Source organism: Salmo salar, chromosome 12, assembly GCF_965601325.2.
Source record: "Salmo salar chromosome 12, fSalSal1, whole genome shotgun sequence".
Taxonomy (NCBI): Eukaryota; Metazoa; Chordata; class Actinopteri; order Salmoniformes; family Salmonidae; genus Salmo; species Salmo salar.
The window spans coordinates 43,890,682-43,962,770 of record NC_138302.1 but is presented as its reverse complement, the minus strand read 5'-3'; the positions used below and the strand labels follow the sequence as shown (position 1 = coordinate 43,962,770).

The 72,089-nt window shown below is 42.8% G+C and overlaps 3 protein-coding genes across 5 annotated transcripts; 2 read left to right on the top strand and 1 right to left on the bottom strand.

Moving 5' to 3' along the window:
- The first annotated feature begins 28,438 nt into the window (after nucleotides 1-28,438).
- Nucleotides 28,439-44,636, top strand: cyc1 (cytochrome c-1). Its single transcript, XM_014131675.3, has 7 exons — nucleotides 28,439-28,660; nucleotides 36,405-36,595; nucleotides 36,836-36,962; nucleotides 37,187-37,344; nucleotides 38,412-38,572; nucleotides 43,525-43,625; nucleotides 44,147-44,636. Exons 1-7 carry the CDS (start codon nucleotides 28,580-28,582, stop codon nucleotides 44,249-44,251), a joined length of 924 nt encoding a protein of 307 aa, XP_013987150.1. The 5' UTR covers nucleotides 28,439-28,579; the 3' UTR covers nucleotides 44,252-44,636.
- A 2,581-nt stretch (nucleotides 44,637-47,217) lies between these two features.
- On the top strand, nucleotides 47,218-61,275 carry ergic3 (ERGIC and golgi 3). 3 transcript variants are annotated; one of them, XM_014131672.3, is made up of 14 exons: nucleotides 47,218-47,388; nucleotides 48,698-48,768; nucleotides 50,662-50,749; nucleotides 51,036-51,155; nucleotides 51,321-51,414; nucleotides 51,709-51,874; nucleotides 52,219-52,276; nucleotides 53,745-53,759; nucleotides 54,264-54,295; nucleotides 54,375-54,471; nucleotides 57,808-57,872; nucleotides 58,112-58,248; nucleotides 59,868-59,923; nucleotides 60,272-61,275. In XM_014131672.3, exons 1-14 carry the CDS (start codon nucleotides 47,301-47,303, stop codon nucleotides 60,349-60,351), a joined length of 1,167 nt encoding a protein of 388 aa, XP_013987147.1. In that variant the 5' UTR covers nucleotides 47,218-47,300; the 3' UTR covers nucleotides 60,352-61,275. The 3 variants fall into 3 exon arrangements, with proteins under 3 accessions (XP_013987147.1, XP_013987148.1, XP_013987149.1); XM_014131674.3 differs by lacking the exon at nucleotides 47,218-47,388 and adding an exon at nucleotides 47,414-47,835; XM_014131673.3 differs by lacking the exon at nucleotides 53,745-53,759.
- On the bottom strand, nucleotides 54,079-55,680 carry romo1 (reactive oxygen species modulator 1). The gene is given in 3 exon segments (NM_001141578.1): nucleotides 54,079-54,748; nucleotides 54,968-55,098; nucleotides 55,516-55,680. Coding segments are annotated over 2 exon segments (240 nt in total). The 5' UTR covers nucleotides 55,516-55,680; the 3' UTR covers nucleotides 54,079-54,639.
- Nucleotides 61,276-72,089: the final 10,814 nt, after the last annotated feature.

The following is a 72,089-nucleotide window of genomic DNA, read 5'->3' as shown; positions in this document are numbered from 1 at the left end:
AAGAGGTGTCCCGCGCACGACGGAAGTTTAGGAGCAGCCTTCAGAACGCGCTAACAAGAAGACATAAAGGAGTAATTTTTTCAAACGAAAATACATTTGTTGTGGACCTGGGATTCCTGGAAGTGCTTTCTGATGAAGACAACCAAAGGTAAGGGATTATTGACAATAGTATACAAGACTAGATTTGATATGCGATTGTTCCAAGATGGCGCTGACCTGTATTGCTAGCCTATTTTCTGAGTATCGCATCCCCTTTTAAATCTGGCATTACAGGTGCTTTCAAGAGATATTCATCTATAAATCTTAGAATGACAATATTACATTTAAAAAATGTTTTCGACTAGTAATTTAGTAAATTGTAGCGCTGTTTCACCGGATGCATTTGAGGGAAAATAGTTAGTCAACGTTACGCGCCGATGTAAAATGCTGTTTTTATATATAAATATGAACTTTATCGAACAAAAGAATGCATGTATTGTGTAACATGATGTCCTAGGAGTGTCATCTGATGAAGTTTGTAAAAGGTTAGTGCTGCATTTAGCTGTTTTTTGGTTATTTGTGATGCATGTGGTTGGTCGGAAAATGGCTATGTGGCTACTTTTACGATATACTCCTCTAACATAATCTAATGTTTTGCTTTTGCTGTAAAGCCTTTTTGAAATCGGACAATGTGGTTCGATTCAGGAGAGGTGTATCTCTAAAACGATATAACATAGTCCTATATTTGAAAAGAAATTACAATTAAATTTCGTTATGCTAATAGCGATAGGATTTTTTCGCTGGATGTCCGTCGAGAGGTTGACGGGCTCGCTTGACGAGCCCGTCAAGAGGTTTTAAGATACAACAGTATTCAATACTCAACTGAGCTACGACACCATATTACTGAACACAACATTCGCCCCCCCCCCCCCGACACTCCCCGCTCTAGTTCACATAGTCTTTAATCCACGAGGGAGGAGCTATGACCAGTTAGGGTCTCCCAGTGTTCAGAGGTGTGGCTGGTGCCAGGGGAACTGCAGGCATTTGAGGCCTGACTGGAGCAAGGGCCCTGAACTGAGCCTGGTGTAGGGGTGGAGGTGCGTGAGCCCATGGTGAGTTGTGGACAGACGGGTCAGGAAAGGATTCCCCACAGGCGAATGGACCTTTCTGAGGCTATTTGCAGGCCCTAGCTGTCATTCCACTCTCAGGGGCTTGGACCAAAATGAGGAGAGCTTGTTCCGACGGTTGTCAGTCCTGATTCACAACCCAGTCCTGGGCATTCAGGCTTGGTTGTTTCACTCTGAGACGTGTCATAACTTGCCTTGCTGCAGCAGGCTTGTTCTTTTGTTTGGCAGAGGCAGTCCAAAGGGAGTTTCAGTCCCTGACAATCATCAGGGAGGCAGAAGACACCCCAGTTGTGGAGTGCTTGGTAGCCCTGATGTGGAGCAATGTAAGGCACAGAGCCACATCAAAAGGTCGTCCCTCAGCCAAGTAGGCCCGTATTCCTTCCTTCAGGGTAGTTTTCAAGCATTCCACCCCCGCGTTTGCTTGAGGGTACACAGACAGATCATTCGAGACAAACTGGGGGCCATTGTCTGTCATAATGCTGCTAACAGAACAGCTTATCCAGTGTTTGGATGATCATCTGTGAGGTGATAGAGGACAACGGCACGGCTTTTGCTCATTTCGAATGCAAGTCATGAATGACCAGTAGGTATCTTGCATGTGCAACTCTCCTCAGATATCCAGCTCCAAGTTGTCCTAGGGTAGGTATCTTGCATGTGCAACTCTCCTCAGATATCCAGCTCCAAGTTGTCCTAGGGTAGGTATCTTGCATGTGCAACTCTCCTCAGATATCCAGCTCCAAGTTGTCCTAGGGTGCCTTTGGCCATTCCACTGGTGTCAGGGGTAAAGGAGTGGGTCTGCCCAATTTACGACTCATCAGGCATGTTGTGCTGTCCTTCACAAGGGACTCAATGTCTCTGTCAATATTTTGTCACCAGACCGTGTCCCTGCATCGTTACTTCACCTTAACGATGCCCAGCTGCCCCTCATGTGCCATGCGAAGCACTCACGCTTTCAGGACCTCTGGAATCAGTGTGTGATGTCCTCTGGCGATGCACACTTCCTCCCAGGATGAGAGCTCATCTCTCACCCTGTATAATGGCTGTAGGTCTCCGTCCACCATAGCAGGCCATCCTTCCCTGATGTAGGTGCGATGGTGCCTGTTTGAGTTCATATATTGTGACTGTAGCTTTCAGTGGGCCATGTAGCATGTGGACTCAGTTGTCGTCATCCCCCTCTGTTGCGTCCCCCTCTGTTGCACACCATTGATGCAGGTGAGATCGTCCTGGACAGCAGGTCAGCTACAACGTTGTGGCATCCCGGGTGAACTCAAGATCTAAATTGTACTGTTAAGACGGTCTGCCCATCTGAAAAGCCGTAGAGGCTTGTGTTCGGAGCCCCGGGATGCCACAACGTTGTGGCTGACCTGCTGTCCAGGACGATCTCACCTGCATCAATGGTGTGCATAGCAACAGAGGGGGAGGCAACAGAGGGGATGACGACAACTGGGTCCACATTTGAACATCTTGGCCATGTTCTGTTATAATCTCCACCCGGCACAGCCAGAAGAGGACTGGCCACCCCTCATAGCCTGGTCCCTCTCTAGGTTTCTTCCTAGGTTCTGGCCTTTCTAGGGAGTTTTTCCTAGCCACCGTGCTTCTACACCTGCATTGCTTACTGTTTGGGGTTTTAGGCTGTGTTTCTGTACAGCACTTTGTGACATCAGCTGTTGTAAGAAGGGCTTTATAAATACATTTTATTGATTGATTAAGGGTTGATGGTCTGTGCGGAGATTGAATGTTCTGCCATTCAAGTACAAATGCTAGCGCTCGCACGCTCACATGCAAGCCAGGGCCTCCCACTCTCCCACAGAGTACTTTTGTTCAATCGGAGACAAGGCCCGTGAGGCAAAAGCCACTGGCAGTTCCATGCCTCCGTGCAGTTGAGACAAAACAGCTCCAAGGGCAAGTGTCGAGGCATCACAGGTGACAATAATTTGTGCTGATGTGTCGAAGTGAGCCAGAATTGGGGTCGATGTGAGTTGCACCTTGAGCTCCTGCACAGCATCCCGACAGTCCTGAGTCCATGTCCATGGTGCGTCTTTTTTCAGAAGCCACCGAAGAGGATCGGTGATCTCAGCGTAGTTTGGAAGAAACCTTAAGCAGTATGTTGCCATGCCGAGGAATGACTCCAGCTGTGCTGCACCATCCACATGGGACAGGATGGGGGTGATGCCCTGGCTGGAGAGCCTGTATCCAAGGAACTCAATAACTGACACCGCGAACACACACTTTTCAGTGTTGAGTCTAGCCCCGTTCTCGAAAGCTGACGAAAAACCTGCTGCAAGCAAGAATCATGCTCTGTCTGTGATGCACCGTGCACCACAATGTCATCCAGATAGATTGACACTCCAGGGATGCCTGCCAGGAGAAGAGTCATAATCTTCTGGAAACAGCTGGGTACGGAGCTGAGTTCGAATGGCATGCGTTTGTACCTGAACAGCCCCCTGTGTGTTATGAACGCATGAGATCTTGACTCTCATGTGCCAGGGGAACCTGGAGGTATCCCTGCCTCAGGTCTAGTTTGCAGAATACCGTGGACCCGTAGAAATGGGTTGTGAGCTCCTCAGCGGTTGGTAGCAGGTACTTGACGGAAATATTGCTTTGTTCACGGCCCTGAGGTCCATGCAGATCCGAAGATCGCCATTTTTCTGGGATCCAACGACCAGGTTTGAGACCCATGGCGAGGCATCAATGGGCTCGAAGATGTCATTCTCCAGGAGGTTGTCAAGTCCCTTGTCAATGGGTTCCCGAAGGGTCAGTGAAACCCTCTGCAATAGTTGGATTACTGGCTTGACCTCTTTGTTGACTCTAGGCCAAAACCTCTGAGGTGACCTAGCCCCTCAAACAGTTGTGAGTACTCCATAGGCACTGGTGTAGGCAAGTTTTGCACATGTGCACCAGTTGAATCTGACAGCTTGAACATGAAATAAGGGCATGAAATAAGTCCAGTCCGAGGATATTACGCCATCTGTTGCAACATAGAACTGGGTGGCCTGTGTGGTTTTGTTGTTGTAACAGACTGGCAATGAGACAGTCCCAATGAGCGGTGTGTGGTTGTAGCTGTAGAGGGATACTGCTGGTCTCTGCAGTGGCACATGTGAGAAGGAGTCATTAGTGGCTTTGTTCGAAAGTGACACGTTTGCTCCAGTGTCAATCACCAGTGAGGTTTTAACACCCTCAATGTAGCAGTCACATTGCTTGAACACAACTGAGTCATCATGTACAAAGTTAATGGAGACTGGTTAACTTCGACCTGCATCTTCTCGATGCTGTCCTGCCGCTGCTGAACGACAACTACGGGCAAAATGATTGTATTTGTTGCAGTTCTTGCTGTGTTTCCCCTTTGCTGGACATGTAGATGCTCTTGCAGCATGCCCACTGGACACACAATATGAACAACTTCCTGCACATTTTTCACTGGTGCCTCAGCCAGTGTGTGAAGCCCTGCCATGGAACAGGTGGATCTCTAGGGACCGGGAGAAATGGAGATGGTGGAGGTAAGCTAAACTCGGCCATCCGCACCGCCAAATTTTACAGAGGCTTGTTGTGCAATTAAAATGAATGTCTTTACTTCAGATTCACATTTTAACAACTCGTACAAAACTCACACGTCCAATCCTCACACCTCTGTTCACGCACAATGTGCCAGATACATTATTACTGAACACAACAGTTAGTGCACAGCACATTTCCAGTGTTAAATGAACACTGACACTGTTAAATTTAACACTAGTTCAATGTTTATATGGGTCCACACTTTTCAGTGCTAAATTAACACACTGCTTAGTGTAAAGCCTTATTTGCATATTTCCCAGAGTGCCTTTCCTTTCGAGTGAACTGTTGAGTTACCACCCATGACTGTGTTTGTTAGTGACAGAGACATTTTCAGTCCTGTGGCCTTCATCAAGTGAGATCCTAAGCGAATATGTTATAACTAAAATAAACATCTCTACCAAATATTACCCAAATATCTAGTTTGAAAGGACGTGTTGTGCCCAGTGGGTGGTTATTAACACCAAAACGGGGGTTATTTGACACCCATGAGTGTTAATTTAACACTTACGGAGTTAATGTAACACCTGAATCAACACTAGAAATCTTACACTGAAAAATCAACACTCTTAGAAAAAAGCATTCCAAAAGGGTTCTTTGGTTGTCCCCATAGGACAACCATTTTTGCTTCCAGGCAAAACCCTCTGTAGAAAGGGCTCTACGTGGAACCCAAAAGAGTTCTACCTGGAACCAAAAGGGTTCTACCTGGAAAACAAAAAATGGTTCTCCTATGGGTACAGCCAAAGAACCCTTTTAGGTTCTAAATAGGACCTTTTTTTTAAGAGTGTAACACTGGCCAATTTGCTATGTGAGACAATTAGCACAGTAATTTCAACATTTCTACAAGGATAGTTTTAATGTCAGCTGTCCCCACGGAAAAACATCATAACTTGTCGGTCCCTGACACAAGAGCAGAATCGAACAGAATAAGGCTACGTCATTAACTCAATTTAGAAAAAAATGCAGATTGAACCTTATTGTCCCAAGGTCTCAAATTTGCCACAAAAGTTGACATGGGTTACTATGGCAACTACTACGGTTGTTCATTTTGCCTAACATTGACAAGAATAACAATTATAAAAGTCGGTCCACAATATTGATAACCTCTGCCCAAGATTAGCTCAAGTTTTAAGGTCATGTGCACAAGTACAGTGAAATGCCTTTCTTGCAAGCTCTAATCCCAAAATAAATAAATATATATATATATATATATATATCTGTGTGGGGCGAGTGACTCCGACTTCCCTGTGGCTCAGTTGGTAGAGTATGGTGTTTGCAATGCCAGCATGGTGTGTGCAATGCCAGGGTTGTGGGTTCGATTCCCACGGGGGGCCAGTACAAAAAAATAAATAATGAAATATATGCATTCACTACTGTAAGTCGCTCTGGATAAGAGCGTCTGCTAAATGACTAAATTGTAACTTACAATGGCTATCCCCCAGTCTTTTTCTTGTGCATTTTGCTATTTGCCTCCTGCATGCTTTGTTGACTACGAACTTTCTTTACCCAATCGTGGGACAGACTGTTTGTTCCAACACTCGGGACTCTATTGGTTTCACAGACTTTTGGCCTCCCATCCCATTCTAAACTCTCGCCAGCTTTGTATTCATGTTAACTGATGAAATTGCTGTACAATATGATCTTGTTGCCATCTGATGCACATTCAGATGCCATATATCAGCACTGCAGAGCTCTCCCTGTACTGTGCTGTGCCTTGATTGTATTACTGTTGATGATATCTGGAAATGTGCATGTACACCCTGGCCCATCTACTGTTGCTAGCCCCAATTCTGACTTGTGCTCTGATATCTGCTTCACTGATTTCTGCATGTTAACACTAGAAGCTTATTACCTGAAATGGATCAATTGAAAGTGTGGGTTCAGAGCTCCAATCCAGATGTGTTGGTCATTACTGAGACGTAGTTAAGGAAGAGTGTTTTGAATACTGATGTTAACCTTTCTGGTTACAGATTTTCCAAAGATCACCTTCAGTGCTCAGTTGACTCCACCAAGTCCGTCCCCAAACAATTTGATTTGCTGGTTTTAAGTATAAAACTTTCAAATAGCTCTTTGTTGACTGTTGCTAGGTGCTATCGTCCTCCATCAGCACCAGCCTGTACCCTACATGCCCTAAGCTCTCTCCTGGCCCCTTACACAAAGTCTGAATTTGTCCAACTAGGTGACCTAAACTGGGACAAGTCCTAAAGCAATGGGACTCCCTAAATCTTTCTCAGATTATTACCAATCCCACAAGGTATGAAAAGGCTACTCTTCATGATGTTATCCTCACAAATAATCCTGATAGGTATCAGTCTGGTGTTTTCTGTAATGACCTTAGTGATAACTGTTTTACAGCCTGTGTTCGTAATGGCTGCTCAGTGAAACGACCTGTCCTGATTTGTCATAGACACTTGCTAAAAAACTTGATTTGGCCTCTGTAAAATGGTATAGAGTCAGCTTGATCCCCTCTGTCGAAGACGCTTGGACCTTCTTTTTTTATATTTTCAGTGGTATTGTTAACAAACACACCTCCATAAAGAAAATGAGAATTAAAAACAGGTTCAGCCCCTGGTTCGACCGTGATCTTGCAGAATGAGAAATAAGTGCCCTCAGGCTATCCGGAAGGCCAACGTTAGTTAGTTTAAGTAGAAGTTCTCTCTCTGTGGGTCTAACCCCAAGAAGTTCTGGAAAACGGTTAAAGACCTGGAGAATAAACCCTCCTCCTCACAGCTGCCCATGTCCCTTAAAGTTGATGATGTGGTTGTTACTGACAAGAAGCACATGGCTAAGCTCTTTAATCACCACTTCATTGAGTCAGGATTCCTATTTGACTCAGCCATGCCTCCTTGCCCGTCCAACATTTCCTCATCTCCCACCTCTTCTAATGCGACTATCCCCGATGCTTCTCCCTCTTTTTCCCCTGCCCCGCTACAAAGTTTCTCCCTGCAGGCAGTCACTGAGTCTGAAGTGCTAGAGGAGCTCCTGAAACTTGACCTCAAAAAAACATCTGGGTCAGATGGTTTAGACCCCTTTCTTCTTTAAGGTTGCTGCCCCATATCGCCAAGCCTATCTCCGACCTTTTTAACCTGTCTCTCCATCCTGGGGAGATTTCCATTGCTTGGAAGGCAGCCACGGTTCGTCCTTTATTTAAAGGGGGGGATCAAGCTGATCCTAACTGTTATAGGCCTATTTCTATTTTGCCCTGTTTATCAAAAGTGTGGGAAAAACTTGTTAATAATCAACTGACTGGCTTTCATGATGTCTATAGTATTCTCTCTGGTATGCAATCTGGTTCCCGCTCAGGTTATGGATGTGTCACTGCAATCTTAAAAAGGTCCTCAATGATGTCACCATTGCCCTTGATTCTAAGCAATGTTGTGCTGCTATTTGTATTGACTTGGCCAAAGCTTTTGATACAGTAGACCATTCCATTCTAAGGAATATTGGTGTCTCTGAGGGTTCTTTGGCCTAGTTTGCTAACTACCTCTCTCATAGAGCGCAGAGTATAAAGTCAGAAAATCTGCTGTCTCAGCCACTGCCTGTCACCAAAGGAGTACCCCAAGACTCAATCCTAGGCGCCACACTCTTCTCAATTTACATCAACAACATAGCTCAGGCAGTAGGAAGCTCTCTTATCCATTTATATGCAGATGATATAGTCTTGTACTCAGCTGGCCCCTCCCTGGATGTTATGTTAAATGCTCTACAACAAAGCTTTCTTAGTGTCCAACAAGCTTTCTTGTGTCCAACAAGCTTTCAAGCTTTAGAGCTTGAGGTAGTCACCTCATACAAGTACTTGAGAGTATGGCTAAACAGTACACTGTCCTCTCAGCACATATCAAAGCTGCAGGCTAAAGTTATTTCTAGACTTTGTTTCCTCTATCTTCCCAGCTGCTCCTCTTTCACCCCAGCTGCCAAACTAACCCTGATTCAGATGACCATCCTACCTATGCTAGATTACGAAGACATAATTTATAGATCTGCAGGTAATTGTGCTCTCGAGTGGCTAGATGTTCTTTACCATTCGGCCATCAGATTTGCCACCAATGTTCCTTATAGGACACATCACTGCACTCTATACTCCTCTGTAAAATGGTCATCTCTGTATACCCGTCGAAAGACCCACTGGTTGATGCTCATTTATAAAACCCTCTTAGGCCTCATTCCCCTATCTGAGATATCTACTGCAGCCCTCATCCTCCACATACAACACTGGTACTGCCAGTCACATTCTGATAAAAGGTCCCCACACACTGGGTCGCTCTTCTTTTCAGTTCACTGCAGCTATCGACTGGAACGAGCTGCAAACACTCAAACTGGACAGTTTTATCTCAATCTCTTCATTCAAAGACTCAGTCATAGACACTCTTGACAGTTGTGGCTGCTTTGCGTGATGCATTGTTGTCTCTACCTTCTTACCCTTCGTGCTGTTGTCTGTGCCCAATAATGTTTGTACCATGTTTTGTGCTGCTACCATGTTGTGTTGCTACCATGCTGTGTTGTCATTTGTTGCTGCCTTGCTATGTTGTTGTCTTAGATCCCTCGTTATGTAGTGGTCTCTCTTGTCGTGATGTGTGTTTTGTCCTATATTTATATGTTATTTATTTTTAATTCCTGCCCCCGTTCCTGCAGGAGGTCTTTTGCCTTTTGGTAGGCCGTCATTGTAAATAAGAATTTGTTCTTAACTGACTTGCCTAGTTAAATAAAAGGTTAAATAAAATATCTTATTAACCATTTTATATCTCGAGGTATGGTTGCCCTTTCATTTGTGTCGATCGGCTTATGCTGAGTGCCTTTTGGAGTTCTTCAAGGGCAGTAATCTTAGCAAGACACTGCATAGTACCTAGGTCAACCTGCAGAGACACTCAACTAACAATGTTCCTGCTTCATTGTGACATTCCCTCCATCCCAAATGGCACCCTATTCCCTATAAAGTGCACTACTTTTGACCAGAGCGGGGCACCATTTTGGATGCACTGAGTTCACTTCTGTTCTTTTCCAGGGGAAATAGTTAGAAAAATGAGGTACAAAATGGAAGAGTAAGGCCTATGACCACAAAGTCATGTCTAAGGCAGGTTTTTTTTTCTTACTCTCATGCCGCCCTGGAAATAAAAGGTACACACTGCTATTGTGCAAATGCTTCATACAACTGGCACTAGTATGGTAGCTTGAGAGATTTGAACAGATTAAGGCATCCTCAAATATTATATTCCGGGTAAAGTTTATTTGTATTGATTCAGTCGGTTTCAGTCTGTCCATGGCAATATAAACTCAGCAAAAAAGAAACGTCCCTTTTCAGGATCCTGTCTTTCAAAGATAATTCGTAAACATCCAAATAACTTCACAGATCTTTATTGTAAAGGGTTTAAACACTGTTTCCCATGCTTATTCAATGAACCATAAACAATTAATGAACATGCACCTGTGGAACGGTTGTTAAGACACTAACAGCTTACAGACAGTAGGCAATTCAATTAAGGTCCCAGTTATGAAAACTTATGACACTAAAGAGGCCTTTCTACTGACTCTGAAAAACATCAAAAGAAAGATGCCCAGGGTTCCTACTCATCTGTGTGAACGTGCCTTAGGCATGCTGCAAGGAGGCATGAGGACTGCAGATGTGGCCAGGGCAATAAATTGCAATGTCTGTACTGTGAGATGCCAAAGACAGCGCTACAGGGAGACAGGATTGGCAACTGATCATCCTCGCAGTAGCAGACCACGTGTAACAACACCTGCACAGGATCGGTACATCCGAACATCACACCTGCGGGACGGGTGCAGGATGGCAACAACAACTGCCCGAGTTACACCAGGAACGTACAATCCCTCCATCAGTGCTCAGACTGTCCGCAATAGGCTGAGAGAGGCTGGACTGAGGGCTTGTAGGCCTGTTGTAAGGCAGGTCCTCACCAGACATCACCGGCAAAAATGTCACCTACGGGCACAAACCCACTGTCGCTGGACCAGACAGGACTGGCAAAAAGTGCTCTTCAATGACGAGTCACGGTTTTGTCTCACCAGGGGTGATGGTCGGATTCACGTTTGTTGTAGAAGGAATGAGCGTTACACCGAGGCCAGTACTCTGGAGCGAGATCGATTTGGAGGTGGAGGGTCCGTCATGGTCTGAGCTGGTGTGTTACAGCATCATCGGACTGAGCTTGTTGTCATTTCAGGCAATCTCAACGCTGTGCGTTACAGGGAAGACATCCTTCTCCCTCATGTGGTACCCTTCCTGCAGGTTCATCCTGATGTAACCGATGTGAAATGGCTAGCTAGTTAGCGGGGTGCGCGCTAATAGCATTTCAATCGGTGATGTCACTCGCTCTGAGACCTTGAAGTAGTTGTTCCCCTTGCTCTGTGGCTTTTGTGGAGTGATGGGTAATGATGCTTCGTGGGAGGCAGTTGTTGATGTGTGCAGAGGGTCCCTGGTTCGAGCCCAGATAGGGGTGAGGAGAGGGACGGAAGCTAAACTGTTACACTGACATGACCCTCCAGCATGTCAATGCCACCAGCCATACTGCTCGTTCTGTGTGTGATTTCCTGCAAGACAGGAATGTCAGTGTTCTGCCATGGCCAGCGAAGAGCCCGGATCTCAATCCCATTGAGCACGTCTGGGACCTGTTGGATCGGATGGTGAGGGCTAGGGCCATTCACCCCAGAAATGTCCAGGAACTTGCAGGTGCCTTGGTGGAAGAGTGGGGTAACATCTCACAGCCAGAACTGGCAAATCTGGTGCAGTCCATGAGGAAGAGATGCACTGCAGTACTTAATGCAGCTGGTGGTCACACCAGATACTGACTGTTACTTTTGATTTTGACCCCCCCTTTGTTTAGGGACACATTATTCCATTTCTGTTAGTCACATGTCTGTGGAACATGTTCAGTTTATGTCTCAGTTGTTGAATCTTGTTATGTTCATAGAAATATGTACACATGTTAAGTTTGCTGAAAATAAACACAGTTGACAGTGAGGACGTTTCTTTTTTTGCTAAGTTTATATTCATACAAAACACCTAACTGGGACCTAGTAGCCATATGAAACAATCCCTAATTTGCTAGTGCCAATAAACAAGATCTCATTGTGATTGATCGGATCCCATAGCCTGGTGTTGGTTGTAGTTATCAGGCTGGGATGGGCCCATTCCCATGGGAACACTTTACATTTTCAGTGGGCATGTATGTTGTATGTGTACTGCGTTGCTCAGTTGGCTCAGAGTTTCAGTGGTAGAAGTAGGCACACTTGATGGAGATGTAACAATGTTCATTCCTCCAGCTAATTAGACAGGATTTCTACCTGCATTGAAATTGAACAACCCTTAGATAAACATGTTTAACACGTTCACATAGAAATGTATTGTGCAGAATGTATATGATTACTTCATTAGGATATCTGCTATAATAAAATTGCTAATGTTGTCAGATCTACTGATTACATTTCTATCTGAAACATTATGAACTTTTCACCTCATCGAATAGGCCTACATGGAACTAATGCCGTGGGTGTCCACTAGTGGATTCATTTTCATTAATACAGAATATGAACATTGTAAGAGTTCCATATAACAGAGTTATAAGAGTTCCATATTTCATTACACCCCTCCTTCATATAGTACATGCAGTGACAATCTGCAACTTCTAATACATAGTCATGCACAACATGTTATCTATGAATAGATTTTTTAAGTGAGAGAACAAGTAGCAAAACATTGACCCGAGAATACACAACCAGAGGAAAATGCAATAGGCCTGAAATGTAAGGTGGTATACAAGAAAAATGTATCACCAGCGTTAACTACGGTCAAACACATTTCAATATTCTTTATCAATTTATTTATCAATCACATTTCAACACTTCCCAATGATAATTACACCTCATGGACCTGTCTTGATCCACATCTTTAGGGTTAGCCTGTCATCTACAGGCATAACAGGATGATGTCATTGTGTGCTCTAACAGTTGTAATAGCAAACCTTTTAGCAACTGAATCCAAAGAAGAAAGGAACTGTCTGCTCATATCATTCTGGAGAGCTTTTAGAAAGAAGAATAGGAAACCTGTAAGTAACACTCATAATATCCTACTCTGTTTTGTATTTCTTCTGAATTTATTATATAGAGTAGCTGGAATATCCAGTTTGTATGGATGTTTTCAAAAAAAATTACCTTTCTTGTTTAAAGGCTCGCCAAGTGGTGACCACAAAGAGGATTCCAGCGCATCGAGAGCCTCACCTCATATTTCACAGAGAAGTAGCTCTTGTGAACAGTGGAAGCCTCTTATGGTTGTGCTCTGCTTCCCTTCTCCTTCTCTTGCGTTTCCACCTTCCTCTACACACCATCTGTTAATGCATCATAAAAAAAAAACATGGAACCCAAACAGAAATACAGGGGTTGCGTGTTTTTTTTAGACCGTTCAATGCATTCCTGATATAGGTTTTATTGGAACAAACAAGCATCTGACTGATAAAGCATTCTGTTTGTTCTTTGTGAGCGCTTGTACATATTCACACTATGAAAGAAAATATGTCATAAGTATAGCTTGTATTTGTATTTTCCTCCGATTTATAAGACTACACTATACGGTGCATTCTGAAAGATTTCAGACAGCTTGACTTTTTTCACATTTTGTTACGTTACAGCCTCATTCTAAAATGTTTTTTCCCCCTCATAAAAATCTGAAATACACATTTACATAAGTATTCAGACCCTTACTCAGTACTTTGTTGAAGCACCTTTGGCAGCGATTACAGCCTCAAGTCTTCTTGGGTATGACGCTACAAGCTTGGCACACATGTATTTGGGTAGTTTCTCCCATTCTTCTCTGCAGATCCTCTCAAACTCTTTCAGGTTGGATGGGGAGCGTTGCTAAAACAGCTATTTTCAGCTCTCTCCAGAGATGTTCGATGAGTTCAAGTCCGGGCTCTGGTTGGGCCACTCAAGGACATTCAGAGACTTGTCACTGAACCCGCTCCTGCGTTGTCTTGGCTGTGTGCTTCTGGTCGTTGTGCAGTTGGAAGGTGAACCTTGCCCCAGTCTAAGGTCCTGAGCACGCTGGAATAGGTTTTCATCAAGAATCTCTCTGTACTTTGCTCTGTTCATATTTCCTTCGATCCTGACTAGTCTCCCAGTCCCTGCCGCTGAAAAACATCCCCACGGCATGCCTGCCACCACCATGCTTCACTGTACGGATGGTGCCAGGTTTCCTCCAGACGTAACGCTTGGCATTCATGGCTAAAGAGTTCAATCTTGGTTTCATCTGACCAGAGAATCTTGTTTCTCATGGTCTGAGAGTCCTTTAGGTGCCTTTTGGAAAACTCCAATCGGGCTGTCATGTGCCTTTTACTGAGGAAGGGTTTCCGTCTGACCACTCTAGCATAAAGGCCTGATTGGTGGAGTTCTGCAGAGAGGGTTGTCCTTCTGGAAGTTTCTCCCATCTCCACAGAAAAACTCTGAAGCTCTGTCAGAGTGACTATCGGATTCTTGGTCACCTCCCTGACCAAGGCCCTCCTCCCCCGATTGCTCAGTTTGGCTGGGCGACCAGCTCTAGGAAGAGTCTTGTTGGTTCCAAACTTCTTCCATTTAAGAATGATGGAGGCCACTTTGTTCTTGAGGACCTTCAATACTGCAGAAATGTGTTAGTACCCTTCCCCAGATTTGTTCCTTGACACAATCCTGTCTCATGGCTTGGTTTTTGCCCTGACATGCACTGTCAAATGTGGGACCTTATAGATGTGTGCCTTTCCAAATCGTGTCCAATCAATTGAATTTACCACAGGTGAACTACGATCAAGTTGTAGAAACATCTCAAGGATGATCAATGGAAACAGGATGCACCTGAGCTCAATTTCGAGTCTGATAGCAAAGGGTCTGAATACTTATATTAATAAGGTATTTCTGTTTATTATTTTTAATACATTTGCAAACATTTCTAAAAACCTGTTATCGCTTTGTCATTATGGGGTATTGTGTGTAGATTTTGATGTCTTCACTATTATTCTACAATGTAGAAAATAGTAAAATAAAGAAAAACCATTGAATTAGTAGGTGTGTCCAAACTTTGACTGATACTGTATGTGGACACCCTTTCAAATGAGTGGATTTGGCTATTTCAGCCACACCCGTTGCTGACGGGCAGTGACGACCTGTCATTCAGGGTAGGTGGGGCAGACCCCGACATTGAGCCCCACATTTTTGGGGGTTGCCTGTTTTGCATGTTATTTTGGCATTAATACGTGTCACATATCAGTTTGCAAACAATGTAAAAACATGTTTAAAATCATTGAGTTAATAAAGCTGCATACAAACATGGTCTCTTTTTTGATGTCTTGAGTATGGCAGTGTCGTGTCTTTGGGCACCATTAAACTGAAGACATGTTTATCAATTAACTCCCTGTAATTATTATTACATGATTAAACTGATTAATCGTTTAACTGTAATTAACTAGGAGATCGGGGCACCAAGGAAAATATTCAGATTACAAAGTTATAATTTTCCTAATATAACTTTCCTATATTATTATATTATATTATAGTATAGGCCGATTATCTTCTGGTTTAAATGGTGTATTTTACCTCGTGTCCAGTCTCATTCCAAACGTCGTAAATTGTTGTATCTGCACGAATCCAGCCTTTACTAAAGTCATCCATACATCAATTGTCTTAAAATCATTTATTTACTAAACTAAGTAATTCACAGAAAGCATACAAACAGTAATTATCGTCACAAAGAATTGGTAGAGTAATGTGCCCTAGTGGGCTAAACCGGCATGGCTGGTGTCTTGTTAAACAAAGGGTCAAAAAGGGCAGCTGAGAAGGCACACAGAGTTCATTAATATTAACAATTGATATGCTAATCCTTTGCACATGAACAATTGCAATCAATATATATTTACACTCAGTGTGTGTCGGGATCCTTGTTGGAGAGTTCTGTTCTGTTGGAGAGTTTTGTCTGCGTTCTCTCTCTGTTAGAATGGATCTTTCAAAGCGACATTAATTAATGTCGTTATAGAATGGATGTTTCGTTGGTCTTCGCGTTCGATGATATCGAGTACTTAGCTGCAGACTAATAATTCATATCAAAGACTTGTTCTTATTCTTTAGACTATCGATAGTCTAAAAGTTAACCACGTGGTGTAGTTAACTTTCAGTAGAGGAATTGGATGGTCAAACCTATTGGCCAACTCGTCATGGAGTGGAGGCCTGGTCTGAAGAAAGTAACCCTGGGTGGGGTTTTTATTTGGAATGACAGAAAAAGGCTGTCTCATGACGCCAGGTCTTGTCTGTGTCCCTGGGGGCGTGCCGATGACTGAGTTAAGCTTTGAACAGAAATACAATTCTATCACATTAACATCAGTACATAGCCTCTCTACATATTCCAAATAGCTTTAATCTTATTAAATACATTTTATACAACCATTTAGATGCAAGTCCCATTGCTGAGGCTATTATATAAACAGTATTATGGTAATATGGCTATATTGTCTCTTCTGAGTATCACAAAATTGTACCAAGCGGACCAGTTCGTAGCTGGATTCTTCACCGATCTTTTATACCTTCTCCAGAACATAAATGTCATTCAGTTCCCCAATTCTGTGAGTTGGAAGAATTTCCTGTGTCTCTCTATGAAACCCCTCTGTGTCTCAACTGGGCCAGGCGGCAGGACATTTCCTTTGGAATTTACGACCGTCTTCATCGGGCCTGGGTAGGGAGAGGTAGGTAGGGGGATGGTGCAAGGGGGAGGGCTCCCTGTACTCAAAGAGAGGGCAACGCCATGACAGCAGCTACAAAATGCAGGTGTTTCAGCCTAGCTCGGTGCTTTCTGTGGTGGTGGGAAAATATGGAGAGTAGGGGTTGGTAATGTTCTATTGTTGTGCCATGACTGGGTTATGTTCTCTAGTTGTGCCGTGATTGGCTCAGTGTTCGGTCACTCATGGGGACACTACATCACCACCAAATCTAAGGGTAGAGCCCCAAAATGCAAGCCCCTTGGGTGCTGCCATAGTTACATTAGAAGTGCCCATCCAAAAAGACAACTGGGAACTCTGAACTCTGGAAGTGCCCATCCATGGTCATTGGCCACAGATAAAATGACATCAAATCACGTTATGTCTACAGGAGCTTTGATTGGACTGATCATGTCAACATCATACTTTCAAAATCTTAGCTAGCAAGCTAGCAGTCATCATCATGAATCAAGTCGACAATCTACTGGCAAATACTTTTTAATCCTTGTAATTTGAAGAGAAATAATGAAGAGAAATTACAGATAAAACGTATCGGTGCTCATTGGCCATAAACATTACACAACAAGTTGGAAATCGCAAATTCAACAATGAGTGGTTTGGAATGAATTAGTGGTTAGCTGCAAGCAGTGAAAGCAATCACTAGCCTGTTATTCAGTGGAGTGGCTGTGTGGTCCCAAGTATGATTTCTGCCACGCTCAAAACAACTGTTAACTCGGAACTGGGAAATCTGAATTCGGTGAGTTCAAGACAACTGAGAACTCGGGAAAAACATGCTCCAACTGGGAAAATACGTTTTGAACGGCCTTCCAACTCGGAATTGTAAGTCGGGAACCCGGGCCTCTTTCTAGAGCTACGACCTGAAGATCACTGACGTCATCCTGATTTGACATTGTTTTTTTTTCAGAGTTCCCAGTTGTCTTGAAAACTCCATAAATCCAGAGAATGCCAGACTTTCATGACAAAGTTTGATGACAAAATTTTCCCCACAAAGGACCACCGCACCACCTTCCTGTTCATGTGTGCACAGCACAACAAGGTGAGCCCAAAAATGTATCGTATGCGGCTGCATAAATGATGTAATATCCCAGGGAGGTATGTATACTCTAGCTAAGAAAGCAGTAGTAAGTGTATGTTGTGTAGTAAGCTGTTAGTAGCCTGTATGCCTCACCCTAATAACTTGGTCTATTTTCCCCTCTTAATTTTACCTACTGTTCTGACTTGGTGGGTGCACATGTAGCCTATTCAGTAACCTGATTTAGAGAAATGTAATCATCGAATTTTGTAAGAGCTTTCATTGTCTTTATATATGCCCCCTTTATTTATCCTATGGTTCTAACTTGGTGTACAGGGAGAATGCTGTAAGAATGGCCCATGTTCTGAATTCTGTCGCTGTACATTTCAAAAGTGCTGAACAAATAGTTAGCTCGCTCATTAATTAATCTAAATTACAGATTGCCTCTTATCCGCTTGTCGTCCCCTTATGCCATAGTTTGTACATCTCAATTGTCGGTAGAAACCAAATTTGTTTAAGCAAGTCAGCAATATCAGCTATGCTTTTTTAAAGGCAGAAAATGAGGCTGAATGAACTGTTTCGCTGCCAGACAAGGCTCCGCTGATAGCCAGGTGTAGTAGTGGTAAGGTGTTGGGACTGCTATTGGAACTCTGCTGTTGGGACAGCTTTATGTAGGCCCTAACAGTTTGTAGGCACCGTTTGTCACCGTTATAGTGCAATTAATGCATTGTTTAGTGTTGTGTTGTGTAGTGGCTTTGCTGGCATGCATCCCTCAAGATTTACATGCTAAAATTGCCACTTCTGACAGGTGTATAAAATCGACCACACAGCTATGTGATCCCCATAGACAAACATTGGCAGTAGAATGTCCTTACTGATGTCACGAATCCCACCGAAGGTGGCTCCCCTGCCTGCTCGGGCGGCGCTCGGCGGTCGTCGTCACCGACCTACTAGCCGCCGCTGATCCTTTTTTCCTTTTCGTTTGGTTTGTCTTATTGTTTGCACCTGTTCCTCATTTGTCTTTTGATTTTGGTTATTTAAGCCTGGTTAGCCCGCCCAGTGTTGTGCGGGATTATTTTAGCGTCAGGTTGTGTTTTTTCATTGGATGTGCTGGCGATTTACTACTGTGAGATTGTAGGCTGGCTGTGCACCTGTTTTGGGCACTTGGCATTTTTTCCACGCCGTTTGTGTTGGCGTTGTTCGTGTTGTGTTTTGGATTAAAATAAACACACAGTTCCGTACCTCTGCTCTCTGCGCCTGACTCCTACCACCACTCCTAGCAATCGTCTGACAGAATCCCGCACCAGCTATGGAGTCAGCAGGAGCAGCCTCCCCTCCTCTCCCATCGATGGAGGAACGGGTCCTTCACCATACCACCATCCTCCACCGAATCGGCTCAGTGATGGAGCAGATGATGGAGAGGATGGACCGATGGGAGAGGAATGGCCTCCCTACCGCATCCCCAGCACCAACTCCCCCTCCACCATCTACCCCTCCACCGACGTCCGGACCCGGAGCCCTACGCCTGGCTCTCCCCAGGGAGTACGATGGAGCGGCGGCTGGGTGCCAGGGGTTCCTGCTACAGTTGGATTTGTACCTGGCTACCGTTCATCCAGCTCCCTCCGGAGAGGAGAGCGTAAGCGTCCTCGTCTCCTGCTTAACGGGACGTGCCCTGGAGTGGGCTAACGCAGTGTGGTACGGCCCAGACTCGGCAAGGGATCACTACCCTGAGTTCACCCGCCGGTTCCGGGCCGTGTTCGACCACCCAGCAGAAGGCCGGGCGGCGGGTGAATGGCTGTTCCACCTGCGTCAGGAGACGAGGAGCGCACAGGGCTTTGCTCTGGAGTTCCGGACCTTGGCTGCTGGAGCGGGGTGGAACAACAGGGCCCTGATGGACCACTATCGGTGTAGCCTCCGGGAGGACGTCCGCCGTGAGCTAGCCTGTCGGGACACTACCCTGTCGCTAGACGAACTGAAGGAGCTGTTTACCGTCGCTCCAGTGCTGGCTCATCCGGATCCCTCTTTGGCATTCATAGTGGAGGTGGACGCGTCCGAGACTGGGGTGGGGGCCGTGCTATCACATCGCTCGGGCACGCCACCCAAACTCCGCCCGTGCGCTTTCTTCTCTAGGAAGCTAGGGCCGGCGGAGCAGAACTATGATGTGGGGGACAGGGAGTTGTTAGCTGTGGTCAAGGCTCTGAAGGTGTGGAGACATTGGCTTGAGGGGGCAAAGCACCCTTTCCTCATCTGGACTGACCACCGTAATCTCGAGTACATCCGGGCAGCTAGGAGACTGAATCCGCGTCAGGCCAGGTGGGCCATGTTCTTTACCCGTTTCCGGTTCACCATCTCTTATCGGCCAGGTTCACTGAACACGAAGGCCGACGCACTGTCCCGCCTATATGACACCGAGGAGAGGGCCATTGATCCGGCTCCCATTCTTCCGGCGTCGTGTTTGGTAGCTCCGGTGGTATGGGAGTTGGACGCGGAGATCGAGCGGGCGTTACGGTCGGAACCTGCACCATCGCAGTGTCCGGCAGGTGTTCAGTACGTACCGCTTGGTCTCCGTGATCGATTGATTCGATGGGCCCATAATCTCCCCTCTTCGGGTCACCCTGGGATCGAGAGGACAGTGCGGAACCTGAGGGGGAAGTACTGGTGGCCCACCTTGGGTAAGGACGTGCGGTTTTATGTTTCCTCCTGCTCGGTGTGCGCTCAGAGCAAGGCTCCTCGACACCTGCCTAGAGGGAAATTACACCCCCTTCCCGTTCCACAGCGGCCATGGTCACACTTGTCAGTGGACTTCCTCACTGACCTTCCCGTATCGCAGGGGAACACCACTATCCTGGTCGTTGTGGAACGGTTCTCGAAGTCCTGTCGTCTCATCCCGTTGCCCAGTCTCCCTACGGCTCTGCAGACTGTGGAGGCCCTGTTTACCCATGTCTTCCGGCACTATGGGGTGCCCGAGGACATCGTTTCTGATCGGGGTCCCCAGTTCACGTCCAGAGTTTGGAGGGCGTTCATGACAACGTTTGAGGGTCTCGGTCAGCCTGACCTCGGGTTTCCACCCCGAGAGTAATGGGCAGGTGGAGAGGGTGAACCAAGAGGTGGGTAGGTTTCTAAGGACGTATTGCCAGGACCGGCCCAGAGAATGGGCGAGATACGTGCCATGGGCAGAAATAGCCCAAAATTCTCTACGGCACTCATCAACCAACATGTCACCGTTCCAGTGCGTGTTGGGCTACCAGCCGGTCCTGGCTCCATGGCACCAGAGCCAGACCGAGGCTCCTGCGGTGGAGGATTGGGTGCAGCGCTCGAAGGACACCTGGAGAGCCGTCAAAGACGCACTTACAAAGGCGAGTGGACGGCAGAAGAAGAGCGCTGACCAGCACCGCAGTGAGACCCCTGTGTTTGCACCAGGAGATCGAGTCTGGCTCTCGGCTAGAAACCTGCCCCTCCGCTTGCCCTGCCGGAAGCTGGGCCCGCAGTGTGTAGGGCCGTTTAAAGTCCTGAGGAGGATAAACGAGGTGTGTTACCGGTTACAACTTCCATCTTACTACCGTATTAACCCCTCGTTTCATGTGTCTCTCCTCAGGCCGGTGGTGGCTGGTCCCATGCAGGAAGGTGAGGTGCCGGAGGTTCCTCCCCCCCCGCTGGACATTGGGGGGTCCCCGGCGTATAAAATACGCGCCATTCTGGACTCCAGACTTCGGGGGGGGGGGGGGGGGGGCCTACAGTACCTCGTCGACTGGGAGGGGTACGGCGCGGAGGAGAGGTGCTGGGTACCCAGGAGGGACATTTTGGACCCACCACTACTGAGGGAGTTCCACCGCCTTCATGGGGATCGCCCTGCGCCTCGTCCTCCGGGTCGCCCTCGAGGTCGGTGGCGGCGCGCTGCGGGAGCCGCGCGTCAGGAGGGGGGTACTGTCACGAATCCCACCGAAGGTGGCTCCCCTGCCTGCTCGGGCGGCGCTCGGCGGTCGTCGTCACCGACCTACTAGCCGCCGCTGATCCTTTTTTCCTTTTCGTTTGGTTTGTCTTATTGTTTGCACCTGTTCCTCATTTGTCTTTTGCTTTTGGTTATTTAAGCCTGGTTAGCCCGCCCAGGGTTGTGCGGGATTATTTTAGCGTCAGGTTGTGTTTTTTTATTGGATGTGCTGGCGATTTACTACTGTGAGATTGTAGGCTGGCTGTGCACCTGTTTTGGGCACTTGGCATTTTTTCCACGCCGTTTGTGTTGGCGTTGTTCGTGTTGTGTTTTGGATTAAAATAAACACACAGTTCCGTACCTCTGCTCTCTGCGCCTGACTCCTACCACCACTCCTAGCAATCGTCTGACAACTGAAGAGCTCAAAGACTTTCAATGTGGCACTGTCATAGGATGCCACCTTTCCAGCACGTAAAAATATTCTGTCCTCGGTTGCAATACTCACTACTGAGTTCCAAACTGCCTCTGGAAGCAATGTCAACACAATAACTGTTTGTCGGGAGCTTCATGAAATGTGTTTCCATGGCCGAGCAGCTGCACACAAGCCCAAGATCACCATGTGCAATGCCAAGCGTCGGCTGGAGTGGTGTAAAACTCGCCGCCATTGGACTCTGGAGCAGTGGGAATGCATTCTCTGGAGTGATGAATCACGCTTCATCATCTGGCAGTCCGACGGACGAATCTGGATTTGGCGGATGCCAGAAGAACGCTACCTGCCCGAATTCATAGTGCCAACTGTAAAAGTCTGGTGGAGGAGGAATAATGATCTGGGGTTGTTTTTCATGGTTCGGGCTAGGCCCCTTAGTTCCAGTGCAGTGAAATCGTAACGCTACAGTATACAATGACATTCTAGGCGATTTTGTGCTTTGTGGCAACCGTTTGAGGAAGGCCCTTTCCTGTTTCAGCATGACAATGCAACCATGCACAAAGCAAGGTCCATACAGAAATGGTTTGTCAAGATCGGTGTGGAAGAACTTGACTGGCCTGCACAGAGCCCTGACCTCAACCCCATTGAACATGAATTGAATGAATTGGAACGCCGTCTGCGAGCAAGGCCTAACCGCCCAACACCAGTGCCCGACATCACTAATGTTCTTGTGGCTGAATGGAAGCAAGTCCCCGCTGCAATGTTGAAACATCTAGTGGAAAGCCATCCCAGAAGAGTGGAGGCTGTTATAGCAGCAAAGGGGGGACCAACTCCATATTAATGCCAATGATTTTTGAATGAGATGTTTGAGGTGTCCATTTACTTTTGTAGTGTACCAGGGGACACATAAAAATGCCAAACCTGCTTACTATTCATATTTTTCATTTGGATTCTATTTAAAAAGATAATTGAATGATAATGTCATCAAAAGTAAAACATTGATTTGCAAAGTCTACGACGTTCACGTTGATTCAGAAAGGAGGAAAATGCCCTCACCCTGACTGGAAAATTTTAGCACATTTTGAAAATCACAGTTTTTACTTTTGATGACATCAAGTGAGACCTTTTCTTTTTGACTACAGAATGTACAATTGTGCCATTTTCACATATGTAGAATTATATTACCTATATCATGTTGTGTGTTTGACCCTTCCATACAGATATGGAGAGGCGATGCAGTTTTCAGCAGACAATATGTTGACCCCGACCTGAAAGTGATTAGAGAAAATATATACATTATTGTGGATCAACCTTTCTAGTAGCAGACACTGGATGGGAAGACAGGTGTCTCAATTTCTACCTATAGTTTTCAATTACTTTACTCAGCATGCTCTTCGGGTATTGGTCATTTCACATTCAGAAAAATTGTGATATGTTTTTGTCTCATCTAGCCATCTTAAAATGAATCAAATCAAAGTTTATTGGTCACATATACAGTTTTTCAGATGTTATCGCAGGTACAGCGAAATGCTTATGTTTCTAGATGCAACAATGCAGCAATATCTAGCAATACAATAAAAATGCACACATAATCCCAAAGTAAAACAAATTTAAATACAAGAAATTAATTAAGACATAACTAATTGTACTACTGTAAATTGCTCTGGATAACAGTATCTGCTAGTGCAGGGGCGAAAATCTTATATCAACTTTGGAGGGGACAATTACATTACATTTTCTCAAGAGCAATTCCTGAGGGGGACACCAAAAGTAGTGCTGTAACACATAGCCTACATTGTAATATGGTAAATGTATATTGAGGAACCAAAGAAATAAGGTGTTTGCCGTACTCCTAACTACCGGTACCCAAAACTACACAACTAATCACAACAGCAATACCATTGCCTTTAACAAATCTTAGTTCAGTAACCAGTTTAAGTTGAGAGTGGGGGTATCCATGGCATTTTCCAATTATGTTCCTATTTTACAAGTCAAAAAAATGTAGAACCTTTCATAATGTTGCCAAACAAAGACTCAACAAACTTACCTGAGACTCCCTGTCTCTGCCAGTCTGTCCCTGCATATCTGTCCCCAACTCTGCTGTCTGTGTGCCATCTGTTGCCTGCTCTGCCTAATGACATCATTGTGAAACATTTCCATTAGAATTACATTTCTTTCTTATGAACATTTTATCAACTAGTCTTTGAGATATTAGGCTACTAGGGTTCTTACTTTGCGTTTTGGTGTACTGAAAAATACTCTGATGTCCGTCTTTTTTCTGCCATTTTTCTGCCATTTTTCTACCTGGTTGGCTACACACACACAGTATGTAGGTTATTTACAGTAGGAGATGGGCTTCTATCATCTTATCTTCTATCATTCTATATGGGCTTCGATCTAAAAGGTAGCTAGCAAATGTGAAACAGATTGCAGTGACAAGAGTTGACAGCTGTATGAGTTCACCATTTACACAACATATGCTGTTTCATATTGGCTGGCTTCTAACAATAGCTGAATTTGCAAAGCTAGCGAGCACCAATTCAGTGGCGAGCACCAATTCAGTGGTGTTTGCTATAATCTTTGCTACCTGGGTTAAATAAAGATGAAATAAAATATATAAATAAAAGTTCCCTTGCGACAATTTAGCTTTTGCAACGAGACCATTAAATATATTTAAAACAATGGTAGAAGAGAGTGTAGTTCTGTTCAGTTTATCGCTAACCTTATCACAGGGACTTTGAAGCACTAACTTACATGCCTGCTGATCTTGGAATAAATTGACGATAGCAAAGATTCCATCTTTGACGACGCCACATAAATGGAATAGGTACTAGCTAGCTTAATAGTTAATATTTGCGCGCTAGCTCTGCATATTCAGCTAGTGTGTGTGCGCGATTGACTGGATTAACCTCACGTCAGTTACGTGCATTGAGTGCCTTTCAGACAGTAGATACGACCTCTACGTTACCTCGTAAGCTAAGGAACTGTCAGTGGATCAAACCATTGTGAGGCAAAGGCTGGGGGGGTCGCAATCTTTTGAAACTTAAAAACGAGCTATTAAGTGTCTATAATCAGCACAATTGCTTTCATTGCGTATTATTAATATTATTTAAATTACATAGTTATGTTTCAGTGATATATTGGGGGGGGACAGATCATATTTTTCCCAGGATGGGGGGGTCGTGTCCCCCCCGTCATTTCCGCCCCTGTGCTAGTGCTGAGAAATTAGTTATTTTCTGGGTCGGTTTGGTTTTGGTTCGATTATGGAAGAAATTGTCAAGGTTTTGGAAAAAAAAAAAAAATCATTAAATGCATTATGAAATAACAGGTAGCCTAGTGGTTAGAGCGTTGGATTAGTAACCGAAAGGTTGCAAGATCGAATCCCCGAGCTGACAAGGTAAAAAATCTGGTGTTCTGCCCCTGAACAAGGCAGTTAACCCACTGTTCATAGGCTGTCATTGAAAATAAGAATTTGTTCTTAACTGACTTGCCTAGTTAAATAAAGGTAAAAATTAAAATAATTGTTTTGCTTTTTAATGGAAATTCCAAAGCCAAAAATAGTGAACATTAAAATATTCCATTGTCTCTGTCGGGTCCACATTGGGTAGACATCAATAGAAAAATAGGAAATGACTATCAAATAATACAATATTTCAGTTGTGTATATTACTTAGTTTTTATTTGATGGCTTTACTTTTTATTTAATTCCTTAAAGTCCTCATCTCTGCTCAGACAATAGCAGCCAAACAACGTTATCGCTGTACTCCCTATACTGTTCTGTCTTTTGTCATCCTATTTAGCTAGGCTAGCTGCAGAGCTGTCTGACAAAATGATTGTACTAGTTCTTCAAAGACGACAAGGCATACTTTCATGAACGGTCCCTCTCTCTCGTCGTTGTGTTGTGTACATTCCTCTCTGTGTATCTAACCTAGCATAACACGAGCAAATGTGTATCCACCTGCCTGAACATAAAAAACTGAATTGAATGTAAAATAAATATGTTTATTAAAATATCATGGTGCCCCAAAAATAAATCAGTGCATAAATGAAAGGTGAAAAAGAACCACAAATGTTTCGGCCTCAGGCCATCATCAGTGTGAATCGTTGGCACACACACCTGGCTTCTATTTGTAGGATAATTGCATATATCACATGATCAAACAAGAACACACATAAAACAAAAATCTATGAATCAGTACCTAGTACAATAGAATAGTAGGGTCCTTGTCCACTACCTTGTATACAATGCCTACAGACAAGAACAGTATACTACAGTGAGGGGGGAAAGTATTTGATCCCCTGCTGATTTTCTATGTTTTCCCACTGACAAAGAAATGATCAGTCTATAATTTTAATGGTAGGTTTATTTGAACAGTGAGACACAGAATAACAACAAAAAAAATCCAGAAAAACGCATGTCAAAAATGTTATAAATTGATTTGCATTTTAATGAGGGAAATAAGTATTTGAGCCCCTCTCAATCAGAAAGATTTCTGACTCCCAGGTGTCTTTTATACAGGTAACGAGCTGAGATTAGGAGCACACTCAGGGACTGCTCCTAATCTCAGTTTGTTACCTGTATAAAAAGGCACCTGTCCACAGAAGCAATCAATCAATCAGATTCCAAACTCTCCACCATGGCCAAGACCAAAGAGCTCTCCAAGGATGTCAGGGACAAGATTGTAGACCTACGCAAGGCTGGAATGGGCTACAAGACCATCGCCAAGCAGCTTGGTGAGAAGGTGACAACAGTTGGTGCTATTATTCGCAAATGGAAGAAACACAAAAGAACTGTCAATCTCCCTCGGCCTGGGGCTCCATGCAAGATCTCACCTCGTGGAGTTGTAATGATCCAAAGAACGGTGAGGAATCAGCCCAGAACTACACGGGAGGATCTTGTCAATGATCTCAAGGCAGCTGGGACCATAGTCACCAAGAAAACAATTGGTAACACACTACGCCGTGAAGGACTGAAATCCTGCAGCGCCCACAAGGTCCCCCTGCACAAGAAAGCACATATACATGCCCGTCTGAAGTTTGCCAATTAACATTTGAATGATTCAGAGGACAACTGGGTGAAAGTGTTGTGGTCAGATGAGACCTAAATGGAGCTCTTTGGCATGAACTCAACTCGCCGTGTCTGGAGGAGGAGGAATGCGGCCTATGACCCCAAGAACACCATCCCCACCGTCAAACATGGAGGTGGAAACATTATGCTTTGGGGGTGTTGTTCTGCTAAGGGGACAGGACAACTTCACCACATCAAAGGGATGATGGACGAGGCCATGTACCGTCAAATCTTGGGTGAGAACCTCCTTCCATCAGCCAGGGCATTGAAAATGGGTCGTGGATGGGTATTCCAGCATGACAATGACCCAAAACACACGGCCAAGGCAACAAAGGAGTGGCTCAAGAAGAACCACCTTAAGGTCCTGGAGTGGCCTAGCCAGTCTCCAGACCTTAATCCCATAGAAAATCTGTGGAGGGAGCTGAAGGTTCGAGTTGCCAAATGTCAGCCTCGAAACCTTAATGACTTGGAGAAGATCTGAAAAGAGGAGTGGGACAAAATCCCTCCTGACATGTGTGCAAACCCGGTGGCCAACTACAAGAAACGTCTGACCTCTGTGATTGCCAACAAGGTTTATGCCACCAAGTACTAAGTCATGTTTTGCAGAGGGGTCAAATACTTATTTCCCTCATTAAATTGCAAATCATTTTATAACATTTTTGACATGTGTTTTTCTGGATTTTTTTGTTGTTATTCTGTCTCTCACTGTTGAAATAAACCTACCATTAAAATTATAGACTGATCATTTCTTTGTCAGTGGGCAAACGTACAAAATCAGCAGGGGATCAAATACTTTAAGGACATCACTGGACAGAGGTTGCTATCTAGTTTTGTGATAAAACAAAGGTGTGGTTGAATTTATTCTGCCACGGTCTTCTTATTGTCTCGGCCTTTAGATCATATGAATTAACAGCAAACAACGCAATTATGACAACACACACAGTGTAGGTTGTAATATGGGGGGGGGGGGGCTTGGTTTCCCCAGTGTTTTTACCCACACACCGATACTGCTGGAAGGACATTACAGCTCTTGTAAAGCAGAATGACAAATCATTCCTCTTTTGCACACTGTTGACAACATTTTACCAGACAGATTGTTTTATGGGGCTTTGACTCCATCTACTGGTCTATCTCACCATTCAGGTCTAACCAATATGTCACCTAAAGCACGCTTGAAACATGCCCAAAAATGTTTTTCATATGATTATACCAGTATACCTTTTATTTACAAATATGACAGTCATGGGCTGCATGTTAGATTTTTTTTGGAGGGGAAAGTAGGCCCTGCACTCTCCAGGAAAGAGGGTTATTGGAGGACAGCTGCTGCACGAACACACTACACTGCTATCTACAAGCTTACAAACCAATGCTGCCATCTCTTGCAACTTCTGGCTGTATGACCAAATAAGACTTTCAATCATTTCAAAAAGAATTAAACCGTTAAACATAGTTTTGTCATCTTAAAGTCCCCCGACCAATAGGTGTCGCCGTTTTTATTATGGCCTTCCCAACTTTTTATGAATAAACTCCAAATAACGTCTGATATTCGCTATATTTCATTCGTTCGAACAATAAAACATCATTATGTAGACATAGTCGGTACATATGACACAAAATCGGCTGTCAAACACTTAAAGCAAGGCAATGTTGTATAAACACGTCTTGTGTAATTTTCTGTAGGGAAGGGGAGGGGCAGTGGATCCAGCCGCGTTCCGCTGTCTTTGGAGGCATCAGAAGACAAGAAGATGGCGGCACTACGAGTGGTCGTGCTATCGGGGACTGGACGAGCCTTACTATGCACGCCAAAAATGATCAAGGCTCCTCGGGTATGATGACATGTTTATGCTGTTTTGGAGTTTGTTCGTTTCTAAAAAATACTTTCAAAGCCACCCTGACAGCTAGCCGGGCAGCTAGCTAACACAGACAAGGTCACTCGAGCAATGATTACGTTACCCAGTGTGAGGTAGATAGCTACATGTTAAAGTGCAACTCAATGTGCGAACGAACGTTGCTATATTTGACGTGATGGATGGTTGATAATAGTGATGTTACGTTTGATACCGGAGCATGCGTTGAAATCGAAAAGCAGTTTACTTTAAAATCAAAGCAGTGTGCCGATGCCGGTATCACCAACCTGATCTCAGAATTTCGTATTACTCTGTTCATAAATCCGAGACATCCATTTAGTATGGTGTGTATCAGTACTTGACTTGGACGGGAGCTCACCTGAGCTGAGTAACGTAAACTAACTCACTCTTGTATATCGCCTTGGTCTGTACAATTGACCTTATTTTAGCGCCCAAAAACGTAATACTACCGGATCAATTGTAATGTCAATACCATTGTAAAGCACAATTTCTCCCCTTTCTAACAAAATCAATGACGAGACCTCCACGCTGCCCGTTTCTGCATGATTCAAGAAGGCAATGAGCTACGTCACTAATGCGTGATAGTGAGGAGAGATGTCGTGTGTGGAAACTGCTTTTTTTTTCACTCGATCTGTCCAACTTATCACCTTATCACCTCTAAAATGTAAATAAAACACTATAAAGGAGTTTATATAATGTGTCATTACATACCTATTTGAAGGTTTGTGTCGAATTTGAATCGGGTTTTTAGGGCGGTGCTAAAGTGATCTTCAGAAGTAAACAGTGGCTTTTGAGAGTCATGATCGCTTGCAGTGATGACAAAAAAATGACTATGTATCCCCCTTACCCAGTCACTGTCCATTTCTTGTTTTTTTAAATGATGAGAGAAGTGCTACACCTGGTGGAGAGAGATTGTAAGACAAATGGTTGCTTTATGCGTGCTGTATGTTATGGCATGACACATCACGATGTAACGGAGGGTCATTTAAAAACATTTTTTTTTACTTTTCTCCAATACTATAGTGCCATTACCATGTCGATCAACGCTTGAATAGAAACGTAGTTCACACCCCAGATTTTTAAGTCAACACAGTCGCTACAGTCCCATTAGTTTTCTTTGCAGCCTCGTTTGAATGTCGCGGTTGCGCACAGTTGTACGTAATGGGGTGAGTTTACGTTACCGGTGTTGTGCCGAAAAGCTCCCCCCCTGCCAGAACCCCCCACTCTTCGCGTGAACGCGCACACACTCAATTCTTCATTGCTGCGACTTGCTTGCTAGTTGAGATTTCTGATCACGTTAGGCTGCGTTTCATTTAATTTTTTTTAGGGGGGATTTATTTATGGACTAATACACTTGAACAAATAGCCAAACTGAAAACTGCAGACATTACTAGTGCCTCCCCTGCGATCAAACTGACATATAAAATGAAACGCAGCCTAACGTGATCAGAAATCTGAACTAGCAAGCAAGTCGCAGCAACGAAGAATTGAGTGCGTGCGCGTTCACGTGAGGGGGGGGTCGGCACAACACCGGCACCACACGTTCTACTGCTTGATCTCCTGTTCCTCTTATTGAATATTAGCTCAAAAGCATTGTGGAAGTCCTGCACCTAAATATAAACAGTACTATTTCAGTCCAGGTCAAGCACGGGTATGAATTAATTTGTGAATGTCCATCACTCATTTTGTATGATATGTTACAAATTACAATTACTATGAATTCTAGCTAGGTGGCTAACGTTAGCTGGGCTAGGGGTTAAGTTTAGGAGTTAGGTTAAGGATTAACTTGAAGGTTTAGCTAACAAGCTAAGTAGTTTAAAAATTGCTAAAATGCTAAAGTTGTTGATTATGAAATACACTGATTGTTTAAAGCAAAACTACCAAAACTATTACTGATGGTGAAACTGAACAATTAAAATAAAAATCTTATTGTATGCTCCGTGCAGCATGCATAGCCAGATTTGTCTCCGGTAGCACTAGCTTACTTTCATTCTGGTAAAACACAATTTAACAGGGCATAGATGAAAATAACATAGCAAATTATAGTTACCGTAAATTCCGGACTATAAGCCGCAACTTTTTTCCCACGCTTTGAACTTCGCGGCTTAAACAATGACGCGGCTAATATATAGATTTTTCCCGCTTTCAAATTTGTGGGTCCTGACAGCGTGGAGCATTGTCAAAAAATCCACTATCATCAACGGGTTTCGAAAGGGCTCAGTTGAAGAGGGCTCAGCGGGGGATTTACATTTACATTACATTTAAGTCATTTAGCAGACGCTCTTATCCAGAGCGACTTACAAAATGGTGCATTCACCTTATGATATCCAGTGGAACAACCACTTTACAATAGTGCATCTAAATCTTTTAAGGGGGGGGGGGGTTAGAAGGATTACTTTATCCTATCCTAGGTATTCCTTAAAGAGGTGGGTTTTCAGGTGTCTCCGGAAGGTGGTGATTGACTCCGCTGTCCTGGCGTCGTGAGGGAGCTTGTTCCACCATTGGGGTGCCAGAGCAGCGAACAGTTTTGACTGGGCTGAGCGGGAACTGTGCTTCCTCAGAGGTAGGGGGGCCAGCAGGCCAGTGGTGGATGAACGCAGTGCCCTTGTTTGGGTGTAGGGCCTGATCAGAGCCTGAAGGTATGGAGGTGCCGTTCCCTTCACAGCTCCGTAGGCAATCACCATGGTCTTGTAGCGGATGCGAGCTTCAACTGGAAGCCAGTGGAGAGAGCGGAGGAGCGGGGTGACGTGAGAGAACTTGGGAAGGTTGAACACCAGACGGGCTGCGGCGTTCTGGATGAGTTGTAGGGGTTTAATGGCACAGGCAGGGAGCCCAGCCAACAGCGAGTTGCAGTAATCCAGACGGGAGATGACAAGTGCCTGGATTAGGACCTGCGCCGCTTCCTGTGTGAGGCAGGGTCGTACTCTGCGAATGTTGTAGAGCATGAACCTACAGGATCGGGTCACCGCCTTGATGTTAGTGGAGAACGATAGGGTGTTGTCCAGGATCACGCCAAGGTTCTTAGCACTCTGGGAGGAGGACACAAGGGTTTGCCTCCGTATGAAAGTGACGAGAGCGACAATGAAAACGATCCAATATCGGATGAAGCAATTCTGAGGCTATTCAACTCTGACACAGAAGGAGATGACTTCAGTGGTTTCAGTGCACAGGAGGAGGAAGATGGTGACCAATGACTTCCTTGGTAGGCTACTGTTTACTGCAAATTTTTTATTTTTTGTTACAAGCCGTGTTTCGTTAAAGCCTATTTATTTTTGTTACAAGTCGTGTTTCGTTAAAGCCTGTGTAAAGTTCATTTGTTTCAATGTACCGGTAGGCACCTGCGGCTTATAGACATGTGCGGCTTATTTATGTTCAAAAAAAAATAAAAAATTAAATTCAGTGGGTGCGGTTTATATTCAGGTGCGCTTAATAGTCCGGAAATTACGGTAGCTAACGCTCTTTTGTACATTGCGCTACAATTTACCTTATTTTAGCACCCAAAAAACAATACTTTTAGGTTAACTAATATGAATACCATTGTAAAGCTGAATTTCTTCCCTTTCCAGCAAAATCAATGACGAGACCTTCACGTTGCCGTCTGCATGATTGAAGAAGGCAATGAGCTCTGTCGGGTCTTTTTAAAAATGGCAGGTGGGGAAGCGACACCTACTGCGTGATAGGGAAAGGGGGAGATAAGCTTTGTGTGCAAACTGCTTTTTTCACCTGATCTGTCTAACTTATCACCACTAAAATGTAAATAAAACACTATAAAGAGTTTATATAATGTGTCATTACATACCTATTTGAAGGTTTGTGTTGAATTTGAATCTGGTTTTTAGGGCGGGGCTAACGTTATCTCCGGTCTTCTGGTCAGACTTCGGAGGTGCGCACACCACCCACCGCTTCCAAGTATATTACTCCCTAATGTCCAGACTAGATAACAAGGTAGACGAAATTAGGGCAAGGGTTGCTTTCCAGAGAGACATCAGGGATTGTAACAATCTTTTTCATGGAAACATGTTTCTCTCGGGATATGCTGTCAGTCGATACAGCCACCTGGATTCTTTGTACGTCGCGCCGAAAGGAATAAACATCTCTCTGGGAAGAAGGGCGGGGTTGTATGTTTCATGATTAATGATTTATGGTGTAATTGTAACAACATACAGGAACTCAAGTCCTTTTGTTCACTTGACCTAGAATTCACAATCAAATGCCGACCGTATTATCTCCCAAGGGAATTCTCCTCGGTTATTGTCACAGCCGTGTATATCCCCCTCAAGCCTATACCACGATGGCCCTCAAGGAACTTCACTGGATTTTATGAAAACTGGAAACCATATATCCTGAGGCTGCATTTATTGTAGCTGGGGATTTTAACAAAGCAAATTTGAGAACAAGGCTACTTAAATTCTATCAGCATATTGACTGTAGTACTCGTGGTGGCAAAACTCTGGATCACTGCTACTTTAACGTCTGCAATGCTTACAAGGCCCGCCCTCCTTTTGGTAAAACTGACAACGACAACATTTTGCACCTCCCTTCCTATAGTCAGAAACTCAAACAGGATGTACCCATGTTAAGAACTATTCAATGCTGGTCTGACCAATCGGAATCCACGCTTCAAGATTGTTTTGATCACGCGGACTGGAACATGTTCCGGGTAGCCTCAGAGAATAATATCGACGTATACGCTGATTCAGTAAGTGAGTGTATAAGGAAGTGCATGGGAGATGTTGTACCCACTGTGACTATTAAAACCTACCCTAACCAGAAACCATGGATAGATGGCGGCATTCGCGCAAAACTGAAAGTGTGAACCACCGTATTTAACCATGACATGGTGACTGGAATTATGGCCAAATACAAACAGTGTAGCTATTCCCTCTGCAAGGCAAACAAGAGAAATGTCAGTACAGAGACAGTGGAGTCACAATTCAACGGCTCCGACACGAGACATGTTGCAGGGTCTACAGACAATCAGACTACAAAAAGAAAACCAGCCACGTCACGGACACCGTCTTGCTACCAGACAAACTAAACACCTTCTTTGCCCGCTTTGAGGATAGTGCCACCGACGCGGCCCGCTACCAAGGACTGTGGGCTCTCCTGCACTGTAGCCGACGTAAGACATTTAAACATGTTAACCCTTGCAAGGCTGCTGGCCCAGACAGCATCCCTAGCCGCGTTCTCAGAGCATGCGCAGACCAGCTAGCTGGTGTGTTTACGGACATATTCAATTTCTCCCTATCCCAGTCTGCTGTCCCCACATGCTTCAAGATGGCCACCATTGTTCCTGTACCCAAGGAGGCAAAGGCGACTATCGCCCCGTAGTGCTCACTTCTGTCATCATGAAGTGCTTTGAGAGGCTAGTCAAGGATCATATTACCTCCACCGTACATGTCAGCCTAGACCCACTAAAACCCTCAAACTTTTGCAGATGCACAATTGAGAGCACCCTGTCGGGCTGTATCACCGCCTGGTATGGCAACTGTACTGCGCACAACCGCAAGGCTCTCCAGAGGGTGGTGTGGTCTGCACAACGTATCACCGAGGGCAAACTACCTGCCCTCCAGGACACCTACAGCACCCGATGTCACAGGAAGGCCAAAAAGATCATAAAGGACAACAACCACCCAAGCCACTGCCTGTTCACCCCGCTACCATCCAGAAGGCGAGGTCAGTACAGGTGCATCAAAGCTGGAACCGAGACACAGAAGCTGTTTTTCAATCTCAAGACCATCGGACTGTTAAACGGCGATCACTAACACAGAGTGGCTGCTGCCTACATACAGACTTGAAATCATTGGCCACTTTAATAAATGGATCACTAGTCACTTTAATGTTTACATGTCTTTCATTACTCATCTCATATGTATATATTGTATTTTATACCATCTATTGCATCTTGCCTATGCCGCTCTGCCACTGCTCATCCATATATTTATGTATACATTCTTATTCCATTCCTTTACTTAGGTGTGTGTATTAGGTAATTGTGGAATTGTTAGATTACATGTTAGATATTGCTGCACTGTCGGAACTAGAAGCACAAGCATTTCACTACACTGGCAATAACATCTGCTAACCACGTATGTGACCAATAAAATTAGGTTTGATTTTGAGAAGTAAACGGCGGCTTTTGAGTCATGATGGCTTGCAGTGATGACGCAAAAAAATGAATGCATTCAGTACAATTTACTAGTGCTGCGTTTCAAACTCAAGACACCCTCGTCCACTTACCCTCGCCTTATGCCCTTGGGGGAATCCCGTCACCATCTTGGACGTCGGTCCAAACGAGAAGTTCGCAATGTAAGCCCCTCAGCCCTCGTTTTTGATCAAGTTTGCGAGTGTACAATTATGCTCACTTTGGAGCTTGAAACGCCCCATAATTCAATTCGCAATGATTGTACATCCGCTAAGAAAAGTCTGCCAAAGGGTCTGTTTTTTTCAACTTTTCTCCAATATTATCGGGCCATTACCATGTCAATCAACACTTGAATATAAACGTAGTTCACGCTGCAGATTTTGATGCTAACACAGTCTCTACAGTCCCATTCGTTTTTATTGCAGCCTCGTTTTGAATGCAGGGGTTGCGCAAATTTGTACGAAATGGGATTAGTACATGGGTTGTCAATCAACTAAAGCTTAATATCACACAAGCCTTTTTAGGGTTTGAATGCTGAAGGTGCCACGTAGATGTACAAAATCAGGAACAGGCCGTCTACCTCGCGTTGGTCAGTGCGCCGTTTGACCAGGCTACTGATGTTGCCTGTGGTTGATCGGCATCCAAAATGACTTTTAGATCAATGACTCAACACAGTTACATGCAGTTCGACACTGAAGGAGAGAAAGCATCAGTTGTCACAAAATATTAGGTATTTTCGTGAGGTAGAAATATTATAATATGAGCAAAGTTTTTTGGGGTGAACTGGCGATTTGTAACGTTTGAATTGATTTTTCTGACCAATGCATGCTACGTTTGGATCGGTTTGGGGTCTGCTGACTGATGCACTTGTATCTATTACATTTGAATCAGGGACCGATGTGAATCGTTACATCCCTACACTATAGTATTAGTTACCTAGCAAGCTTGCTAGAAAGGAAGACCCAGGTAGCCAGCATTGAGATGGTAACCGAGCCAGAGCAGAGGTAGTTTGAATTATACATAGCTAATGTTGTTCAGTAGCTAGATAGCCAGTTTGAAAAAAATTGATTCGAGACTTGCTAACGTTAGTCGGTATGTTATGAGGCTGCTAACTGGGAAACGTCCTCATAACTACGTGAGCTTGTTTCTCGGTGTTTCGTGTGTGGTTATCCTTATCCTTGTGAAAGGTATTTGTTGCCAGCCAGAATAGCAAATTGATATCATACCGACTTCATGCAACTTCATTAATCACTAGCTATGCTATCCATGTTGCTGTTTGCCTACCCCAGTCCTCTTGTGATGCTAGAAGGCTGACTCCTTTGGTATCTGTTGTGAAACCCAGGATAGAAGGGCAGTTTCATAAGTGCTTAGTTGTATGCCTTTGCCTTGCCATGGGACACATTCAGTGATCTCATGAACCAACAAAGATTGACCACAATATTACGGTTATTTTGGCTACGGCAAAAATTATGGCGACGAATACCTCAAATGAGCAAATGGATGACAAATGTCAGTAGCTAGCTACATTCATTCTATGTCAACTCTCTTCCTCAACAGGCCAACATGTCGTTTGCCAGTCTACCCAGGTCAAAGAAGGTGGCCCTGACAACATTGGGTGTGTTGACAACTGGAGGGGCCGGACTGGCTCTGATGCTGCAGCAGTCGGTTAAGGCTTCAGACCTGGAGCTTCATCCCCCCAACTACCCCTGGACCCACAGCGGCATGCTGTCAGCCCTCGACCACGCCAGGTACTAGCTAACTCCTAACCATGAAGGCCATACAATTACTTTAACATATCTTGTGTAATTGCATGTTACATCATATGTTATCGCCAAGGCTTTTTCCAGTACTAGCAATAGGAAATTTGATTTGAGACATTTAGAATTTTAAGGAAATATAATTTTTCTCAAGGAATCTTATTACATGCTAGATCATATTTACCTGAAAAGGAGGACTGGATGTAATGTCTGTTTTTCTTTATATTGCAGCATTCGCCGTGGATATCAGGTGTACAAGCAAGTGTGTTCAGCGTGTCACAGCATGGAGTACCTGGCCTTCCGTAACTTGGTGGGAGTGTCGCACACAGAGGCCGAAGTGAAGGTTTTGGCTGAGGAGGTAAGGGTTTGTCCTTAGCCATTAGATTAAACAAGGTCATGGCCTTATAGATAGATGACTGTCAGTCACTGACTAGAACGTGTCCTTGGGCACAGTTCTAGGTTCAGCTTTTCCAAATCCTAACTTTAACCATTATGAGTGAAAAATGAAACGCTGACCTATCAGTTTCTAGGGACATCTTGGTCCTTTTCCATGTCACTGACCACTGTCTGTTCTCTGCTCAGATTGAGGTGGTGGATGGCCCTGACGAGTCAGGAGAGATGTTCACCCGTCCAGGAAAGCTCTCAGACTACTTCCCCAAGCCATACCCAAACCCAGAAGCTGCCCGTGTGGCAAACGGGGGAGCCTTGCCCCCAGATCTCAGCTACATTGTCAATGCCAGGTACTGTGTTGCTCACTCCAGAGCAATGTTCTCCAACCTTTTCTAGCAGGAGAGCAACAAAAAAGAATTAACCTGTCATGAGCTACACATTTTTTTTTTGTAGCTTTCTAATAGGCACGTTCTTCTCTCCTTCCCTGGGTCCTTAGTGCACTACTTTCTCTTTGACACTTTTCTGTCAATATACCTGGTAAAATAATAATAATACTAATAAAATCACTCAACAATACAATTGTTCATAGAGAAACAATATTGGATGTTCTGAGTACATGTCAATGCTTAAATGACATCAGAATACTTGTTTTCTTCCAGACCTTAAAAAAAATAAAGATTTTGATTTGACTGTAATTCCCCTTAAATTGCACATCTAGCGCGTGAGGAATGTGCCGGTCTAGTGATGGTTCCGTACTGCTGCTGCTCATTTCATGGCAAAGTTTAGAAATAACAAATAGATACAAATTATATACTTACTAATGATATACTTCTGCCTGGTAAGCCTACGTTGCAGTTAACATTTGAATTGATAAGGTTTTTGGGAAAGTATCTGTCAACCTACAAGATGTTTATCACATCAACTGGCTACACACGGAGTGATAGACAAATGTACTTGCCACACAGGCGGGCAATATTGCTGGAAATTAATTGGCAGATAGTGTTAGGTTTGGCTTTTCAAGCCAATAGTGGCTAACCAGAGTTGGGATAATGTCAATGGTACGTGGATTAGATGGGAGCTTGCGGTGTCTGATACTTGTACCATTTGTTTATGACAGTTTGCGGTGGAACATGTGGAAAATGTATGTATTTTCAGAATTGTTTGGCTTACGATTGACCTGTTGGAGACCCGTGCTCCAGAGTATCTGGTGATTTGGGAATATCAACAGTAAACGAAACGTTAGATTCAAGGTAGAATATATTGTAACCTTTTCTTCACCAAAAATGTTTAAGTGTCTATAAAGCAGGATAATACTTTTGTAAATCCACAACAAGACACTCCACTGCTATTACCATGATATTTTACCTTAGCTTGCAAGTGCTATGTCCTAAGTTGTTTTTTTTCTCCATTGTTCCAGACATGGAGGTGAAGACTATGTGTTCTCCCTGCTGACAGGCTACTGTGAGCCCCCTGCTGGAGTGGAGGTGAGAGAGGGCCTCTACTACAACCCCTACTTCCCTGGCCAGGCCATCGGCATGGCTCCCCCCATCTACAATGAGGTCCTGGAGTTTGAGGACGGTCAGTAGGATTCCCTCTGCTAGGGATCACTAACTTGAAATAATATAATGAATAATATAAATCAATTCAGAAAGTGCTTTTTTTTTTTTTTAAATGTATTTATTATTTTATTTTTGCATTGCTCGCAAGACTCCATTTTGACCCTTGACATGACAGACTGAATGTCTAGGTTCTGGTGTCTATAGATTAATAGACTAAGGACTCCAGAGTGGCGCAGCGGTCTAAGGCACTGGTTCGATTCCAGGCTGTATCACAAACGACCGTGATTGGGAATCCTATAGGGCAGCGCACAATTGGCCCAGTGTCATCCAGGTTAGGCCGGGGTAGGCCGCCATTGTAAATAAGAATTTGTTCTGAACTTACTTACCTGGTTAAATAAAATTATTCGATATTGGATATATACTGAACAAAAATAAATGCAATTCAAAGATTTTACTGATTTACACTTCATATAAGGAAATCAGTACATTTTATTAAATTCATTAGGCCCTAATCTATGGATTTGAAATGACTGGAAATACAGATATCCATCTATTGGTAAAAGATGGCTTTTTTTTTTTTTTAAGTAGGGGCATGGTTCAGTATCTGGGTTGTCCACCATTTGCCTCATGCAGCGCGACATCTTATTCGCATAGAGTTTATCAGGCTGTTGATTGTGGAATGTTGTCACACTCTTCAATGGCTGTGCGAAGTTTCTGGATATTGGTGGGAACTGGAACACGCTGTCGTACACACTGATCCAGAGCATCCGAAACTGGGTCAATGGGTGACATGCCTGGTGAGTATGCAGGCCATTGAAGCACTGGGACATTTTAGCTTCCAGGAATTGTGTACAGGTTCCTTGCGACATGGGGCCGTGCGTTATCATGCTGAAAAATTAGGTGATTGCGGTGGATGAATGGCACAACAATGGGCCTCAGGGTCTTGTCACGATATCTCTGTGCATTCAAATTGCCTTCAATAAAATGCGATTGTGTTCATTGTCCGTAGCTTATGCCTGCCGCTACTATAACCCCACCGCCATGGGCCACTCTGTTCACAACTTTGACATCAGCAAACCACTCGCCCACACAACGCCATACATGTGGTCTGCGGTTGTGAAGCCAGTTGGACGTACTACCAAATTCTCTAAAACGACATTGGAGGCAGCATATGGTAGAGAAATTAACATTACATTCTCTGGCAACAGCTCTGGTGGACATTCCATCAGTCAGCATGCCAATTGTACACTCCCTCAACTTGAGACAACTGGCATTGTGTTGTGACAAACCTGCACATTTTTAGTGGCCTTTTATTATCCCCAGCACAAGGTGCAATGATCATGCCGTTTGATCAGCTTCATAATATGCCACATCTGTCAGGTGGATGGATTGGCAAAGGAGAAATGCTCACTAACTGGGATGTAAACAAATTTGTGCGCAGAATTTGATGTTTTTTTTGTGCGTATTCGAGGTCAACCGATTATGATTTTTCAACGCCAATACCGATTATTGGAGGACCCACAAAAAAAAGCTGATACCGATTCATCGGGACGATTATTAGATATATTTGTAATAATGACAATTACAACAATACTGAACAATGAACACTTATTTTAACTTAATATAATACATCAATAAAATACATTTAGTCTCAAATAAATAATGAAACATTCAATTTGGCTTAAATAATGCAAAAACAAAGTGTTGGAGAAGAAAGTAAAAGTGCAATATGTGCCATGTAAAAAAGCTAACGTTTAAGTTCCTTGTTCAGAACATGAGAACATATGAAAGCTGGTGGTTCCTTTTAACATGAGTCTTCAATATTCCCAGGTAAGAAGTTTTAGGTTGTAGTTATTATAGGACTATTTCTCTACCATTTGTATTTCATTTCCTTTAACTATTGGATGTTCTAATGGGTACTTCAGTATTGCCAGCCTAATCTCGGGAGTTGATAGGCTTGAAGTCATAAACAGCGCAATGCTTGAAGCATTGTGAAGAGCTGCTGGCAAATGCAGGAAAGTGCTGTTTGAATGCTTACGAGCCTGTTGCTCCCTACCACCGCTCAGTCAGACTGCTCTATCAAATCATAGACTTAATTATAATATACTGCTCAAAAGAATAAAGGGAACACTTAAACAACACATCCTAGATCTGAATGAATGAAATAATCTTATTAAATACTTTTTTCTTTACATAGTTCAATGTGCTGACAACAGAATCACACAAAAATAATCAATGGAAATCCAATTTATCAACCCATGGAGGTCTGGAATTGGAGTCACACTCAAAATTAAAGTGGAAAACCACACTACAGGCTGATCCAACTTTGATGTAATGTCCTTTAAAACAAGTCAAAATGAGGCTCAGTAGTGTGTGTGTGGCCTCCACGTGCCTGTATGACCTCCCTACAATGCCTGGGCATGCTCCTGTTGAGGTGGAGGATGGTCTCCTGAGGGATCTCCTCCTAGACCTGGACTAAAGCATCTGCCAACTCCTGGACAGTCTGTGGTGCAATGTGGCGTTGGATGGAGCGAGACATGATGTCCCAGATGTGCTCAATTGGATTCAGGTCTGGGGAACGGGCGGGCCAGTCCATAGCATCAATGCTTTCCTCTTGCAGGAACTGCTGACACACTCCAGCCACATGAGGTCTAGCATTGTCTTGCATTAGGAGGAACCCAGGGCCAACCGCACCAGCATATGGTCTCACAAGGGGTCTGAGGATCTCATCTCGGTACCTAATGGCAGTCAGGCTACCTCTGGCGAGCACATGGAGGGCTGTGCGGCCCCCCAAAGAAATGCCACCCCACACCATGACTGACCCACCGCCAAACCGGTCATGCTGGAGGATGTTGCAGGCAGTAGAACGTTCTCCACGGCGTCTCCAGACTCTGTCACGTGCTCAGTGTGAACCTGCTTTCATCTGTGAAGAGCACAGGGCGCCAGTGGCGAATTTGCCAATCTTGGTGTTCTCTGGCAAATGCCAAACGTCCTGCACGGTGTTGGGCTGTAAGCACAACCCCCACCTGTGGACGTCGGGCCCTCATACCACCCTCATGGAGTCTGTTTCTGACCATTTGAGCAGACACATGCACATTTGTGGCCTGCTGGAGGTCATTTTGCAGGGCTCTGGCAGTGCTCCTCCTGCTCCTCCTTGCACAAAGGCGGAGGTAGCGGTCCTGCTGCTGGGTTGTTGCCCTCCTACGGCCTCCTCCACGTCTCCTGATGTACTGGCCTGTCTCCTGGTAGCGCCTCCATGCTCTGGACACTACGCTGACAGACACAGCAAACCTTCTTGCCACAGCTCGCATTGATGTGCCATCCTGGATGAGCTGCACTACCTGAGCCACTTGTGTGGGTTGTAGACTCCGTCTCATGCTACCACTAGAGTGAAAGCACCGCCAGCATTCAAAAGTGACCAAAACATCAGCCAGGAAGCATAGGAACTGAGAAGTGGTCTGTGGTCCCCACCTGCAGAACCAGTCCTTTATTGGGGGTGTCTTGCTAATTGCCTATAATTTCCACCTGTTGTCTATTCCATTTGCATAACAGCATGTGAAATTTATTGTCAATCAGTGTTGCTTCCTAAGTGGACAGTTTGATTTTACAGAAGTGTGATTGACTTGGAGTTACATTGTGTTGTTTAAGTGTTCCCTTTATTTTTTTGAGCAGTGTATAATAACACACAGAAATACAAGCCTTAGTTCATTTTACCATATTAATGACCTATCATTTCGAAGAAAAAAAAACGTTTATTCTTTCAGTGTAATACGGAACCGTTCCGTATTTTATCTAACGGGTGGCATCCATAAGTCTAAATATTGCTGTTACATTGCACAACCTTCGATGTTATGTCATAATTATGTAAAATTCTGGCAAATTAGTTCGCAACGAGCCCCACTGTTGCATATACCCTGACTGCGTGCAATGAACGCAAGAGAAGTGACACAATTTCCCTAGTTAATATTGCCTACTAACATGAATTTCATTTAACTAAATATGCAGGTTTAAAAAAATATATACTTCTGTGTATTGATTTTAAGAAAGGCATTGATGTTTATGGTTAGGTACATTCGTGCAACGATTGTGCTTTTTCGCAAATGCACTTTTGTTAAATCATCCCCCATTTGGCGAAGTCGGCTGTCTTTGTTAGGAAGAAATAGTCTTCAGACAGTTCGCAACGAGCCAGGCGGCCCAAACTGCTGCATATACCCTGACTCTGTTGCACAGAACACAAGAGAAGTGACACAATTTCCCTAGTTAAAAGAAATTAATGTTAGCAGGCAATATTAACTAAATATGCAGGTTTAAAAATATATACTTGTGTATGGATTTTAAGAAAGACATTGATGTTTATGGTTAGGTACACATTGGTGCAACGACAGTGCTTTTTTCGCGATTGCGCTTGTTAAATCACCTATTTGGCAATGTAGGCTGTGATTCAATGATAAATTAACAGGCACCGCATCGATTATATGCAACGCAGGACAAGCTAGATAACTACACATGGTTGATATTACTAGTTTAGTGATTATGTTAAGATAGTTTTTTTATAAGATAAGTTTAATGCTAGCTAGCACCTTATCTTGGCTCCTTGCTGCACTCGCATAACAAGTAGTCAGCCTGCCACACAGTCTCCTCATGGAGTGCAATGTAATCAGCCATAATCGGTGTCCAAAAATGACGATTACCGATTGTTATGAAAACTTGAAATCGGCCCTAATTAATCGGCCATTCCGATTAGTCGGTCGACCTCTAGTGCGTATGGAACAATTCTAGGATCTTTTATTTTGGCTCATGAAACATATGTTGCATTTATATTTTTGTTCAGTGTAGTCTACATCTTGCATTTTTGTCATTAAGCAGACGCTCTTATCCAGAGCAACTTAGTCAGTGCGTTCAACTAAAGTAGAGAAGACGATCACATGTCAGTCATTGCAAGTAAAACCTTCCATTTTCATGTGTTGACAGGAACCCCAGCCACCATGAGCCAGGTGGCCAAGGACGTGTGCACCTTCCTCCGGTGGGCGGCCGAGCCTGAGCACGACCAGCGCAAACGCATGGGCCTGAAGGTAAGCTGGCAGGGAGGCGCTAGCACTGCCGTAATAGAAATAGTTGTAATCCGAAATGTATTTGCAACATAGGGTGTATTCAATAGTGCAAACTGTTTTTCAATAGAAAGTGTTTAACAATGAAAAACATTCTTTTTTGGGGGGGGGTACAAATGCAGGTAGTCCCTCTATTTTGGATTTTCTTTGGTTGGTTTCTAGTGAATACATCCCTGATTTAGGACATTCCTTTCCATTGTTTGACACTACCTTTGTAGTCTAAAAAATTGGTAGGTCTATGTGGGGGCATTGCTTGGATCCCTCAAGTCTTTTAAAATGATATTCATTACATTCAATTTCATATGTATGGCACCACTACTTGTCATGTTTTAAAACATAAAATAAGATGTTTGAAAGGAGTCACTAAGTCATCCCCTGTTTTGGATTTGTCTTTTTGGCCCTTGCTTCCAAATTGCTCCCTTTCTACATTACTCTCATCACAGTTAACATTGACCCCATCTCACTCAAACAATTTCTTCCCCCAGCTGCTCATGGGCTCTGCCATCTTGATCCCCCTAGTCTATTACATGAAGAGGCACAGGTGGTCGGTGCTGAAGAGCAGGAAGATCGCTTACAGACCCCCAAAGTAAAGACCTAGATAGCTGCATTCTGACTGCCCATGTTGCTTCTCGGCTCAAATTCTGACCCCTCTGATTTGCGATTGTCCTTTTTAGAAAAACACATGCATTTATGATATGGTTTCCCTAATTCACTTTCTGGGTGTCCTCTCAATGAGTTATTTTCTGCCAACGGGAAAGGATGTAAACACAACCTCTATACTGTTTAACTGTACAAAATAAATTATCGAAAGAAACGTGTCCAGGTTGTTGTCTAATGGTTAACCTGTTCTTTGAGGGGACTCAAGTCCTGCAACCTTGTGCTGTTGTGAATCTGTTACATCATGGGTTCTCTACACTTTGTTGTGTAAATATTGAATAAACACTGGTGTACCGAATAAACCATGTTATAACTCGATGCTACCTGTGACCATGTTCTGCAATGCACCTACGTCACAAATGTCTCGTCTTGATGTGGTTCATACACTTCCTACACACTTAATTTATAGGGATTCTTGAAAGTCTGGATAATACTTGTCCAGCAAGGAAACTTTTATTTTTATAGTTGAAAAATGTTGCATTATTTGAGCTTAATTTTTAGATTAAGGTGAATTTTATAAGGGGAAAGTTTTGCTTTTGGAATTGTTTAAATATTCATTTACAATTGCCCTTGTCCAGAGCAAAAGATCCTCATTTCAAACTCTTAAATTCTAAAAACTGGCAATTAATATTAACTGCAAAAAATGATCTAATGTCGTTTCTTGCAATAGCCCTGACTTTTGTCTAAAATCCTAAATTAATCATGAATGAGCATGGCTTATTTTGAAATCACCATGATCACAACCATATACTGTCAACTCCAGCTGCCTGAGATAGGATATGCATTTTGGTTCAAATGTTTATTTTAATAAGGTTTTTAGAGTTGAAGCAATTTAGGAAAAGCTAAATTGCTACTTTGTGTACTCCTTGAATGGATAAAAATGTAATTTGTCAACTCAGTAAAACATCTACTCTGTCAGATTGTATTCTAAACGTCAGCTCGCTGAAAGATCAGAATTGTTATTGCAAGCATTTTCCCTCTAAATGACACAAACTATTTCTCTGTCACACTCAGTCACAACACACATGCCTGGCTGCAAAAGTGCATTGTGAGTGACTTCAGCAGCAGGCGCTTAGCTCGTGCACAGGCCAGCAGCAATTTCAACCAATTGCAAATCATTGTTGGTTGATGCAGCAGCAGTAGTACGGGTTCAACGAGCCAAACCCAATGAATGTAGTTGGTCACGAATGCCTTGAACAGAACTTACATCAATCAACATGTGTCGATCTAAATTGTACAGCCAGAAGTACAGAAAAGAGTGGGAGTCTGTACCTGAACAAATGTCAAATCATATTTTTCGCAGAGCTGGCCAGTCAATTTGAGTAACGTGATTGTGTATTATACGTAATGACGCAGTTTTACGCTATCGCGCAATGACATCACAGCGTTATTTAGCAACTTTTAGCAACAAATCAACCTGCCGCTAACATCTTACCCTGAAAATTAGTTGGCAACACTGTGCCAGCCTGCTCATTATTAGGCGGCAGATTGATGAGGGCAGCCTTTTCTGAGCTAAATTGACCAAGACGCACCACCACCACATAAAACCTCACATAATTCTGCCCAAAAACTATTTCTCTCAACCAGTAGCATATGTACTTTTTAGGTAAGCGCTGCCCACTTTTGTCAAAGGCACAAAATATTTTGCTTGTCCATTCCCAGCGCTCCACCAACGTTCTGTCCCCCCAAAAAACGAACATAAATCATGTATCAGACATAGTATATGGTAGAAATAGTATGTGGATTTTTCTGTAGCCTACAGGCTGGACATAAAATGTATGACAACGTAATGAGGACCTACACTTTTTACATCATGCAGGTTTCTCCGATCAAATAGCCTAACCTAATTGGCGCTCAAATAAACAATGCGCTGACATGTTAACAAACAACAAATCCTAAAAACTGGACAGGTCAAAGTAAAATGGACAGTATGGAATTGACAATCACAAATGATGTCCAGGAGTTTCACCCTATTGACATGATCAGTGGTTTCAAGTTTGTATCTGTACATTTTTGACAAGCTGATCATAGCAAAAAATAAAATACTTCTGCATTTTCCGCTGTGTAAACACATTGCAAATAGGCTCGCGATAACTCTTGATAAAGTTGGGTAGCTGATATTCAGAGTTTAAATAGTCACAGGAATCAGGATTAATAAAGCCAATGCAATGGCCTGTTTTACAAACGGTGGGCCTAAAACATGGACGGTTCAAATTTGGTGCAGCCCAGACAGGCCTTGATTTCAACGTCCAATGACAGATTTTTGGTACGGTCCGCACCAAATCTGAACCAATCATAGACGTTTATGTATGGTTCAGACGTTGTCCGGTCTGGACCAGACTTGATTTGGCCCAAACATAAACGTCTATAAATTACTTATTTTCAACTTTAATTCAGAACTGAAAATGAACCTGATTTCAACATCAGGAAAATACATATTTTTCAACGTCGGAAAATATGTATTTTCAACGTCCTGGAAAATAAACATTTTAAACATAAGGAAAAAAACTTTTCCCCTTTCATTCAGAACCTACATCGAACCTAACTTCAAAGTCTGGAGAATTCGTATTTTAGACGTCTTTTCAACATCATTTTGTTTCCTGGAACTATTCTAGTTTTGCAGGGTGTCATTTTTTGGTCTCGCCAATGGCGGTAGAACGGCAAGGACCGGCCCTGTGTATAAACACTAACTCACTTCCTAGACAACTTCCTTCACAACAGCTCTGCAAAGAGCAAGAAGTATGAATGCCCTGCCTTCTGCTGTAAATACTGCATGGCCAATGTAGACATCAGGTTGACCATATAGTGCCTTTAATTCTGCTAGTTTATACAAAACTCTCAAATTGTATCAAGTAAATTCATATACTGACCGTTATGCGGTCAACGCTGATTGGTTCCTTACGCATGAACGCCTTGTGTACCGGAAGTGAATGTCGACGACTGATGTGTCAGGAATTCTTTCAGCCGATGGTATGAAAGAAGATGGACACACTAAATAAACTGAAACAATTTGATGCATATCCGAAAACTCTTGAGGATTTCCGAATTAAAACATGCGGTGGAGCTACGGGTGAGTGTTTTCGTGAAGAGTTGTAGTTACAAGCATAACACATACTATCCCCAATTGCTAGCAGTAGCATAACCCATTCATAGACGCTAACTACCATGAGCGCCTATATTGAAGATATCTTCTGGTCGGCGAACTTTTGTTAAGAGCCCCGACTCTCGTTCTGAACGTTAAAACGCATCGCTTGCGTTACGGTTTTTGTAAACAAAAGTAACGTACCTTTTCATATCACCGATAAATAATCTTAAATTACTACACCTTTTATAGAGTTAGGGTTCCCACACAGCCATATGTCCATGTTAGAGCGCTTGTTTACGGAAAACAGACGGAAGACAGGCGTACTAATTAGCTAGCTAAGTCTCCGAAGACCTGTGTGTAAACGGAAGAAGACGCCACAAACGTGTTGTCACTGAACAATACTGTCAGCTGCAACTGTTAAAACAGCGTACAGTAAGTGTATATTTAGCATTTGTGAAATTATTTTGATGTGTGAGGTTTATAGATTTCTAGAACCGCACCGTAATTGAGAATCGATTCATGTCTGTATGGTAGTATTGGCTGTTTTGTCTGCCAGAGCCAATTCGCCTCTAAACAGAACATGTAAGGTCCTTGGACTATAGAGTACCACAGTATGAGTGTAATACCCATAAAACCTAGCGGTCAAACAGGGAAATGGTTACAATCGTTTTTCCACCATTAATTTTTACCAATGGGGATTCTAGAACCATTTAATAAGGTCTGTGTTTCGTGTAGGTTTATCCTTGCGTGACATTTTGATAACGTGTAACTCTCTCAGACAAGGTAACTTATCAATTTATTTGCCTGTATTTACCCCCAACAAATGAAACACAAATTAGCTGGTAATGTGGCTTTCATAAAGAACTACAAATGACATGATGATCTGGAGGAGACTGCCGAATTGAGACAACAGTTAATCCAGAGATTTTTACCATCTAATGTTAGCTAAATGTAGTAATTAATACATTGGCTACATTTCTTTATATTTACCTCTTAGCAAAGGTGCAAGCTAATGATGATGTGCAGGAGCTTGCAGGGATTTGTTTTGATACTAATTAGCATTTTCCAATCTGAGAGAAAATAGAGCCGAATATCTTGATAAAAGTCACCTTGTCGGAGAGAGATTTACATGGTTATCAAAACGTCACGCCAGGGTAAACCTACACGAAACATAGACCTTATTTTAAGTGTTTCTACATCTGGGGGGAACGGATGACTAGCTACAATAGTTTGCTAAAAGTCAATGGGATTTGGTGATATTCTGACATGCATTTTCGTCTTTCCCCTTTTACAGTCACCATCATAAGTGGTCTCATCATGTTGATCCTGTTCTTCTCAGAGTTGCAGTATTATCTCACTAAGGAGGTGGGTTCATGTGATCTTTTTTCTGAAAATAGTCAGGTACGCTAGTGTAGGTATGCCAGCTAGGTATGTGGTTAAGAAGCTAGCTCTGGGGCCTCCCGAGTGGCGCAGTGGTCTAAGGCACTGCATCGCAGTGCTAGCTGTGCCACTAGAGAACCTGGTTCGAGTTCAGGCTCTGTCACAGCCGGACCACGACCAGGAGAACCATGGGGCGGCGCACAGCGTCATCCGGGTTAGCGGAGGGTTTGGCCAGCAGGGATGTTCCTGTCCCATTGCGCACTAGCGACTCCTGTGGCGGGCCGGGTGCAATGCACACTGACACGGTCGCCAGTTGTACGGCGCTTCCTCCGACACATTGGTGCGGCTGGCTTCCGGGTTAAGCTGGCATTGTGTCAAGAAACAGTGCGGCTTGGTTGGGTTGTTTCGGAGGACGCACGTCTCTCGAACTTCGCCTCTCCCGAGTCTCTACAGGAGTTGCAGTGGTGGGGCAGGACTGTAAACTACCAATTGGATACCATGAAATTTGGGAGATAAAAGGGGGTAAAATAATAATTCAAAAAAGAGGCTAGTTCTGTGTGGACCACACTGAACGATTCTCTACTGGAGAACAGGCAACTAGGAGAACAATGGAGTTGAGCGGCGACTTGTGAGAGCGGGCTGGAGTTCCGACATCGCATAAAATAACGTTTTTATCAAAAGCATTATATTTCAGCACACTAAGAATAGCCTGCATTTACACTAGTCGCCGCTCTACTCCATTGTAAATCGTTGAGTTTAGTCGGCTAGGAGAACAGGGAACTAAACATCTAGCTAGCTACTGTTTAGGTTCAAGCTTTGCACTTATTCTAGTTTGTAAACTCTTAAGACAGACAGTGGTATTCAAACTTTTTCAGCCAAGCCCTTTGCAATTTCAAAAACTGTGTAATTAAATGTAAAGTGTAATTCTAGTCTGATTAATCAGGCTGTAATGCACAATTAATTGGTATATACAGCCTGAAACATTGGAGTGCAAAATCGTTTAAATGTTCCATACAAGCCAAAATGTTGAATAAAATTACATTTGAACTTTACCGGTTGTCTGTGAGTAAGGAAAGTATTGCTTTTCCAGTTAGTATTAGATTAAAGTGAGAGAGGGGGAAGATGGGAGGTATAGCAGAGGGATAGATTGAGGGTAAAAGAGAGGGATAGAGAGTATGTGAGAGGGTCGCACTGAAATTCTCTAGTTTATAATTTTAAAAAGGAATACTTTTACCGGTAGAGTAAGGAAAGTATTGCTTACCCAACTTTTTAAAGAGCTGGTAGGTTTGCCACTGCCGGCTGAATGTGAGGGAACGTAATTCGGTAGTGTTTGCATCGGTTGTGTCAGTAGATTGAAAATACACACCGGAAATACAAGCCTACAGAACCATATACCTACCAGCTCTCTAAAAAGTAGTGTAAACAATACTTTCATGTGGATATGTTGTAAAAAATGTAGGGCGGCTGCAGGACAAGCCGCACAGACAACCATCAGAGTACATAAAAATATATATATATATATTCAACATTCTGGATTGTAAGGAACATTTACATGATTTTGCACTTCAATGTTTCAGGCTGTATATAACAATTAATTGTGTATTATAGACCGATTAATCAGACAAAGTTAATTTCCACTCCATTGCCACCTGGGCAACTGGGAATAATAAACATTTCAATGGTGGGTATAGTGCTAAAATACAATGACTGGCCTATTTGAGGATGATTACAATATCACAAATGTTATGTTTTTCTTATTAAGCCATCTGACATAACTTTTACCCACAATTCTTTGAAACTCCAGCTATGGGGCCCGGTCCACACTTTAAGTACACTGCTTTATGACTTGCAAAAATTCATATCGTTCTGCCAACCCAGGTCCATCCTGAATTGTTTGTGGACACATCACGAGGAGACAAACTGAAAATCAACATTGATGTGATATTTCCTAACATGCCATGTGCCTGTAAGTAACTTTAGAAAAATACTTGTGTTCAGACCTAGCATGCATCATCACATTAACTTACATGTGCACAATTAACCCCTATATATGCTTGTTTATGTGATATTATAAACCGTTCAACAAAATGTCACATGAACAAGGAACAAAATATGACATTTTAACTGAATGTGTAAGGTTAGGCCTACTTCAACTTAAAATCTTCTGTAATCTCTTTAGGAATGTACATGAAGCTATAGGGTAATTGCACAGTTGAAGAGTATGACATTTGTAACACCATCTTGTCCTTCAGATCTAAGCATTGATGCCATGGACGTTGCTGGAGAACAGCAGTTGGATGTGGAACACAACCTGTTCAAGCAAAGGCTCGACAAGGACAGCAATCCTGTCACTACAGAGGCAGAGAAGCACGGTAACCATTTTGTTAATTAGCTTGTTTGCAATGTCATTATATTTCTTGAAGAGCATTCTACACCATGGAGAGCAGTGCGGTTTTCCCTCATGGGAAAATATAAGCTGTATTAAATAGTTCATGTTTTTCACTGGGTCATGGAATTTGTTTTGTCATCTCATTTAGATTTGGGACAAGAGGAAGGTGACATTTTTGACCCCAGTAAGCTAGATCCTGAGCGCTGTGAAAGCTGCTACGGAGCAGAGATGGAAGATTTGAAGTGAGTTTCCAAGACTGGAATGCCTTCCAAGGCATTACAGAACATACAGTGCATCTACTACACCATCTTCCCATGACGGAAAAGGGGGTTTCTCTGTCAATTTCATAACTAAAATCCATTGACTGTGAAATTGGACTTGCTACAATGTATTTGAGGTTTCGTTTGAAAATATGACTGCCCACCACCTTTTTAAGACCTTAGATATTTTTCAGACCATAGGCCATGAATGAATGAGCTTATCTATTGTCCAGAATTTGAGTGTGACATTTACATATTTACGGTGCTTTTCTGTAGGTGCTGTAACACCTGTGATGATGTACGAGAAGCCTATCGCAGGCGGGGTTGGGCCTTCAAGAACCCCGACACCATCGAGCAGTGCAAGAGGGAGGGCTTCAGCCAGAAGATGCAGGAGCAGAAAAACGAGGGCTGCCAGATCTACGGCTTTCTGGAGGTCAACAAGGTAACTAGTCTTAAACGGATGATTTGGCTAAGTTCATAATCAAAAGAATAGTCAGTACTCGCACTCTGATTTACACTCCAAAAAGGGATGTTTCATTTAATGGTTGACAATGTTTAAACCATTGCCTGGTCTTCAAATGGTCAGGTTGGAAACAACATATGATTTGAAATGAATCATCACTTTTTGGGAGCATAATTCTGTGTGTTTTTTTTAAAAGAAATCGGGACTGGGGGTTATATTTTGTGAGGTGCTTTAATGCATTTATATACATTTTCAATCTGCAAATATTACATTCATTGTCTGACTTTCTTTTAAACTCTTTACTTTGTCTGTTTTTTTGTTAGGTGGCAGGAAATTTCCACTTTGCCCCTGGAAAGAGTTTCCAGCAGTCCCATGTTCATGGTAAGACCTGCATTTTACTGTCCTAAGTGTGGACAACCCAAATCTGATTTTCTTTCTATATCTAATATTTTTTTCTGACAGTCCACAAATTTTACATGTGCCCCATATCAGATTTGTGCATTCACACTGATCTGAATTGGGCTGCCTATGTAAACGTAACCCTGGTCGAAATGGGTTGGTCCCCTGGTCTGATATCAATTATCCAAGGAAAATAAGAATTCTGTTTTCCATCAATACCCATGGCAGAAAGTCAATCCTCTGAATTGCATAAAGACAGACAGGTAGCAGACTGATTTGGGTTGGAAATCGAAAATTGCTTACTTGCTACCAGAAACACCTTGTGATTTATTAAAACAGTCTGTCTCAGACCAAGTACAGACCCTTTTGTAGTGTAGTTTGCCCCTAGCACATTCTCGGAGGATAGCAAGGAAAGACCCATGTTAACCGGTAAGTTCACTTGCAAGTCACTATGCCAGTAAAGGCATTTCTAGTGCATCCATAACTATTCTTTCCAGTTAAACACTCGTAAATCCTTTTGTAAATGGTGCATGTTTTTCTTTTTCATCGTTCCTTTCGTTGTCTTATGCTAGACTTCTTCCCTTCTTTCCTAATAGGATCCGTTGCAATCTAAGTAAATCATTGTTTTATCTCATGAAAACATCTGATCTTTATGGCAGTGGTGAAAATGTGTCAAACTAAGTAGCTCTTTTTTTCTACATATAAACGTACCTTTTTGACTGTAAATGGATAATTGACTCACTTGCTTTATCATTGTTGCCTACTAATAACCCTAACATAGTAATCAAGTTATTTGGCATTGACACTTACACTCTGGATAAATATGAATGTGAAATGTATTAATTTGTTTGGCAAACTGATTGCAAAACATTTATTGCAATGGATTTTACAAATTAAATAATGTTACTCGGCTTGACAGAAGTCTGAATTGCACTCCAACTGTGGAAGCGGGCATAAGAACAGAAGTCGTTACTATAAAAATTCACTGATGTAACCTTTAACTGTGTGACAATACAGACACATTTCTCATTGAGGCACTGTTGTAATTTCATTTACCCTAATAACTATTTTCTCAATAATTGCTGATAGAGTAGCATGGTACATAACCAGATGAAGTTGTAGGCCCAAAGGACTATACTCTCAACTTGCTTGGAGGCATTGAACGGTGTCTTTTGTCATCAACACCATGTACAGAAAGCATAGAGCAGACGGATTCACCAGCTCAATGCTGATTTTATTTGCTAGACTAGTACTACTGTCCATGTCTGCTTAAAGGCAGAAATAAGAGACAAGAATCCCTTTTTGATAAGAATTTGGCCATATATGAAATACCAGATGTGATGAACCCCCTTCAGAGGTGTAATGCCTTTGGCCAGCCTCTTAGGACTGTGGCTTTTTCTATGTAGCCCAACATGCGTCATATAGTGACTCTTCTCTCTTCTTTCTGCAGTGCATGCTGTGGAAAGTAAGTCCATCTTTTTGTAGCTTTTATTTTTGTAGTAAACATCCCCCCCCCTACCCTGGTCCCAGATCTGTTTGTGCTCTTGGCTACTCCCTTGCTGTCCTTGTCATGACAATGAGCTGGCATAAGAGCACAAACAGACTGGCACTCAGGCCACATCCCTCCTTTCTAAATTGTCCAGTCAAATATCAAACTTTGTTTATGAAGAGGTTGTCAGTCAGACTTGACCCTGTTATTTAATTAAAGCCTAGCGAAGACAACCAAAGCTGCTTCTAACTTGTGGTTTAAAACAGTCCTTTTGAATAACCAGCGTGTGATTGTTGGTTTGATCTTTATTTGAGGTGGTACAAGCAGTAATCTAGATCACATTTCTGAGGGCTCAACAATTATAAATTGTAATGGGAGAGTCGTAGATTGAGCAGTAAGCCCTCATACTCTAAACAGAACATAACTGATGATGCTATCAGATCACAGCATTACTAACATCTTGTCTCAATTTATTTTCAGTTCATGATCTGCAGAGTTTTGGACTAGACAACGTAAGTACATTTGACAAATCTTGTCTTGCCCAGGCAATGTTCTCCATACACGTCAGCACTTATTTGTGTTGTCCTACAGATCAACATGACTCACTTTATCAAGCATCTATCCTTCGGGAGAGACTACCCTGGTATCGTCAATCCTTTGGATGGCACCGATGTTGCAGCACCACAAGGTTAGTCATCCCATTTATCAAAAGCCCCACACCAAACATTTGGCCTACTACCAGCAATTGAAATCACAGCATTTATTGAAATTTCTCCATAGTTCTGGGACAAAGTGTGACATGGGAATGAGTTATGACAAAAGTCCCACTATGTAATTGTAAGTATGGTAGGTGGTCTCAGCAGCGGATGCCCATCCCAATGGACATAAATGTACCAAATGTGCCTCCACTCTGCATCATCGTCTTCCCAACTCCTCCCATCAGCTCTCTGCCTCTCATGCCAACCCTGAGGGAAGAAAAAATACAGCATTTGAACAAAATGAAAAAACAATCGAGTTCTATTGAACAAACCACAATATGCAGCGTGGATGGCTGCAACAGAAACATGTAAAGAAATCTGTGATGCCCAAGCACAGACTATGGCATTCTTACAAAGTGTATTGCATTTCAGTGTAGGCTTACTTGTAATAGGTAAATAGTTAGACGTTGGGTTAACTTAACTAACCTTAGACAGGAAAAGGTTCCAAACATAGCACCAGCTGCCATCCCAACAGCGAAGCCCATCATGAATCCCATTTTAATTCTGTCAACGCAGGCTGGCTGTTGCTGGCCATACGGTCCTACTGCAACTGGCATCTGTATTGAAAGAGAGCACAACCATCAAAATACATGGCAGGTTCATGAATCAGTTGCGCTAGCTAGGCGTTTGTAGCTAGCTTGCTACGTCATAACACTACACCAGTGGCTAAGCTTAAACGGCAAGTTAAGCTAGCGGAGTTAGCAGCTAGCTAAACTATCAACGTTATTTGCACAAGACAGACATTTGCCACCGAAAACAGATTGATATGTAGCTAACGTTAGCTAATGTCACGAACGTTGTCCACCCTTTATCTCGTGCTTCTGTTTACCCAGCTTCTAGCTAGCTGCGTTTTGGCTGGCTAACTGGTTTGCATGTCACCTAGGTCAGGCCTTGAAGACATTTGAAAAGATGGTTAACGCCCGACTATATATATTTTTTTATCATCACTATTATTCGCTCTAAGCAACACTTACCTTGGTTGATTGCGTAATGTGAGTTATCGGTCACTAGAGAAGACAACCCTTGTCGATAAGACTAGGTAGCTTGAAATGCTGTACTAACAGGCGGCCATTACTTGAGAGGATTGCGAAACCAACGCAGTAGAGACAAAGATCAGTTCGTGAACGATTCATTTTTCTGAGTGAGTCGTTCGTTTTAGTCGTTCCTTTGACCTGCTAGCTGCAATGAATTCTACAGCAGGATTAAAACGCGTTCCGACCAACAACTCTGTCATATGTGCGCAGGCAAAATAGATAATGCTGCAGGCAGCATAGAGAACAGATGTTTGTTTTTATTTATTTCACCTATATTTAACCAGGTAGGCTAGTTGAGAACAAGTTCTCATTTACAACTGCAACCTGGAATAGATAGTTGATAGCATGGTGCAAAAATGAATGCAATTAATTGACTATTGAATGTTATGATGGACACAGCTTTGAAGAACCATAACATACACAGACTCTGCTCAACAAACTCGAGAACGAATCGTTTGTGTTGCTGCATTTCGCGAATGAATTGTGCGTATCACACTCACGGCAGTCAAGCAATGCATTCCGCCAAGAGTCGTTCACGATCTAGTCCTTTTGCGGCCAAACTAGATCACCGTTTCAAATGTACCAATAAATAGTCGTATTTGTAAGCTTAGCATTCAACAAATGTACATTTGTTTAAAGCACGCTTCTACAAGTGTCACAAATGACAGCTCCAATAAACCCCTTATGATGAACGAGAGGCTTGTAGAATCATTACTATTTCGGGGGGATGTGTTCGACGGTAGGGGTCCACGGTGCTCTGGGCATTGCTGACTCAAATGAACGAAATTAGTCAAAAGATTCGTTCTCCTGACTGGACGAGTTGAAAAGATCCGAGTCAGTAAAAATCAGAACTTCCCGTCACTTGATGTGTTGACCGGTCCTTTTGAAATTATCCTTTTTGTGAACGTCGGGAACCGAATCGCGTCTGTGAAAGGATATACTGCAAATTTGAGCCCCAGACATCGATTATCTGTAGATAAGTTATACTAACGTTCTCTGAAGATGGTAATTCTTGACTCATTTTTTTGTAATGTGTGTTTTATTATTTTTGTTGTAAATCAAAATGAATTTGTCACATGCGCTGAATACAACAGTAGACCTTACCGTGAAATGCTTACTTACAAGCCCTTAACCAACAATGCAGTTTTCAGAAAATATTTACTAAATAAACTAAAGTTGAAAAAAAGTAACTCAATAACAATAACGAGGCAATATACAGGGGGTCCCAGTACCGAGTCAATGTGTGTGGGTACAGGTTAGTCAAGGTAATTTGTACATGTAGGTAGGGGCAAAGTGACTGCATAGCTAAAACAGCGAGCAGCAGCAGTGTAAAAACAAAGGGGGTCAATGCAAATAGTCCGGGTGGCCATTTGATTAATTGTTCAGCAGTCTTATTGTCCTACAGATCAACATGATCTGTTAATGAGCCTTTTGGACCTAGACTTGGTGCTCCAGTACCGCTTGCTGTGCGGTAGCAGAGAGAACAGTCACCAGCAGAGAGAACAGTCTATGACTTGAGTTACTGGAGTCTTTGACCATTTTTGGGGCCTTCCTCTGACACTTCCTAGTATAGAGGTCCTGGATGGCAGGAAGCTTGGCCCCAGTGATGTACTGGGGCGTACACACTACCCTCTGTAGCAGCCTTGCGGTCGTATGCCGAGCAGTTGCCATACCAGCCGGTGATGCAACCGGTCAGGATGCTCTCGATGGTGCAGCTGTAGAAATTGTTGAGCATCTGGTCTCCTGAGGGGTGAAAGGCATTGTCGTGCCCTCTTCATGACTGTCTTGGTGTATTTGGAGCATGGTAGTTTGGTGGTGATGTGGACACCAAGGAACTTGAAGTTCTCGACTCGCTCCACTACAGCCCCGTTGATGTGAATGTAATTTCGTCATGTAAAACATTTATTTGAACTCGCATTTCACGATCTGAGATAATGGTAGGCAACGTTTTAGGCTTAACATTAGAAATATGCTATTTTTCTTTTCATAAATGTTTAAGTACTGAATGAAGAGTTGTTTGTGAGCCAAGTGAATGGCTCTTTTAGGTGAACAGAGCTAAAAGATCCTGCTCACCAAAAAGACTCAGAATGCCCATCAGTGTGTAGCCTGCTAATTATGTGATGTCAATCTATAGCGCCACCCTGCGTTCATGCTGAGTGAAATGTTGCATTTCTGCAGACTACATGGGCTCTGCCGCTACACATTACAAAACAATCAATTGTTTTATTCCAGCATCCATGATGTATCAGTACTTTGTGAAGATTGTCCCAACCATCTACGTGAAATGGGATGGAGAGGTGAGTAAACATTAGACATGACAGCTGTGAAATGAACTCGGGTGGGTAGTTATTGACCGTACCTACAAATTGTAGCTATTTGATGGAGTTAATTTATTTTATAGCTATATCACATTTAAATGAAGTGAATTCATTATTGTTGTATATTTCCCTGTGCATGACTGTTTATGCATGCTAAGAAAGGTACTTAGGCATCATGGACAAACAGGGACGTCTTTTGTATTGCTTGTGTCTTACAGGTGGTTAAAACAAACCAATTCTCTGTGACCCGACATGAGAAAGTAGCCAATGGGCTGATCGGAGACCAGGGCTTACCTGGGGTGTTTGTATTATATGAACTCTCCCCTATGATGGTGAAATTCACAGAGAAACAGCGGTAGGTAGCTTCAAACAAAATTGAAAATCCATATACAGTTGAAGTCGGAAGTTTACATACACCTTAGCCAAATACATTTAAACTCAGTTTTTCACAATTCCTGACATTTAATCCTCGTAAAAAAATCCCTGTCTTAGGTCAGTTAGGATCACCACTTTATTTTAAGAATGTGAAATGTCAGAATAATAGTAGAGAGAATTATTTATTTGAGCTTTTATTTTTCTATTTCTTTCATCACATTCCCAGTGGGTCATAAGTTTACATGGACTCAATTAGTATTTGGTAGCATTGCCTTTAAACTGTTTAACTTGGGTCAAACAAGCTTCCCACAATAAGTTGGGTGAATTTTGGCCCATTCCTCCTGACAAAGCTGGTGTAACTGAATCAGGTTTCTAGGCCTCCTTGCTCGCACACGCTTTTCCAGTTCTGCCCACACATTTTCTATAGGATTGAAGTCAGGGCTTTGTGATGGCCACTCCAATACCTTGACTTTGTTATACTTAAGGCATTTTGCCACAACTTTGGAAGTATGCTTGGGGTCATTGTCCATTTGGAAGACCCATTTGCGACCAAGGTTTAACTTCCTGACTGATGTTGCTTCAATATATCCACATCATTTTCCTCCTCATGATGCCATCTGTTTTGTGAAGTGCACCAGGCCCTCCTGCAGCAAAGCACCCCCACAACATGATGCTGCCACCCCTGTGCTTCACGGTTGGGATGGTGTTCTTCGGCTTGCAAGCATCCCCCTTTCTCCTCCAAACATAACAATGGTCATTATGGCCAAACAGTTCTATTTTTGTTTCATCAGACCAGAGGACATTTCTCCAAAAAGTAAGATCTTTGTCCCCATGTGCAGTTGCAAACCGTAGTCTGGCTTTTTTATGGCGGTTTTGGAGCAGTGGCTTCTTCCTTGCTGAGCGGCCTTTCAAGTTATGTCGATATAGGACTCATTTTACTGTGGATATAGATTCTTTTGCACCTGTTTCCTCCAGCATCTTCACAAGGTCCTTTGCTGTTGTTCTGGGATTGATTTGCACTTTTCGCACCAAAGTACATTGAAATCTAGGAGACAGAACGTGTCTCCTTTCCTGAGCGGTATGACGGCTGCGTTGTCCCATGGTGTTTATACTTACAAACTATTGTTTGTACAGATGAATGTGGTACCTTCAGGTGTTTGGAAATTGCTCCCAAGGATGAACCAGACATGTGGAGGTCTACAATTTGATGTCAAATGATGTCTATTAGCCTATCAGAAGCTTCTAAAGCCATGACGTCATTTTCTGGAATTTTCCAAGCTGTTTAAAGGCACAGTCAACTTAGTGTATGTAAACTTCTGACCCACTGGAATTGTGATACAGTGAATGATAAGTGAAATAATCTGTCTGTAAACAATTGTTGGTAAAATTACTTGTGTTGTTCACAAAGTAGATGTCCTAACCGACTTGCCAAAACTATAGTTTAATAACAAGAAATTGGTGGAGTGGTTGAAAAATGAGTTTTAATGACTCCAGCATAAGTGTATGTAAACTTCCAACTTCAACTGTAGCATTGTCATTGTGTAGTCTATATAAATAGTAAGATGTGTGTTGCATCTAACATGTTTTCTCTTTTTTCAGATCATTCACTCATTTTCTCACAGGAGTGTGTGCCATCATAGGGGGTGTATTTACAGGTGGGCACCTCTGCATTCTGACAAACAAAAGGGTGTAATAGGTTTGCTAAAGATGTTGCTAAAGATGTTGCTTAAAGCTTATTTCATTTTTCAATGTTTTTTATTATTTTCACATGTTTTGACTTTCCCATTTTACAAATGCAGTACACATAGCAAACACATTTTTCACTCACTACATCTTCAATATAATTTAATCTTGTTTATAATTAGTGATGGCTTTCTCAGTTTGGAGGTACCATGCAGTATTAGAGGTAGATGTTATTCATTTGTTGGAATGAACTAAATGGACTGGTTCTATTGTATGTGTGTCAGAGATATGTCATTTTATATACTGTATCTTTTTCCCAGTTGCTGGACTCATTGATTCATTGATATACCACTCTGCAAAAGCCATCCAGAAGAAGATTGAACTGGGCAAAGCATCTTAGTGGAGTGTTTGACACGAGCAAACCAGCCTGTTCATCAGTCTCCGGAGGGGCCGATCTGGAAAGGGGAAGTGACTACAAACTGACTCATGCTTCCTAACATGGAAAAAAAACACTAAGAATCTGAAAAATTTCCCTCAATATGGAAAGGAACTTTGACTGCTGTGTCTCCCATGTTGTTTGTTTTACATCCCCATCCATACAAAGAATGAAAGACAGAATCACTGACCAGAAGAGAGACCTAACCGATTTTTTTTAACTCATTTGATTCATCCCCAGTCCTAACAAACTGTACGTCTATCAATTGGTTCCCTGATATTTTATTTTGCCATTCTCAGCTACCCTAAACATACTTTGGTGGCCAGTGGACATATTTATCCTTAAGTTTATCCCAAGCCTTAATTTCTAAACATGTACCATTCTTTTACATGTGTATTGCTTCCCCATCACAAATTAAGTATTTGATATGATATGTGACCCGGGCAGGGTGAATGTGTTTTTTAATGTGTGTTCAGGGGTGTATTCATTAGTGCAAACTGAAGCAAAAAGTTTGGCAATGGAAACGAGAATCTCTTATTGGACAAGTTCAGGTAGGTCCCTCCCCGTTTTGGCCTGTTTGCTTCCAGTTGGTTCTTAGTGAATACCCCAGATTGATGGAAGCTCTGCCTGTCGTTGAGAGGACTACTTGAGGAGACTGGATTATGCAGTTTAATAATGTTTTTGTTCATTTGTTGTGATTGCACATTTTGAGATCCTATTCAGGGGCCTGGGTTGAGTGAAGGAGTGTGTGTGCAAGAGTGCACGCGTGTGTGAGTGCATGTGGTGTCTGGTGCTGTGCACAGCCTATTTTGTGTGTGGGAGAGATGTATTTATATTTTGATTGTCCTCAACTGTTTTTAAAATGACAAATAAATGTTGAATACACCAGCCTGTAATGTAATGATTTGTCTGACATTTTGTGTACACAATATGTCCTCTGTCCAATTCCTGTCCCAGGAACAACCACAAGTGTGGAAATGGAATGGAATTTCTTTTAACTCACATGCTTATGGCTTGCTTTAGCTCTTTGCCCTTCATACAATTATATACAGCTGAAGGGGACCATTTATTTGTGTTAAGGGTTTCTTATGGAACACACTTAAATAGAATTGTAAACTGTCTGGTTTGAGCCCTGAATGCTGATTGGTTGACTGCTGTGGTATACCACAGGTAAGACAAAACATTTATTTTAACTGTTCTAATTACTTTGGTAACCAGTTTGTCACATATGACCACTACACCACGGCTAAGGGCTGTGTCCAGGCACTGCGTTTCGTCGCGCTTAAGAACAGCCCTGAGCCTGGTATATTGGCCATATACCACAACCCCTCGGGCCTTATTGCTTATGTATTGTACGTGACTTTATTTTCATCCCTCTTCTGGGCCTTGACTAATTTACTTCTTCTTTAGTGTGAAGTACTTAGTCATCATTACAATAAAAAGATAAGGGTCCTGCTATACAAGTTAGAGACCTTACTGTCTACTCTGTTGCGAAAGGACTACTGATATCTGTGGAATGTCAGTGATAATGTCACTTCCTCTCCAAGCTCATGTGCAATAGCTTAAGGGCGAAGAGGTTACCAAGCAAATGATCACTGTAGCTGTATGAGCCTATAGCGGTCTCTTTTCAGTGATATCTTTGTTGAAGTAGGCTACTGTTCAATATCCTTTCCAAATGAGCTGAGGTTTCATGTTTCAGCCACAAGGTGGAGCACCGGTTCTTTTAATATACCCAGCTAAGTACGCTAATAATTGTGGCAATAAAAAAAATGAGTGAATTACCATCCTAGACAGCTGAATAACATTATTGTGAGTAACTTCCTGTATATGTGTCACAGCCACGTATCTATGAGCCATCTTGCTCTTGAATGGCTTATTTTTAAATGGGGGCCCAATGTTGACCCACAATATGCCTGTACAAATGCATTATTCCGTAGTTACACTCATACAATGCTAATTCCCTTGGGAGTCTACAGCTGCAATTGCTTTTCCATTGCATGTATTCACTGGAAGCTCGGCCTCTAACTCCCACATCCTGCTGTTTGGATTGTGATGCAATCATCCACACAAGAGCATGAGGGGCGCTAAGCAAACGGCTTTGAAAAGTTGCGGATGTTTTTTTGAGCTTAGCTGGGAGCTGTATGAGTCTGGTGAAAGGAAAGGCAATGTCAGTGAATCTGGCTCATGCCCATCACGGCCGGCGTATTCGGAGTGTGAGAGAGGATAGGATTGTCTATGACACGATTCAATGACCACTATATCAAATTGATACTCAAAAGGAAGTGATTCACAACCTCTTTTAGTTAATGAACCCCCAATCACAATTTGTTCTACCCAAAGTGCAACTGGTCATTCGGCCTATGTTCTTCTGAGTCTTGCCAAGTACCCCCTGTGGATAGGCCAGGTACCCCCTGGGGTACTAGTACTAGTACCCCAGGTTGAGAACTACTGCTCTAAGGCATAAGTATAGGGGGTGGAGAAATAAAGGGAAAGTATAGGCCTATAGTGTAGGGTTTAGCTGACTTGAAAAAAGGTACTGTTACAACTTTGACTTCAATCACTTTCCTGTGACAGACACAAAACATAATTTTCACAGCTATCTTACTCTTCAATGTCACACAGAGCAACTGAACACACAGAGAGAAAAATATGACCATTTCATTGAACAGGTAGGCGACGAGTGGCCTACATTTCACATTACATTAACACCAGGCTAAATGGAGCCTTTTGAATGAATTAAGCTGTTATGTGCCTCTCCAGTTAGTTAGTCATATACTTTTGATTTCATTTTGGAAATGTAGAAGAGTGAGACACAAAGAAAACCTATGCGGTCTGTATGTTTCCTAAGCCAGAAAATCAGCATCTAACTCCAGTGTTACAATTAAATAAATCAAGCATGTCATCCATATGTAATATGTTTTGTACTACCAAGTGCACATAGTGGACAAATGCGCACTTGGTAGTCCAAAGATTCTTTACTGTGCAGTAGTAGTGCAAACGCTACACTGGCCAGTCATTTTATAGTGGAGGTGATTGTCGCGTTTAGACCAACAACAACAAAAGTTCTGCCTGGACGAGTGCTGCATATCAAGCGCTTACATCATTGGAAATCTATGACAAGGATTTGGATCCATGACAAGCATCGCTATGACAATAGATTTTCCAGGATAATCAAATTGCATTTAAAGTGCTATTTGACTTGGACATCCTTGTAATCTATGAGGCTAATCTTGAATGAATCACTAGATGGGGGACTACATAAAGTGACCAGACCACAGATTATTCAGACATCACCCCCTCTTCTAAGCAGAGGGCAGAGGGTTTGGAGAGACAGAGAAAAGACAGAGGTAGTGGGGGGGTGAACATTTAAAAACAGCTTACTTACCCTTAATTCTCAATGCATTCCTCATTGATTGCTGTGTTGGCTTGGGGGTCTTTCAGGGATGCAAGAGGGCATTCAGGCCAGCAATTGAACGGTGGATAAGACTAAAGCTGTATTGATTGGCAAATGGTCTTGGGTATGCGCATGAGTGGGGGAGAGATGGGTAGCACCCAGGTGTGATGGGGGCAGGGGTCCTCTGCTGCAGCATTGAGTGTCATAAGATAATTGTAGGGGATGGTGGTTGCTGTGAACTACTTTTGACCAGAGCTCTAAGGGCACTCGACAAAAGTAGTGCTCTATATTGGGACTAGAGTGTGCAAAAGTAGGAGAGTTTATGTTCTTAGAGAGCTTATGTAACAGAGATAAGAACGTGCTATAAGCTCACTTCACAGCTAGCTTGAAATGTTGCCAATATAGCTATTGAATTGAATTATTTTCAATAGCTCAAGGGATTGGTACATTGTCAAGTAGGATGGTCACGTTTGTTTGCGATCACAAGACCACTAGTTCGAGTCCGGTATGGGGACAGGGAAAGTCGAGGAAGCTATAGTGTTAGCCAGAGGTGTGGACTCAAGTCACATGACTTGGACTTGAGTCAGACCTGAGTCACAAATATGATGACTTGCAACTCGACTTTGACTTTAACACCAATGACTCGTGACATGACTTGGACTTGAGCCTTATGACTCGACCTGACTTAATACCCTCCCCAAGCCCAAATATTTAAAATGATGCTATCAAAATGATGCGCATCAACTCTTCATTTAACGGATTACAGTTTGAATCGGACAGCAGCCAATCAAATTGTGCCAGCTGAGAAAAAGTTGTGCGTGGCAGTGGAGAGGAACGTCGGCGGGTGAATTCAGATGGAGCCCTTGGAAAGATGATACCCAGAATTATTATTTTCGGATATAAAGACGATGCTGTATCAACAAAAACGGATTGCAACTTGTAAAACTTGCGTGAAGAAAATTACAGACAGAGGCGCAACAATTTCCAACTTTGTTCGACATTTGAAGCTGCACAAAGAACGGTAAGTCGTAGCTAATATAGCTGACAGCTATATATTTTATTACTTTACTAGTGTATCATGTAGGCTAATGTAACGTTAAATCAATGAGCCTCCACACAGTCAGTCAGTGCGGAAACGTGATCATTGCACCCAAGATTGAGCTGGGTAGCCTAAATCCTGTTGGTAGCCTAAATCCAGTTGGTAGCCTAAATCCTGCCTGTTGTCACTGCTGTTCCTAAAACCATTGACATAAGTTAGCCTACTGTAACCACACAGAGTGTGTGTGTGTGTGTGTGTGTGTGTGTGTGTGTGTGTGTGTGTGTGTGTGTTAAGGTTGGGCGATTGTGTACAAGCCTACATCGCCCGATTGCCCCCCCATAGCGATCCTCGATAGTCGATCACTATTGTGGGGGGGTGGGGTCTTTCTCATGGCTACCCATGTATTTCCATGGAAATATAACATTTATTTGGAAAGTAATAAATATATATATATTTTTAAAAGCATTCATGATTTGCGTAAATGTAATATACTAACTATTACTCTTGTTAAAAATATGAAATGGTATTACATTTGGTGAAGAGCACATTATGACTTGTTTAGGACTCGAAACTCAAAGTTTAGGACTTGAGACTTGACTTGATACTTTGCAGTCTTGACTTGAGACTTGACTCGGACTTGCCTGTCTTGACTTGGGACTTGACTTGGGACTTGAGTGCTAAGACTTGAGACTTACTTGTGACTTGTAAAACAATGACTTGGTCTCACCTCTGGTGTTAGCAGCAGACTGACATCGGTTTCACTTACAGCTTTTCATTTCCCCCCCATTCTTCATATAGATTTATTTAACACAACTAACTCGGCTTGATATAGGCAGATAAGGGACACCGTTGTTCCATTTTCACATATATTTTTTCCACTTGTATATTACTTCATTTCAGAATAACTTTTACATGGATTCAGTTTTTACATGAGCTTGAGGACATTTGTCAGCAGCCTATGCTTCTTATAGGAGCCAAGGGTTTAAGTAATGTAAGCCAAGTCAAGTTTTTATGTTACATAAAGAGTAAGCTCAAATGCCAATTACCTAATTGGCATTTGAGCTTACTCCTCATTTGCAACATAGAAATTGTATCCATGTAGAAGAAGTTATTGTAGTAATAAACAAATGGAAAGCTATGGCGAAATGCTAAAGAGCATAATTTTTTTTCATCATTTGGAACCACATTGCAAGGCTAGAGTGTCCAGCAGTGCTAGGCTTAGGAGTATCTGGTGGACTCCTCTTCACTCTTAGTGTGAAACAGGCTGTGACATGCTAGGAGTTCAGTGGGTCATGAGAATATTGGCTCCCTGACCCTCCCATTCTTGAAAGAACTCAGGTGAACTTTCAACAACAAAACATCTTACTCTCAGAATAATTTGTTAAATGGAATTCCATACAGCTTTATTTGCATTTTATTGATATTGGACACATTTTATACATATTCATATGAATGATTGATATCCAATAAATTTCTGTCATCATATGCAGTGCTATCCATCATTTCAGTTTTCACCGCTGCCAATATTTCCTTTTTCTTGATTGTCCATAATTGAGTTTCATAATGAATAGAGGCTCATAATAAATTGAATCGGCAAAGCCCCTATGTGCATAGTTCCATTGGCAAGCCATATTTCATCGGGCCCATATAGCAGCACACACGCTGTTAAATTTCATGACACTCGCGGCAGCTGGAGTTTGCCATATAAGACTGGCCCCAGTGTTTCTCAGAACTTCACCCCATGAATGACTGGGGTTGTGAATGTCGCTGGCTCGCATGGTGTCAGGTTTTGGGTCAAGTGCGGGCACCAACTGACTAGTGCTTTGCCCTATATGGCGAGGACTCTCATAGCGCTAGGCAGCAATGTGCCACGCTGAACATACAGTCATAAGACTCCTCTGGCATCTGGAACAGCTCTCCGTTCCCTCTCTTTTTCCCTCCCTCCCCCTTTCTTTTCCCTCGTTCTTTCTCTCTGTCTCTATCTATGTCAGAGCAGTCCTAAAAATAAATACTATGGTATTGCTCCAGACTCTGAGTTCTTCCACCACTAGTAACCTCTCTCTTTCTGTCTCTCTTTCTCTTTGCTCCCACCACCCACACTCTATCTCTCTCTCTGTTCCCTCCTCTCTTTGCTCAGCCCTTTTTCTCACCACAGTTGCAGAGTTCCCAGTAATATTTCCCTTAGGATTCACAGAAGAGCCCTTTTACTTCCCAAAACTCCTGCAGCCCTTTTTTTCACTTTCACCCACATCATCACACATGTGTAATCCATGTGACCTCCCCTGCAGCCCTGTCTGTCTGTCTTCCTCTTCTTTCCTTCATCTCTCCAGTCAGGAGCACTGTTTCTCTCTTTCTCTGTGTGTATTTGTGTGTGTACTGGGCGCAGTTTGGGAACAGTGCCCTCACCCTGAATGTTCTACATAATAACTCAATAAGGGAATCTACCTCCATCAATGTACCTGCCAACTAACGAATTAATGAATTAGTTGATTCATCAATATGTCTTCTTTGGATAAATAACTGTTTTTGTTGGGAGTATATACTGTGAAATACATACGATACTATGATATTGTCAATGATATATTTCAATGAGTGGGTATATTTAGATGACCACCTATGTTCCATGTGCTACAATTATGTGATTTCTTTGGACCCAACCTACAAACTGTAATGACAGCTTGTAACTTGAGTCCCATGTAGTCCAAAGGCTCCTCTATCAACTCCCAACTCTGAGAAACAGGGAAGTCTTATAGTGAGAGACACAGTAAGTGAGGGGGGAACTCCATGTGCACAGAAACAGATGTTAAGCTCAGCAACTGGGGGCCCTGTGTGTGTGTGTGTGTGTGTGTGTGTGTGTGTGTGTGTGTGTGTGTGTGTGTGTGTGTGTGTGTGTGTGTGTGTGTGTGTGTGTGTGTGTGTGTGTGTGTGTGTGTGTGTGTGTGTGTGTGTGTGTGTGTGTGTGTGTGTGTGTGTGTGTGTGTGTGTGTGTGGACTGCGCTGCAGGGGCCGGCTGATTGCGAATAAGTCAGGGGTCTGTTTCTCATTCCAACACAGTGCCCCTCTGTTCCTCTTGTGGTGTCTCTCCATGGTAGAAGGGAGTAGGGGTGGTCACTAAAACGTCCTGAAAACTTGGTGTACTCACTGACCTTTAATACTAATGTCCCATCTCCTCCTTTGTCTCAACTGCTTACAAATGTTCATAGTAATTACTTTTGAGCTAAAGCTGCGATTTTACTACGGATGAAAAAAAATATTTTTTAATAAACTTAAATCAAGATGCCGCATACAAAAGAGTAACATTTAAATGAACCCTTTACAAACTATAGATAGTACCGTACATATTGAGTCTTTTGAAAAGGTCCTGTTCTTTTAAGATTGAGCCAATGTTAAGAAAACGAGGAAGCGAAAATGTCAATGTAGCCTTCAGTTGTAACAGTTTAGATGCTTCCTTCCTCTTAATTTCTCTTACCTTGTCATTATTCTTTTTTTTCCTGTCCTGTGCACTTCCCATATCTTAGTAACATGACCACCATAGACATGAAGTTGAACAAGAGAGTTTATTTTGGGCCAGAATCTTACACACTCTTTCAGCCAACACAAGAATTGTCCAAGCTCGTATTGACGTTAAAGGCCCACTCCTTAATGAAAAATAAATAAATAAACAGCAGCCACTTGGTTTGCTACAAAGCTATGGGCTGCAGCTGGAGAAATGCACACTCAAATTCATAGATGGCACAATGGAGGAACTCACAGTCCATGGGGTCACAATGACAATTTTCATAAGTGGAATCAATTGATATATCTCATTCATTTAAAAAAAATCTAAAATGGCACGAGTGGTTTTTTTCACCTCATTAAACTTTGTCCAACAATAGACAATTTGATGTTGCGTTTGACATTCCCTGTCTCCTCTGGAGAAAGCAAATTCCAAAGGACACGTATGGGCCTATTCATTTGTGCTTAATTTCCCAAGAAGAATCAGTTGCATGCTGCCACCAACGAGATAAGGAAATCCAGTGTGGTAATCTGTAGAGGAAGACCCTGGATCACTCTGTAGTGGTATCTGTGTCCCCCACACAGCCCCCTATCACAAAGCCACAAGCAACACAACCCATTTCCCCCGAACCCCTGCCCATAGCAGACTCGTTGAGGCCGACAATGTTGAAATGGCAGATTTCTTTAAAAGAACAGAAACGTTAACTGGTGGTTTTCATCTCAAACCCCTTCCTGGTCACCGCCCTCCTCCTCTCTCCTCACTGCACTATCGGGGGACACAGAGGAGATGTCACAAGGTTGCGAGGGAACCTTCACTCGCCAAAAAAGGCCGCAAGGCTGGGGGTGAGGAACCGTTCCCCGTGTCTTACATAAACTGACGTGGCAGTGGGGTCACCCTTTTCTCAGAAACGGTCGGCATCTGGAGAACACTGACGTGTGGCATGTTCCCTTGCCTCTATGGTGAAATTGTGTCACATTGTCCTACTCATGCTTTCATTGTCCTCACAATGCAAAGGGATAGAACATATGCACATGGCACATCCAATGGCTTTGTGCAGGGTGGATATCCAAGTATTCATCAGCAAATAAGAAATCAATTTTACTAAATATCTCAAATGTGTTTATTGTGATAATATATTCAACCCTTACATCTTCATCAGGTCATCACAATGCACATCACTGTCCTTTTACTTTTTGATATGTATTCAACATAAAGATTTTGTTCACAGACACGAAGGGCAAAGTGAATTGGGAAACACATCCATGTTCTTCTGTGTTGTCTGGGGTATATTTGAGGTTTCACTGCAAAGAAATGGCCACATTGACCGCAGCAGCAAGTGGAGCACATCGGCCTATATGTGTCTGGGAGCCCCAGTACGGTAAATGCCTCTACAATACCCTATCTGTGATTATGTCAACTGCATTATCCCAGCTGTCATCCATTATAACTTTCTCTATTCATGTGTGCAAACAAAGATCAGTAGCCTTTGTCTGCTAAGTCATGTAAACTCCTACCTACCTCACCCTTGCTACACAGCTATATGCACAATCAGCATTTCACTCTCCAACATTGTCCAGTTCCAATATGGGATGTACAGTTAACAAATGTCTGTGTACATTTTGTGACAAATGGTTTCCGTTAAACCATTGATATCATAATGGAACAATGACAGTCTGTCACGGTTGTCGTCGGTGAATGAGGACCAAAACGCAGCAGGTACGTGAATGCTCATCTTGATTTTTAATTATCTTCAAAAATGAACATACAAAATAACAAAACCGAAAAACGAACAACTAACAAACAGTCTGGCAAAGCAAAGCTCAACACAGAACAATCACCCACAAATCACACACACAAACACACCCTAATATATGGGACTCTCAATCAAAGGCAGATAGACAACACCTGCCTTCAACTGAGAGTCCCAACCCCAATTAACCAAACATAGAAACACACACACCAGACTAACCATAGAATACAAACACATAGACCATCAACCAAAAACCCGGAAATACTAAATCAAACACCCTTTACACAAACACACCACCCCGAACCACATAAAACAAATACCCTCTGCCACGTCCTGACCAAACTACAAAAACAATTAACCTTATACTGGCCAGGACGTGACACAGTCTTTGTTTAATTCACATGATTCTGCGCTATGACCCTATAACAAACTGTTCTATTGTGTCTCCATATCCTTTTATACACTCTTAGAAAAAAGGTACTATCTATAACCTTAAAGGGTTCTTCGGCTGTCCCCATAGGAGAATCCTTTGAAGAACTCCTTTTTGGTTGCAGGTAGAACACCAAAAGGGGTTCATCAAAGGGTTCTCCTATGGGGACAGCTGAAGAACTCTTTAGGGTTATAGATAGTACCTTTCTTCTAAGAGTGTAGGCATATGGGAGCTATTGCTGGGTTAGCTGCCTGCCAGCAATGCAATCGAGTGGACTTTAATATATTCCCAAAAGAGACTGGTTTCTCTGATGTATACCACAAAGCATGACAACCACACATAGTGCCCACCACATAAAAACGGCCCAAGTGGAAATGTACACCGAAATTCACCCACCCCACCTCAAAAAACGTTTCTCCATTACACAGAAAGAAACTTTTTTCTACTATTAAGTCACTGACAAGAAAATCTTAGGATGTTACAAACCTCAAGCTAAGACAAACGTCCTAGAATATTTAGATAATTGGCCCTCAGCTAGAGATGTTCTCACAACTTATTCTAAGGATTCTGAACAACTTGAACAAGGATTCTGAACAGCTTGAACAAGTAGTCTCTGTTCTCTCATAACATAATGATAACTCAAAAGTTATTTCCATAGAGCAATTTTCTGTCTATAAACTTTTGGAAAACGGAAAGAGGACAGTCTATTGGCTTTCATGTGCTTGTTCCAGTGATGTAACCAGATCATTATCCAACCCTGTCACGTTCATTGGTAGTTGGAGTCCGAAAGTAAAGTTTTACTCTTAATTTATTTGGCAAGCATTTGTAGAAAGATCCTCAGTGTATTGTATTGGGAATGGCATATACATTGAAAGTAGATGGATAAAAGTTATTGAATTTATTAAGATCTAAGCCATGGTCCATTGAGATAGAATACAGTGTTTGGTATAAAGTAGCCTACAGTACCAGAATAAAACTCTACATTTCAGCAAGAAATGGGATAAAAAAAAACATGTTTTATGTAATTGAAATATGAAATAAGCCCATGCATGGAGATGGTTTGTAGGTAGCCATGGAGAAAGCAGCAGTTCTATGGCGCTTAAATTATACGAGCCGAGGCGTGAGCAGAGTTAATTCAGTTTCTATTACAGGCTACACTGGTTCAGTGGGCCAGTCTGACAGCAGAGTTCATTCAGTTTCTTCTACAGGCTACTCTCGTCGTGGGCCATCTCGTCGTGGGCCAATCTGACAGAAACTTCTAGGTGGCACATTAACCCACTCTTTCAGTTCACCCATATTAGCCTGGTTGAGCAAGAGCCAGCAGCCAGTCAGTCCTCCTAACAAAGACTGATCTTAGCTCATATAGACAATATTGTTCATGTTATTTGAGGTAGCCTACTGATTGGCACACTGATTACACATGACTGAATGTCAATGAAGATGTATGAAAGTGGCTCACTGACATAATTCCTATAGTTTTTCAGAAATGAATACATTATTTTATTTTGTTTTTTAAAAATTAGGGTAGATTTGTATTGCAAAAATCCACTTTGTAGTCTGGACTAATTGTATCAGATGCAACTCCGGCTGCAC

What these genes read in the sequence shown, in the direction of transcription:
- cyc1 (XM_014131675.3), top strand. Translation starts at nt 28,580, where the DNA reads ATGGCGGCACTACGAGTGGTCGTGCTATCGGGGACTGGACGAGCCTTA. An exon ending in AAATGATCAAGGCTCCTCGG is followed by an intron (nt 28,661 to 36,404) that starts GTATGATGACAT and finishes CTTCCTCAACAG; the next exon opens with GCCAACATGTCGTTTGCCAG. An exon ending in GCAAACGCATGGGCCTGAAG is followed by an intron (nt 43,626 to 44,146) that starts GTAAGCTGGCAG and finishes TTCTTCCCCCAG; the next exon opens with CTGCTCATGGGCTCTGCCAT.
- ergic3 (XM_014131672.3), top strand. Translation starts at nt 47,301, where the DNA reads ATGGACACACTAAATAAACTGAAACAATTTGATGCATATCCGAAAACT. An exon ending in TACAGAGGCAGAGAAGCACG is followed by an intron (nt 51,156 to 51,320) that starts GTAACCATTTTG and finishes CATCTCATTTAG; the next exon opens with ATTTGGGACAAGAGGAAGGT. An exon ending in CGATGTTGCAGCACCACAAG is followed by an intron (nt 54,472 to 57,807) that starts GTTAGTCATCCC and finishes GTTTTATTCCAG; the next exon opens with CATCCATGATGTATCAGTAC.